Raw genomic sequence first — 72,089 nt, forward strand, 5'->3', positions numbered from 1 at the left:
TGAGGCCTTGCCCAGAGAAGAGACCTTGGGAACCTCAGTGACTCTGCAGTAGTCCAGAAAGAAGACCTCCAGGTGATCTTAGGCTGCAGTAGCGGAATCACAGACACCAATGGCGGTTGGGGTGCAGAGGGCGGTTGATTGACAGGACACTTCCGGTTCAGCAGCAGCTACCTCAGAGTTAGCAAAGGAATTCACCTCAGAGGTAATTGAGGCCTTGCCAAGAGAGGAGACCTCTAGCAAGGCAGTGATTTCTGCCACATCCCAGAAATAAGATCTCAAGGTGATCTTAGGCTGGCGGCAGCGGAATCAGAGACAGCAGTGGCGGTTGGGGTGCGTTGGCGGTTGATTGACAAGAGAATTCCAGTTCAGCAGCAGCTATCTCAGAGTTAGCAAAGGAAATCACCTCAGATGTAACTGAGACCTTACCCAGAGAGGAGACCTCTAGCACGGCAGTGATTTCTGGAGCAGCCCAGAAAGAAGATCTCCAGGTGATCTTAGGCTGGAGGTAGCAGAATCAGAGACAGCAATGGCGGTTGGGGTGCAGGGGGCGGTTGATTGTCAGGAGACTTCCAGTTCAGCAGCAGCTACCTCAGAGTTAGCAAAGGAATTCACTTCCGAGGTACCTGAGGCCTTGCCCAGAGAAGAGACCTTCGGAACGTCAGTGACTTCTGTGGTAGTCCAGAAAGAAGTCCTCCAGGTGATCTTAGGCTGGCGGCAGCGGAATCAGAGACAGCAAAGGCGGTTGGGGTGCAGAGGGCGGTTGATTGACAGGAGACTTCCGGTTCAGCAGCAGCTACCTCAGAGTTAGCAAAGGAATTCACCTCAGAGGGAACTGAGGCCTTACCCAGGGAGAAGACCTCTAGCATGGCAGTGATTTCTGCAGAGGCCAGAAAGAAGATCTCCAGGAGATCTTAGCCTGGCGGCAGCGGAATCAGAGACAGCAGTGGCAGTTGGGGTGCTGGCGGCGGTTGATTGACAGGAGACTTCCAGTACAGAAGCAGCTCCCTCGGAGTTAGCAAAGGAATTCATTTCCAAGGTACCTGAGGCCTTGCCCAGAGAAGACACCTACGGAACGTCAGTGACTTCTGTGGTAGTGGGGATAGAAGACCTCCAGGTGATCTTAGGCTGAGGCAGCGGAATCAGAGACAGCAATGGCGGTTGGGGTGCAGAGGGCGGTTGATTGACAGGAGACTTCCGGTTCAGCAGCAGCTACCTCAGAGTTAGCAAAGGAATTCACCTCAGAGGGAACTGAGGCCTTACCCAGGGAGAAGACCTCTAGCATGGCAGTGATTTCTGCAGAGGCCAGAAAGAAGATCTCCAGGAGATCTTAGCCTGGCGGCAGCGGAATCAGAGACAGCAGTGGCAGTTGGGGTGCTGGCGGCGGTTGATTGACAGGAGACTTCCAGTACAGAAGCAGCTCCCTCGGAGTTAGCAAAGGAATTCATTTCCAAGGTACCTGAGGCCTTGCCCAGAGAAGACACCTACGGAACGTCAGTGACTTCTGTGGTAGTGGGGATAGAAGACCTCCAGGTGATCTTAGGCTGAGGCAGCGGAATCAGAGACAGCAATGGCGGTTGGGGTGCAGAGGGCGGTTGATTGACAGGAGACTTCCGGTTCAGCAGCAGCTACCTCAGAGTTAGCAAAGGAATTCACCTCAGAGGGAACTGAGGCCTTACCCAGGGAGAAGACCTCTAGCATGGCAGTGATTTCTGCAGAGGCCAGAAAGAAGATCTCCAGGAGATCTTAGCCTGGCGGCAGCGGAATCAGAGACAGCAGTGGCAGTTGGGGTGCTGGCGGCGGTTGATTGACAGGAGACTTCCAGTACAGAAGCAGCTCCCTCGGAGTTAGCAAAGGAATTCATTTCCAAGGTACCTGAGGCCTTGCCCAGAGAAGACACCTACGGAACGTCAGTGACTTCTGTGGTAGTGGGGATAGAAGACCTCCAGGTGATCTTAGGCTGAGGCAGCGGAATCAGAGACAGCAATGGCGGTTGGGGTGCAGAGGGCGGTTGATTGACAGGAGACTTCCGGTTCAGCAGCAGCTACCTCAGAGTTAGCAAAGGAATTCACCTCAGAGGGAACTGAGGCCTTGCCCAGAGAGGAGACCTCTAGCACGGCAGTGACTTCTGTGGCAGCCCAGAAAGAAGATCTCCAGGTGATCTTAGGCTGGCGGCAGCGGAATCAGAGACAGCAATGGCGGTTGGGGTGCAGAGGGCGGTTGATTGACAGGACACTTCCAGTTCAGCAGCAGCTACCTGGGAGTTAGCAATGGAATTCACTTCCAAGGTACCTGAGGCCTTGCCCAGAGAAGAGACCTTCGGAATGTCACTGACTTCTGGGGTAGTCCAGAAAGAAGTCCTCCAGGTGATCTTAGGCTGGCAGTAGCGGAATCAGAGACAGCAATGGGGGTTTGGGTGCAGGGGGCGGTTGATTGACAGTAGACTTCTGGTTCAGCGGCTTATTTTTAATTTTTCTTAATTAATTACATTTTTATACTGTGTGTAGTTTGTTTTTTATTTAATTATGTCTTAAATAATTTATTTATATAATTTATTGTAGATAGAATACGTATTTGACAGATTTAACGTTCTTATAATAAATTTAGATTTTTTAGTTAAATGTACTACTGTTTAATTTCAATGATTTAAAAAAATACGACAAATTCTGAACCCGTTTTTGTTTTTTAGTTCGTTCCAGTTATAAATAATGGTGGGGTCATGGTTAAGATTTTCATAAGTACACATAGTTTTCTTCATTTCAATACTCAGTACTCCCTCTTTTCATGCTTACTTCCATCCCCTTCGTCCCTTTGTCCACCACTACTGTTCTTCCATTTATTTATTTATTTATTTTCATTAAAAAATTGTTCCTTTTAGATCTACATGACAGTAGATTTTATTTTGAAATATTGTACATACGTTGAGCATAACTTATTCTAATCAGGATCCCATTCTTGCAATTGGACATGATACACAGATTCATTGGTCTTATATTCATATATGAATAGAGGAGTGTTATGTCTGATCCATTCTATTGTCTTTCCTATTCCCCTCCATTCTCCCTTCCCTTTATGTTCCTTTGTCTAATCAATTGAACATATATTCTTTCATCCCCCTGCTCCTTATTGTATGATAGTATCCACAGAGAAAATATGGGGCCTTTTCTTGGAGGGGAATGAGGATTGCTTAGTTTGCTTACCATGATATTCTCTAGTTCCATCCATTTGCCAGCAAATGCTATAATTTTATTCTTCTTTATGGCTGAGCAATATTCCATTGGGATTAGTGGAAAGTGGCCTTTCTCACAGCTCTATGACTCTGAACTCATTGAGAAAACTATTTCTCTCTGAGAGGAGTGAAAAAAAGCACTTGACTGATACTCAATAGTGGACAGATAACCTTGAAGACTGGGAAACTGATGGTACATCAGACAAAGATGAGCATAGAATTTTAGCTGAGCCCCTGGAAATTGTGAGGAAAATTAGTAGACAAAATGGAAAAATAGTAAAAAGTGCTAGGGAATTCTTGGCATGGGAAATCCCTGGATCAGAGGGGAAGCCTGCACTGAGCTGATTTAGAGGCTATTTGCTCATTAAAATGCATGAAATTCAGCTGGGTCTGTCTAAGCCCAGCATGGAGACATTTTGGTATCTCCATGCAACAGTAGCACTCAAACTGGATTGGGAACTTAGACCCATGAGTTTGCCGCTAAGTCCAATACATGAATTCAGCAGACACCAACCAAGAGCTCTAAACTGAGCCTAACAAATTAGCAGAATTTCTGGCACAGAGAATCTCTGGCATGGAGACCATTTTGCAGGGGGCCATACAGGTTGGAAAGACCAGAGGAAATTCACACTCCAATGCTCCCTTGAACCTGACAGCACATAGGACTAGTTGTAGGCAACTCAGTGAAATCCTATCTCTAAATAAAATACAGAATAGGAGTAAAAATTTTTACTCCTCATACTTCAGATAGAGCCCTAATATCCATAGTATACAAAGAACTCAAAAAATTAAACAATAAGAAAACAAATAGCCCAATCAACAAATGGGCCAAGGACAACAGACACTTCTCAGAGAAGGATATACAATTAATCAACAAATACACGAAAAAAATGCTCACCATCTCTAGCAATCAGAGAAATGCAAATTAAAACCACTCTAAGATACCATCTCACTCCAGTAAGAATGGCAGCCATAATGAAGTCAAACAACAACAAGTGCTGGCGAGGAAGTGGGGAAAAGGGTACACTTATATGTTGCTGGTGGAACTGCAAATTGGTGCAGCCCGTCTGGAAAGCAGTATGGAGATTCCTTGGAAAGCTGGGAATGGAACCACCATTCAACCCAGCTTATTCCCCTTCATGGATTTTCCCCAAAGACCTAAAAAGAGCATACTATAGGGATACAGCTACATCAATGTTCATAGCAGCACAATTCACAATAGGTAGAATGTGGAACCAACCTAGATGCCCGTCAATAGATGAATGGATAAAAAAAAGTGGCATTTATACACAATGGAATATTACTCAGCACTAAAAATTGATGAAATCATGCCATTTGCAGGGAAATGGATGGCATTAGAGCAGATTATGCTAAGTGAAGCTAGCCAATCCCTAAAAAACAAATGCTGAATGTCTTCTTTGATATAAGGAGGTCAACTCAAAACAGAGCAGGGAGGAAGAGCATGAGAAGAAGATTACCATTAAATAGGGATGAGAGATGGGAGGGAATGGGAGAGAGAAGGGGAATTGCATGGAAATGGAAGGAGACCCTCATTGTTATACAAAATTACATATAAGAGGATATGAGGGGAAAGGGAAAAAAAGAGAGAGAAATGAATTACAGTAGATGGGGTAGAGAGAGGTGATGGGAGGAGAAGGGAGGGGAGGGGGGATAGGAAGGGGATAGGAAAGGAAGCAGAATACAACAGACACTAGTATGGAAGTATGTATAAACGTGGATGTGTAACCGATGTGAATCTGCAATCTGTACACATGGTAAAAATGGGAGTTCATAACCCACTTGAATCATATGTATGAAATATGATATGTCAAGAGCATTGTAACGTTTTGAACAACCAATTAAAAAAACATAGAATAGGGCTGGCGATGTGGCTCAGTGGTCAGGTGCCCCCAAATTCAATCCCTGGTAATCCCCCTCACCCCAAACACACACAAAGAAAGGGTATTGGCTGGGAGATCTCAAAGGCAGGTACTTTCATTCACAGAGAGGTCATTGTGATTTTTCCTGTTATAGCAACAGATTCACATTCTTTGTGTTGGCTTAGTAGGTTAACCACATAGTTTGACTGAATATGTGCAGTTTGAAAACAACTTGTATGAGAAGCAATGAATCACAAGAGGCAGAGGGATCCAAAGGAAGGTTCTTACTAAGATGACAGAGTGTTGGGAATTGTTCCCTGTAGTATTACCAGGTTTATATTATTCATTTGAAAGCATCATGGCCAGTGCTCATTGTAGCCAAATATATGTAGTTTGAAAATGGCTTGTAGGTCTCCATATATGTGCTCCCATAGCCTCCAGTGAACACTCTAGGGAAAGGAGTAAGCAGAGAATCATTAGTAGGTGGTACCAGGGTTTTGTAGTCTAATGTAATCAAACACTTAAACTTTTCCTAAGTTTTTAAATATTTTTACCCTTTAAATTTAATTAATTAGCTTATTTATTTATTTTATAGTTCTGGAAAAAGAACACAGAGTCATTCTATAATATAGTTACATCTGCAGGCCTTGCTTATTTTTAGTTTTGAGGCCATCTCACTAAGTTGCTGGTACTTGCCTTCAACCTGGAATCCTCTTGCCTCTGTCTCTTGAGTCACTTGGAATTAAATGCATGTACCAATGAGTCCAGACAAGTTTTGAACTTTAAAGGAAACAACAAATGTTTGTCATGAAAGTACATTGAGGAAGCTATTGATATTACTAAAAATGTGCCATGGGTATAAGAGTTAGAATGACAGTTTTGATTGGTGGAAAGAAGCACATTAGTATATCTGCATCAACTTCACTTTGATCATGATTTATACATGCACAATATAACCAAGTAGAACTCCAAGAGGGTGGAATAGAAGGTACAAATAAAGAAATATTTCCACCCCTTGGCCTAGACATAGGTCTGACCTGCTGAGAAGTCCTGTGGTAAAGCAACTTGCCAGAGAGGCACAGCCTAGGGGAAGTCAGGAAGTCCTAAACACCTCACAGTTTTTACAGATCACAGGGCATTGCATGCACACACAATGCCACATGGCTCAGGGGAAATTTTCTTGGCAGATCTGAGGAGACAATTTCCAGTCAATGTGGGAGAACTAGGGTCTTGTCAGAAACCTAGGAATCCAACCCTCCTTTTAAGCACAGGTGTGAAGGGAAGGGAAGGTATAACAGTGGGAATTTTCAGACCCCCCTAATCCCAGGTGGGCGTGGTTCCTATGATGTTGTTGTTGCATGATCTTACCTGGGAGGTGGAGCTCCCACAGTTCAGGGTGTGCAGGAAAGCTGCAACAGTTCACTAAAGCTACCTTGCGTTCAAGTGCATATTTAGACACTTTTATGCTCCTTGTAGTGGCCTTGGCTAAGGCAGAGACCAGCAAAGGTACTGAGGGTGTTAGGTGATGCCACACTTTGTCATGAACATCAACCCCGATCTTCTGCCGTTGATAGAACCAAGCCTGGCTCACTGTTACCCTGAATACGATGCCTCCAGAACTTAGCATGCAGTCTAGGCTTTATTCTTTTTGTTGTGCTGTGTCTTGAAACTAGCAGTTCAAGAGGCACCAGTCTCTTCGTACAGCCCCTGAGCACCAGCTGGCAATTAATTACCTTCCCTAGATTGGCTAGGTAATTTAATGCCCCAAGTTAGGGCCCAAAGGACCTTAATAAATGTGATTCTGGGACAGCAGTATGGATGCAAGTTTCCACACTAGGACATGTCACCACTGGCCAACAGCCTGCAGCCAAGCCAAGTTCACAACTTCAGAGAAACTCTTCTGCTCCTCCCAAGAATTTATTCCTCTTTATTCTGACAGCAATTGTCTAATAGGTCCTGACACTGATGCTGTTATATCCTGGTCATCACCAATTCCTATGGAAAAATGTGTACTTCAGCTTAACCAGATTTTCCCAGGAACTTGCTCAAGACAGCATCTCTTCATCTAGCATATGGTTCCCAAACTCTGCCTAATCAAATTCCTTTTTAGTTTGTTTGGATGATCAGCTGATGTATGGGTTCAAAGATGGCCTGCTATAAATGATCTGGAAATGACTGACATCCTTGTATTGGCATCAGATCAATATTGGTATTGGATTTACCATTTTAGGTCAGGAGCCATCTTATCTAGAGCCTCCAAAGTTCTGATTCTGAGGCAATGCTGCTTAACTTTCCAAAAGAACATGTATCTATGTTGGGATGGACAAAAGGTGAGAGTTAAGCAGTCCAGGGGGAGAAATATAGAATGTCCACATGCTTCTGCCCTAGTCAAAGTTTTATTCACTCAAATCACTCAATATAATTTTACTCTATAAGTTCTTAATCAAGAAAATGACAACATTTAATGCTAGGCACTGCAATAGACATAATCAATTCATAGCAAACAGTTCTAGATTAATTCTAAGCACTGCAAACACACTTAATCATGACAGGATCATGACAGACATTCCCTCCTCTGCATGCTAAGCTCAGATGTCAGATCAAAAGTCTCCAGCCTTAGGCTTTAAGTCCAGCAGATGCACACTCTCTCAGACAGCATTGATCAGGTCAGGGACCAAGGCAGGCTTCTCCTAGGATAGAGCTGAGAGCTGGTGGAGAAGAGGGAGGAGAGAGTCATAGGGGAAAAGATGCAGCTCTCACTAGGGTTAAGATGTGGCGGCAGAGTCTGAGAGTGGCAAGGAAAATGCAGAAGGTCAACAAATGTTGAAAAATGTTGGGATGTCTGTCCAGGACCCCATCACGCTCTCAAAGTGAGGGCATCAGCTGACTGAATATCTGTTCATTTGCTCCATTATTTATACCAAATTTTAGAGTTTTTGACTCCCCTTTAATGCCCTTGGGGCCTCTCAGTGACATCACTTACCTGAGTTAGAACATCTGGTCGGTGGTCAGAACCTGATCTTTTAATTTTTCCCTCTTGGGGGCACCTTTCCCTCTTATCCATGGAGGACAGGCTGCCAGAGGCTTCACTCTGAGTTTGTCAGGGTGGAGGAAGTGACTTGTTGGTGCCTGAGGCACACACTGCAGGGCTCCATAGGTGTGCCTGGTGAGAACGCAGGATTCAAACTGGAGTTTTTCAAATGGAGTTGCTTAGACTCAGACCTGAGGCCATCCACACAGCCTGCTAAAGGATAAACCCCACTCCATCTTAGGACACAACTCTTACATAGCTTATGAAATTCGTCTTGTGGGCTCTAAAGCTGCTATGTGAGTGCCGACAGACTGCTGCTCTCCTCAGAAGAACAGCCTTCTTGGTGTGCTACTGACAATAAATCTCTTGTGTGAGATTCTGGTGAGTGGCATGGTCTTTAGACTTTGTGTCAACTCTGCAAGTATCCTTTCACTTTGGTTTTTCTATTGATGAGGAAATTCAGAGTCTCAAAGAGATTGGAATGCTGGAGTGGATCTTTCATGTGCCACCTTCTCCTCCATACCTGAGCAGTTCAGAACATGTGTGCTTCACCAAAAGTATAAGAAACACATTTATGAGGGGAGCAACAGCATCCCTGAAGGGCTCTGTCATTGCTCTCCTCTGCATGCCAGTGTTTACTGTGGGAGCTGGGGTCAATCAATGGAAGACTTCAATGTGACGGGCATGATTGAATCTCAGGTAGAAAGAGGACAAGTGGCCTCTTTGGTGACAAAGCGTCCCTTTGGTGACAAAGATGGGGTGGTCATAGTTAGCATAATGGACAGCAAAGAGTAAGAAATGAACACAATGGCCTGACTCTTGTAAATCTCTGGTGTTGGTTAATTAAGCATGGTGTTTCTAGAAGCCACATAAATGGGAAACCCACCAAATTCTTACTTGACTTATATTAACAGAAAATTTCCAGGGCAAATTGTACAAAAGTCTGCCCCAAATCAACACCAGAGAATCACGGTCTCTTAACCACTCCCCAATTTTGGGTCAATTTACAGATCCAGAACCTGTGGAATGAAGGTGAGGCCAGGTCCCCTTGAGGGAGGACCTTGGTACAATATCAAAAATCTTTATTGTTAATCTTTCTCCCATCCTTCCCCAAAGGGACCTAAGTCCTTTTACCAGGGTAACTATACATTGGGGAAAAGGCAATGATCAGACTTTTGGGGACAACTAGAGACAGGCTCTGAAGTGATATTGATTCTGAAAGATCCAAAACGTCATTATACCTTTCCACTACATGTAAGGGCTTTTGGAGGTCAGGTGATCAGTGAAGTTTTGGCCAAGGTCCAACTCACAGTGGGTCCAGTGGGCCCCCCAATATATCCTGTGGTTATTTATGAGTCTCAAAACATATAATCAGGATAGATAGACTTCACACTTGGAAAAACTCACACATTGGTTCTCTAATCTGTGGAGTGAGGGTTATTATGGTGGGAAAGTCTAAAGCGAAACCTCTGAAATTGCCTATACCTGGGAAAATAGTGAATCAACAGCAATAGCTCATCCCTGGAGGATTGTAGAGATTAATGCCAACATCAAGGACTTGAAGGATACAGGGGTGGTGATTCCCATGACAGCCCCATTTAACTCTCTTATCTGGTCTGAGCAGAAGACAGATGGTTCTTGGAGAATGGAAGTTTATTATCATAAGATTATTCAGGTGGTGATTCCTGGTACTTGGTATGTTGCTATTGATTTGGCAAATGCTTTTTTTCCCATCCTGGTGCATAATAAGTACCACCAGAAACAATTTGCTCTCAGCTGACAAGCCCAGCAGTGTACGTTCATTGTCCTTCCTCAGAGGTACAAAAACTTTTCAGGTCTGTGTCACAGCTTAGTTTATAGAGATCTTGAACATCTGTCTCTTCCACAAGATATTACACTTGTCCATTATATCAATGACAGTAACTCCAGTCTTTTTCAAAATTTTCCAAGATATTGTAAGATGGGAACACTCCCAATTACATTCTATGAATCCAGTATAACCCTGATACCAAAATCAGACAAACACATCAAGGAAAGAAAACTATAGAACAATGTCCCTGATGAACACAGATGCAACATTCCTTAACATTGGAATAATATCTTTGATAAAATTCTGCATTCCTTCATGTTAAAAACATTGGATAAAATACGGATAAAAAAACTTATCTCAACATTATAAAGGGTATATATGAATAACTCAAAGCCAATTTCATACTAAATGGAGAAAAACTGAAAACATTTTTTGTAAAATCAGAAACAAAACATGGATATCTACTCTCACCACAGGCAAGAGAAAAAAATTAAATGGATACTGATAGGAAAAGAACTAGTCACATTATCTCTATTTGGTGATAACATGATTCTATATAAGACTCCACAAATTCCACCAGAAGACTTCTAGAGATGATAAATAACTTTAGCAAAATACTAAGATAAAACATAAAAATTGATAGCCTTCCTGTACTCCAATAATAAATCTGCTGAGAGAGGAAATCAATAAAACTCTCCTATTCATAACAACCTCAATTTTTTTAAATTGACAATCTAACCAAGAGGATGAAATTCTTTACAATGAAAACTATAGAACACTGAAGAAAGAAATTGAAAAAATGAATTGAAGAAACTTAAAAAATGGAAAGACCTCCCAGTTCTTGGACAAGAAGACTTAACATTGACAAAATTATCACATTACCCAGAGATCTGTGCATATTCAGTGTGATCCCCATCAAAATGCCAATGATGTCTTTACAGAACTAGGAAAAACAGTCCTAAAATTCATTTGGAAGAATAAGGTACCCAGAATAGCCAAAGCAATCCTATGGAAGAAGAGCAAAGCTGGAGGCATCACAATAACATATCTCAAATCATACTACATATAAATATGTCAAAATATACTCTACTGTAATGTATAACTAGAAAGGACAAGTCTAAAAAAAATTGTATCAACTACTTAGGACTAAATTTAACCTAAGAGGTGAACAATCTGAGCACTTAAAACTAGAAAATATTGATGAGTAAAATTAAGGAAGAAAAAAATAAATGGACTCAGGCCTCTGGACCAGGTGAAATTAGCTGGGGTAGGCACTGAGGGCAATGGGCTATTCAGGCTGGAGTTGCAGCTCCCCTGGTCTGTCTGGGACCATTGAGCCAGGCAGAGAAAATATGTGGAAAGAGCAAAAGACACAGTGGATGAGATCAGATCCCAGAAGAAATGAAACCTAGTAGATTGGATTTTCCTGCCTTCATACCCACTGTGAGGACTTTCAGCATAAGGGGAGTCTCTGAGCAATTGTGATAAGCGATAAATGTCCCCTCAAGGTTTGTGACTGAAGGTGTGGGTCATATTCAACATGAGTAAATTAAATAAAAAGCAAAGGAGAGTAAAATGATATTGACTAGCCATAAACTGCAGGTCAGTTGGTGGAACTCTTGTAGCTAGAGTTGAGAGAAATCAATGTACTCACATACTGCTGACAAGAACAAAAGTTAGTCCACTATCATATGCACAAACTTGTCCATCAAATATTGGTGTAAGTGCATCCCAAGAACAACACAGAATGTTTTGAAAATAAATTTACAAAATGACAGAAAAATACCTTCTTATAAAGGCACCAGGAACACAAAATGCCAAACTTCTTGCAGGTGACAAGGAGATAGATAAGAATTTATTTGTGCAAATGACATACATTCATATTTTTTAGCAACTGTTGGAGATAAAAATATTTACCAGAATGTACAATTTTCATTGAACCATTTTGAATTCATTAACCTCAGCTTTTTGTCCTGACCATAATTATGTTCTCCTTTTCAATAATTTTTCACATTTCATATTAAAGGTATATTGTGTGTGATGATGATGTTTGTCCAGTGGCAAAATGATTACAATAGGATTACAGAGCTTTGGAAGCATATTATGAAGTTTATGATGTAATAAAATGTCCCTCAGCATTCCTCATTGATTGATCAATAGCACTAAGTGGGATCATTGTTAATAGGGGGAAAAGTAATTTAGAAAGTAATTAATTCCCATATCTTATAATCCAAGTAATCTTTTGCATTTTTTAAATGCAGTCAATTTATGATACTTAAATTTCCTTATTTTAAGCAATAAAAAGAGAAGAACCAAAGTGGAAACCCCAGCTTCCCCACTTACAGAGAGAAGTACTTGCAGCAGTCTTTCTTCATATTACTGGCATTAAAAATATGCTAACCTCTCCTCATAATCATTTTCATGACCCTCCTGCGAATGGAGATTTGTTTTACTTATGAACCATTTTATGGATTTTCTGGGGGAATTTTCAATAAACCTTTTCACCCTTAAAGGAGAATGTAGTTCTGAACACTATGAAATTATTGAAATCAAACTTCAGAACATAAAGCTTATTCCTTAATTTAAAAAGTAGGTTCATAAAGTAATTATATTTTGTAGATATACAGGATGTGAGGCTGTATGAAAGCTAGGATATGATTAATATATATTTTACCATCACCATAATCTGAAGTTTCCTATGGGAATAATCCATGAAAAAAGTAAGTCAAATTTAGAGAATAATTTTTCAAGAGGTAATTAAACAACAGAAGCAAAGAAAGATATCAAATAAGTTATATAATTCAAACTACTTTACTAGAGAATTTGATAAGTTCTTTTTGAGGAACTAAAATATTATCTTGTTTAGTAGGAAAAATATAGAAACAAAAAATGTCTCTATAATTCTAGATGAGCTTCCATATCCTGAAAACATATGTATTTTTCCATCTTTTATTTGACACAAATGTCTAGGGATGGTCAGAAAGGACCCCTTACAGGGCCTGAAAGTATAGAAGGGTGAAAAGCTGCAAGATTTTTAATATGGATTTGTCTCTTCACCCATCACCTTCTAAATTTGTTATATGGATTTACATGCTTACATATTATATTATTGTATTTTTTCTGTCATGGTAATCAAAATACTTAAAAATATTAATATTTTTCTTCTTTCTAAAACTTCACCATCTGAAATAGTGGTGACCATATTTGTGTCATAAACAATGCTTTTTGAGTGATTACAGCTGTACAGAGACTTTACCTTGCGAGTGCACAGGACCCTGGGCTTGCATGGCCTTCGACCAACATACACTGTGTGTGCTATAGCAGTGTGTAAGGGGCTGAGTCTGCTTGGGAGCTATTCCTTTGTAAATCAGTAGCATAAAGGAAGTCAGTCCAGGGGAATGGTCAGTCAGTAAAGCCACCAGGCTTTAACTATTGTGCAGTAAGTAATGCACTTGCTCCTAAAAGGGTATAAAGTTTAAGATACAAAGTCCCAAATCAAAAAATTTACACCAGTGATTTGGCTGATGAATACCTACTGACTTAGTGAAAGGTAGTACAACAAGCTGATTTCTAACACTACACAAGAGTGGAAAAAAATTGAGATTGGAAAGCAGTTTCCAGAGAAATTGTTGCATTTGACTGTTCTTTAAAGCCCAGTATATAGTAATGGGTGAATTTAAATAATTATGTCACAGTAGAAAAGGGGCTCTGTCAACAATTTCTAGGGTAGGTTGTGAACAAGGAAGTTCCTCAGAAGTGAGATTCAGGTTTGTGACAGGGAGGGATGGGGGGATGCACAAAGACCCAGATTGCAGGTAAAGGGAGTAGAACACCTTGAACATCACTCACACTGTGAAATTAACAGCAGCCTGCCTGTGTCTGGCCACCCACCCCTGACCATGGGAGACACAAACATTTCCAGAGGAGCTGAGGAAGGCTAAGCAGTAGGTCATGTTTCTAAGTGTGAGTATGGTTAACCTGTCAAGTTGCTGAGGAGGATCCAGATTTGCAGAGGGCAGAGGAAATGACAATGTAGGTGACTTGAGAATGAACTGGTTTGAGCTACTGCAAAAGTGCTATATCTATGAGCAAAACCTTCCTTTTAAGATATACAGTATCTTTTTGTATACTTGTGATGCCATTGAGAAGAAAGGAATAAAATGAAGTGTCAAGAAGAGGAAAGCAAATTATTGTATAGACAAAGAAATCTTCGACTTTGTGCTGCTGAACACAGAGTAAAATCATATTATGGTAAAAAGAAGTTTAGGAGTACATCACCTGGACTGGAAACTTATGCCAATTTTTGGAGAGGAAAAGAGAGTCCCAGTGGCAGCTGGAACAAGTTCCTGGCAGAGGTCAAGTGGCCAGGAGGCAGCAACATCCGTGTGGGGGTGAGCAAAAGGGAGAGTGGGGAACTGAAGGAGAGTCCAGATGCTGTCAGGTCACCGCAGTTTTTACCACGCAGGACCTGCAGGCCTGAAATGGAATAGGTTGTTTATTAGAGACTCTGTCCTTGTGAGTGAATTTTTTTTCATGTTCATGGTGATAAGTATTCCAAGGTTATATACATATTAAAAAATAAAAATAAAAATATTTATAATCTGAATTAGGAATTATAATTTGAATTACTAATTGTGGATTAAATCAGAAAATAATGTTTAAATTTTATCATGGAAGTGTGTGAAGGTAAAAAATACACAGACAACTAAGGAATGCACTATCCCCCAAGTAGGTATGCTGGAGAGGAGGTGGGCAACCCTGGAAGTGCTCCACATGGGAGTCTTAGGAGGTCAGATGAGGCTTGATGGAGGAGCTGAGGACAAGCCCTGCAGATCACACCCAGACCCTGGGCTGCAGACTTCCACACCTGCAATGGGAGGTACACTCTGCTTAGAAATGATTATACCAGAAAATATATGTTTATATCAGAAAAAGAATAGTGACCTTTTATCTGCTGGGAAACCTACCGCTAAATAGAAGAAAATAATGTGCCCTTGAATATGTAAAGGAGTAGTACTGATCACGCTTTGCTTTCTCTCTCATATCTTTCTTTTTTCACAACCAGAATTTCCAACAAATAGCTAATTTCACTATTGTAACTGAATTTTTTTTCCTCCTAGGCTTTCTTGATACCTAGAATCTGAGATTTTTTTTTCTATTTCAAGGTATTCTCACTGATCTACCTGGGTACTTTGTTAGGGAATCTGCTCATTGTCACTGTCACCACTGTTGACCAGAACCTGCACATACCCATGTACTTCTTCCCCTGGATACTGTTCATATTGGACATGTGCTACATTTCCATGACTGTCCCCTATGCCTATGTCAACTATCTCATTGGTAAGTAGACCATTTCAGTCACTGGCTGTGCAATCCATACTTTCTTGGTCATTTTGTGCATGTTTGAACTTCAGTTACCATCATGGCCTGGGACCACCATGTGGCCATCTTCCAGCTCCTCCAGTAACCCTTCATAATGAACCCCCAGTTTTGTGTCCACATGACCCTGGCTACACTGCTCAGTGGTCTGCTGTATGCAGGTGTACACACTGGGAACACATTCCAGCTGTCCTCTCATCTGGAGTCTCAGGAACAAATAGGTAAAGGACACTGTAGGGACACTAATGCAAAGAGAGTTGTTTTAGGGAAATGACAAAGATGCATTTCAGGATTATCCTAATTTTACTGTTCGTGGTTCTTAGATAAAGCCCTTCACATCTACTTTTTTTCTATTAGGCACAGGGACTCTTGTCTAATCCCTAGGTCCTAATCCATTTCGAGGTGAGTTTTATGCAGGGTGAGAGATAGGGGTTTAGATTCCTTTTGCTGCACATGGATTTCAGTTGTCCCAGCACTGTGGGTTGAAGAAGTTATCTTTTCTCTGAAGTATTTTTTTGCACCATTGTTTAGTATGTCATAACTGTATTTATGGGGGTTGGTCTCTGTTGCTGTCTATTCTGTACCATTGGTCTACATGTCTATTTTGTTACTATAGTTGTGGTATACTATAAGGTCTGGTATTGTGAGGCATCCTGCTTCATTCTTCTTTCTAAGAATTGCTTTGGCTATTCTGTGTCTTTTATTTTTCCAAATAAATTTTGTGATTCCTTTTTTCTAGTTCTATGAAGAATATCATTGGGATTTTAATTGGAATTGCATTAAATCTGTATGATACTTTTGTACAGTATGGCCATTTGACAACATTTATTCAATCATTATATGACCCAGCTTTACAGTTCCTTTGTATTTACCCAAAAAGAACTAAAATCAGTATACTACATTGATACAACCATATCATAGCTTATGGAAGCACAATTCACAATAGCCAGTTATGAAACTAGCCAGATGGTGGTTGACACATGAATGAATGAAAAAAAAAAACATGTGATATATGTACACAGTAAAGTTTTACTCATTCAAAAGGAATATTTCAATTGTGACATATTTTGGTTGATGGATGGAAGAAGAAAACATCATTCTAAGTGAAATAAGACAGATTCAGAAAGTCAAGGGTCAAGTGATTTCTCTCAGATGCAGAATCTAGAGGAAAGTAAGTGGAAAAACGGGGTTGGATATGACATAGAGAAGGTCAGTGGAATAGAGGAAGGAGATCCAGAGAAAGGAAGAAGGGATGGGAAAAGGGTCAAGAGTGTGTGTAAATGTGCCACAGTGGATTCCCCCTCTATATGCATCTATAAAACTCCAATTGAAAATAAATAAATAAACGAGGATAAGATAGATCAGTAGAATAGACCAAGGGAATCAGGGAAATGAGGTGGGTAGAGAGGAGATCCAGGGACTGTAATATAGTAAATTATTTTCCATGTTTGTGTGATTATGCTAAAGTGAGTCTTTAGGTACAACCAAAAAGCATTAATAAAAGCAAAATAAAAAAAAGGATTCCATAAATATATTCTGAGATAAGCAGTTTCTACCATTGGAAATGTAGCAGCACATCAGGTAAATGCTGGGGACAAGGGGAGAGATGACCCCTCAATGTTGCAGAAGAGACTTCTGTAAGCAACATCTATCCAGTGAACTTGGCATTGGGGGTTCTGAGCTGGATCTCACAGTGCCAGGATGTGGACTTCTGGTAGGGAACTGGGCCTGGCCACTGCAGGTATCCCTGAAGAGTTCAATGAGGCTGGTTCTCAATATGACCTGAGATAAAGCAGAAGAACCCAGTGACTGGTATTAACTGCTGTTATCACACACAGGAGAAACTGTAAAAAAATAATGTATAATATGCCCAATTCTCAGGAATTACTGAGAAATAATTACAGAGGATTGATATGCATTGAACTACAGAAGAGGTTGATATAGAGAAGAATATTTTTATTTTGACAATTTTGCCAACAATGGCTTTTCTGTTCACCATAATGTACTATTAAAAAATCAATTAAGCAGCTTAGTATTGTGGCTCAGTTGGTTGAGTGTTTGCCTTACATGCGTGAGGCACTGGGTTCAATCCTCAGCACCACATAAAAAGAAATAAATAAAATAAAGGTATTGTGTCTGTCCACAACCAAAAAAAATAAAAATCAATAAGAAAATGCATTATTTTTATAATAACATCAAACTATGTACATGCTTCAAAAGACTGGGATTCTCATTATAATAAGATGTACTTCATGTTTGTATAAATCTATCAAAATAAACCCTATTCTCATGTATAAGTAAAAAGAACAATTTTTAAAAAATATGTCTAAACTACTTAGAACTAAATGTAGCCTAAGAAGTGAACAATCTATGCACTTAAAACTACAAAATTTTGATGAGTGAAATTAAGACAGAAAAAATAAATAGACTCAGCCCTCTGGACCTCAGTGCACACAGCTGAACCAGGCACTGAGGGCAAAGGGCCACCCAGGCTGGAGTTGCAGCTCCGCTGGTCTGTTTGGGGACACTGAGCCAAGCAGAGAAGAGATGTGGAAAGAGCAAAAGACACAGTGGAGGAGATCAGAGCCCAGAAGATCTGTTACACAGTAGATTGGATTTTCCTACCTTCATACCCACTGTAATGGGAGACTCTGAACCACTGTGAGGAGAAAGGAATGTCCCCTCAAGTGTGTGATTGAAAGTGTGGGTTGTTTTAAAAGTGGATAAATCAAATTTTAAAAAAGAGAGCAAAATAATATTGACTAGCCATAACCTTCAGGTCAGTTGGTGGAACTCTTGTAGCTACAGTTGAGAGAAATCAGTGTACTCACATACTGCTGACAAGAACAACAGTTAGTCCAATATTATATGCACAAAGTTGTCCCTCAAATATTGGCCTAAGTGCATCCCAAGATCAACCCACAGAGGTGCTTCCTGAACTGTGTACTTTCCATGTATTATGGATGAAAATGTCTGACAATTTATATGTGGTCATAGTCTGTTGGTTGATTATTCTTTCACACTTCTGAAGTTGGTAAAAAATGTTATGTATGGACTTTGTCCTGATGCTCAAACTTCCTTTTTTAAAAATCAAGAATAAACTAACTTTAAATGAGAGACATTAGAAGCCACTGGAAAACACCCCTTTTACTAAGTCTATTAATGAAAATAGAATCATACAAAGCAAAACCTCTTTCATTCACGAAGCACTAGTAAGGCAGAAGGTGTTGCACTAAATGCCTGCATCAATGAAGCAGAAAGAGTAAGTACAGACCCTACCATGACAATAGAAAACAGACAAATCACACCTAAAAAAAACAATTGGAAAAGAAATTATAAATATTGGAACAGAAATAAGAAATCAACACTAAATACCAATACAAAATATAAAGGATACAAAAGCTTGTTTGTGAAAATAGAAACAAAAGTAGCAAACCTTTAGTTATACTAACAATTAAATGCCCCAAATGTATAAAATATCAGAAAATAAAAAGGAGAACTTTTCACTAATGCTACAGAAATGCAATGGCTTACTAGCAACTCTTATCAACAAACACATACCAACATATTAGAAAATCTAGAAGAACTGAATTATGAGAAAATATAAGACCTGGACATTAATATGACTAATAAATTTAAATCAGGAATACCAGTTTGCAGTAAAGAAAACTCCAGAAGCTCTTAGATTCACTATTGTTCTATCAAACATTCAAAGAGAACTGACACCAGGGGTTCTGAAACCACGGGAACTGAAATGAACTTGAACTCCTCAAGTCATGTACCACAAAACCATCATTTTCCTAGACCCAGACAATTACACAACAATACCACAAAAAAAGAGGATTACAGACCCATATCCTTGATAAAGACATAGGAAGGCATTCTCAGCCAAACCTAGAACACCAAATCCAACAGCACATCAAAAAGATAGCACATGGTGTACATTTGGAATCTATCTAGAGGGGCAACAAAGCCCACCAGACAGTGACTGACAAATCTTACACCACGTTAACAGAACAAAGAATGAAATGGCTATTGCTATATATATGGGCTTTTTAAAGTGCTGGTATACATATATAATGGAACTTTATTCGTCCACTAAAAGAATGAAATAGTGATAAATGCTATAATGTGAGCCAATTGTGAAAACATCAGGCTGAGTGAAGTCATAAAAAAGAGCACATAATGAATTATCTACTCACAAAAAATCTCCAAGACATAAATTAAAATGTGGTGATTATACGTAGTGGCTTCAATTGACAGTAAGTAAAGTTGAGAAGGAAAAATGGGTCAGTGTCTCATTAACACTGAAACAAGTATTTGGGAATAAGATGTAGTTGGATGTTGTACAATTGCATATTGTGGTACATAACACTGAATTGATAATTACAAATTGTTACAAAGGGTAAATTCATGACATGTGCCTTTCATCTCCAAGATAAGAAACTTTGCAGCTAAAATGCAGACAGCTTGAGATGTTTCCCACTTACAGGTTGGGAAGTGAGTGAGAGTTGCTCACCACCCTCACTGTTAACTGATCCCCATAAACACTCTAACTCACACTGAGATAAAGGAGGGCAGAGATGAAAACACACAGTGAGCACCATTAGTCTCTCCTCATTGTTACTCGATTCTCAATAACGACGTAGGGTGATGCCCAGCAGAGGAGTTCCACTGTGTCATCCACTGTCTACATTGGCACATGCCCAGGTCCTCTCTCCTGGGCTCTGGAGATACTGCTGTCTGGTGATGTGCTCAGGCCTCCTCCTGTCTCTGCTGAGCTCTGGGCTCCCTGGGGTCCTGATCCCACTGGCCGGGCACCAGGTTCACATAAGGAAGAGATGACTCAGGTTCCCACATTCCACATAGCACTGTGCTGACTTCAGAGATCCACCCTGGATGCAAACATGGTTGATGGGAGAAGCCAAGGAGAGACTCAGTTCTGCTCAGGAGTGAGTACTTGGCATTTAGAGTCCAAAGGCATCTGAGCCTCATCTTTATTCTGCTCAACAAACTGCAATCTCATCCAGATTGTCAGCTAGACCAGGAAGTTAATTCTGCAAAGAATAACTGGCACACAGAAGTCTTGTAAACACTGTAGTTTTTGCGATGATTTCTATTCTTCACTAGTAATGTACCTGGAGTGTGGTGGACATCTGCACAGTGTTTACAAGTACCGCATGTGATAGTTCTTCATGCTGCTTCTTATGGGTTTAAAATCCTCCTTTTCAATTAGCTTTTACTTAACACAAATACAAATGCACAAATTCATCTGCAAAGATTAGAGGGATGACAAAGAAATATATTCAGATTAAGTCAACAGGGACTAAATGCCAAATATCTTGCAGGTGACAGGGAGGTAGATATGAATTAGTTTATGCAAATTACACACTTACATATTTTTCAATAGCTGTGGAAAAGGAAAACATCTCATATTATATACAATTTTCAGTGAAGCATTTTGAATTTATCAACCTCACCTTTGTGTGCTGATCACAAATATATTCTCTTTTTCAATAATTTTTCACATTTTATATTAAAGGTTTATTAGATGTGAGTATGAGGATGTGTGTCCACTGGTAGAAATAATAGGAAAAAAAAGAGACTTGTTCAGCTTTCAGAAGAACCTTATGAAGGTCAAGAAGTAATAAAGTACCTCTCAGCATTCCTCTGTGGCTGATCAACAGCACTAAGCCATAATTGTTAATACAGAAAAATGTAATTAAGGAAATAATGAATACCTGTATCTTAAAACCCAAGAAATCTTTACGTTTTTACATGCAATCTGTGTGCCATACCTTTCCTCATGTTAAGCACTGTCAAGAGAAGTAACAAAAGGGAAAGCTCCCAGCTGTCCCCACTTTAGGAGGAAAGCACTTGGAGCCAACCCTCTTATACTTGAGCGTTAAACACATGCTAACTTCTCCTACTTTTGTTCCTGAGGCTCAGAGATTTGCTTTATTTATGACCCATTCTTTGGACTTTTCTGAGGGAATTTTCAATGATAACTTTTACCCTTCAAAGAGAATGTAGTTCTGAACACTCTTAAAATTGTTAAGGTCAAGCTACAGAAACTAAACCTTAATTCTTATGTTATACATTCTAGGTTCACAAAGTAACCATATTTTGTACATCTGCAGGAATACTCATGGACATTCAGTGGTGATTCACATATTTATTGTATCACATCCATAATCTGAATTTTCCTAGGAGACTCATCCAGGAAAACAGTAAGTCAAATTTAGAGAAGAATTTTTCAAGTTGGAGTTGAATCACATAAGCAAAGAAGAGCATCAATTAAGCTCATACAATTCAAAATGGAGAATTTACTAAGTTCCTTTGGAGAAACAAAAACAGTACATGTTTTAGTAGCAAAAACTAGAAACAAAGAAAATGTCTCTATAGTTCTGTGCTAGCTTCCATATCCCAAATAAATATTGAATTGTCTGTTTTATATTTGGCACAAATGTCTAGGGGTGGTTGGCAAGGACCCTTGGAGTGCTCAGAAGTCAGTATAGAAGGGTGAAAACCTGCAAGGTTTTCAATATGGATTTGTCTCATCACCAAACATCTTCTGAAGTAGTCAAATTTATTTACTTTCTTACACTTTGTATCATTGTATTACTTCTCTCATGATAATGAAATTATTTAAAAATACCAATACCTTTCTTCTTTCCAAAACTTCAGCATCTAAAACACCTGTAGCCATATTTTTATCATTGGTAAACACTGGTTGACAAATTACTGCTTTAAAGAGAGCTGACTTTGCAAGTGCACAGGCCCCTGGGCTTGCATGACCTCACAGCATCCTGCACTGTATGTGCTACATCAGTGTGGAGGGGGCAGAGCCTGCTTGAAATCTCATTATCTATGAATAAGTAGAGTACAGAAAGCCAGTGAAGGTGAGTAGTCAGTGAACAAAGTCACCAGGAATTAGTTCACTAACCACTGGGCAGGAAGTCATCCACTTGCCACTAAAAGGAGAAAAATGTGAATGATACAATGTTCAAAGTCAAGGAATTTGTACTAGTGTTTTGACTGATGAATACATACTTATTTAGTGAAGGGTAGTATGATGCACTGTTTCTAACATTACGTAAAAGTGGGAAAAATTTAAATTGTACAGAGTTCCCAGAGAAAAATCATCATTTGAGTCTCCTTTCTAGCCCAATACATAGTCATGGAGAAAATCAAATCAGCATGTCAAGTAGAAAAGAGGCTGAGTCCCAAAGTCCAAGGAGCATGCTGTGAACAAGGATGTCACTCAGGTGTGAGCTTCAGGTTTGTGTCAGGGAGGAATCAGGCCGGGGAGAAACAGATTGCAGGTAGACTGAGTGGGACCACTGGAAATTCACCCCCACTGTGAAATTAACACCAACCTACCTGTGTCCGCACACCAACCCTTTAACCTTGGGGACACATTTATTACCAGTGGAGCCCAAGCAGGCTCAACAGGAAGATGGCTTTTCTAAGAGTGAGTGTAGTTAAACTGGCAAGTTGCTGAGGAGAACCCAGGTTTTCAGAGGTCAGAGGAAATTACAATGTAGGAGACTCAATATTGAACTGTTGGAGCTACTGAAGAAGTGTTTTAACTACGAGCAAAAACTTCCTTTAGGAAATGTAGTCAGTATAATTGTGTACAATTATGATGTCTTTGAGAAGAAAGGAATATAATGGAAGGTGTTAAGAAGAAGTAAGCAAACTATTATATAGGAAAAGAAATCTTCAGCTTCATGGTACTGAACACAGAGTAAAAACATATTAAGGTAAAAAATGGAAGTTTAGGAGAATGTAGGCTGGGCTGGAACCAGGAGACTTTAAAGACATCACACTGATGTGTTGACAAAGAAAAGAGAGCCCCAGTGGGAGCTGGGACAGGTCCTTGTCTGAAGGCATGAGGCTGTGAGACAGCCCTGTCCATGTCCTGGGGAAGCAGCAGGGAGAGTGGGAACAGCAGGAGAGTACAAGGTCAGTCAGGTCACCCCAGTTTTCCACAAAATGGTCCAGTGAGCCTGAGGGGAAAGTTTGAATTCTTGAGATGGTTTTCCGTGAGTAAATGTTTTTCATGTTCCTGGTGTTAAGTACTTCAATGTTATGGTCATGTTCCAATGTAGAAATGTTAAAAAATAATTATAATTTGAATAGTTATTCATGATTTGAATTGTTAAAAATTGATAAAATGGCAAAATAATGTTAGAAATGTGTTTATGGAAGAGAATGAAAGCAACTAATTTATTAAAGAGAACATTAAATAACACATGGTCACACAGATGGCCATGCAGGAGAGGAGTTGGGCAACCCAAGAAGTGCTCTGCATGGAGTCTCAGGAGGTCAGGGAAGGCCTGATGGGGAGCTGAGGACAAGCCCTGCAGGTCACACCCAGACCCTGGGCTGCAGACCTCCACACCTGCACTTGGAGGTGCACTCTGCTCAGAAATGAGTAAACATATCAGAAAACCAAGAGTTACCTTCCTCTCCAGGAAAAGCTACTACAAAATATAGGAAAACACTCTGGACATGAATATTATTGTATTATTCATTATAATTGTATTATTCATGCTTTTCCGTTCCTCCATCTTCTCTCTTTATCTTCTCAGACAACCATAATTTCCAGTAAATGGCCAATGCTACCATGGTAACTGAATTTCTCCTCCTGGGCTATCCTGATGGCTGGAATCTGAGTTTCCTCTATTTCACAATATTTTTGATGACCTACCTGGGGACCTTGTTAGGTAACCTTCTCATCATCACTGTCACCACTGCTGACCAGAACCTGCACACACCCATGTACTTCTTCCTCAGGAACCTGTCCATCTTGGACACGTGCTACATTTCCATCACTGTCCCCAATGCCTGTGTCAACTCTCTCACTGGCAACTGGGTCATTTCAGTGGCTGGCTGTGCAACCCAGATCTTCTTGGTCATTTTCTGCGCATGTGTTGAATATCTGTTTCTCACCATCATGGCCTGGGACCGCTATGTGGCCATCTGCCAGCCACTCCAGTACCCCCTCATCATGGACGCCCAGTTTTGTGTCCGCATGACTCTAGCTTCCCTGCTCAGTGGTCTGCTGTATGCATGTATGCACACTGGGAATACATTCCGGCTGTCCTTCTGCCAATCAAACGTTGTCCACCAGTTCTTCTGTGATGTCCCCTCTCTGCTGAGGCTCTCTTGCTCTGACACCACCAGCAACATGGTCCTCCTTCTTTTCTCTGCTGTGGTTGTTTGTGGTGGCTGCTTCCTTTTTATTGCTGTGTCATACATTCGCATATTTTCTGCCGTGCTGAAATTTCCCACCAGAGCCCCAGGGAAGGCCTTCTCCACCTGCATCCCTCACATCCTCGTGTTTTCCTTGTTCTTCAGTTCTGGCACAGCTGTGTACCTGAGGTCCTCAGCAACCTCTGACACCCTCCAGGACCTGGTTCTTTCTGCCTTTTACACCATGGTTCCTCCATTCCTGAATCCTCTCATCTACAGTCTCAGGAACAAGCAGGTAAAGGACGCTGTGAGGAGAGTAATGGTTAGACAATTGTTCTCAGCGAAATGATAAAGCTGTCTTTCAGCATCATCCTAATTTCTCTGAGGTAAGTTCAAGATTAGGCCAAATGCTCTTCATATCTGGGTGACACAAGTTAAACTGCCTACTCTAATGTCACTTTATTTGAATATGAGATTTCTTTATTAATTGATTTTTCATTTACCTATTATTCCATGAATCCTTTATAAAATGTGTAATTTAATCAATGTGTCTTTTAATGAGTAAATATAATTTAATATATTTGTTGAAATCATTTGTGGAAAAATGCATTAAAGTACTGTATCAAGTACTGTCTCAGAGGAAATATTTACCAATCAAATCTGAAGTAAACTTACACTCACATAATATGCTCTTATTCAGAGAAACATCAAGCAAATTACTGAGCACCATGGTACATAACTGTATCAATTTAACTACTTTGAATATATGCAATAATTAAATCCTATAGAAGTTATAACCAATCTATTTGGAACATGAGAACAGTAATTCCTTGTCCATGAATACATAGAGGGCCATGTTTACCACACCCTGTGTCCCAACAGTCATATACATCCACCAGGAAGAGCACCCAGTGCTTCCGTGGCAGTGGCAGCTGCCAGTCTTTGATTATGTCCATGAGTGACTAGTGTGGGGAACAAAGCCTGGAGCATGAGTTGCAGGTCAGCTCTGATGTTTTACCTCCTATACATGTTACTTCTGTGACATCTATGCTAATGTGTCATGCCTCAAAATTATGACATGGTGAACCATAATATTTTTGCCTAAATTTCTGACTTGGGTCAACTCTTAAATTTCCCCCAGTTTACTGTACTTCTTAAAGTACATCTGTCTATACTTGTTCACTAAAACTTTATGGCAGTGTATGTTCTCTCTGATTATTATTATTATTATTATATCATCATAATCATCATCATCATCATCATTTTCATTCTTATTCTTTTTTTAACCAAAGATTGAACTTAAGGTATCATTCTCAGTCCTTTTTTGTGTGTGTTTTACTTAGAATGGAGACTTGCTAAGTGGCTTCAGGCCTTGCTCCATTACTAATGTTGTCTTGGAACCTCTGATCCTCCTGCCTTAGCCTCCTGAGGCAGTGTGATTGCAGGCTTGCTACACCACACCTGTCTTGTGGCAGTCTTTTATCACCTCCTAAAAGTTATTTCTCCCCAATATTCTAGTGCCCTCACTGGCATATACTTCGATAATTGTCAATAATAACTGACATATGCTGAAGGACAAATTTATCTAGGTTTACTTATATAAAACAATGAGAAAAAATATTTATATGATATTACATTCAAGATTTTAAATTACAAATTCAGAAAAACAATTTGTTCAACATTACAATAATATGAAAATATGGAGAAAAACATAAATGTACTTATTACATAAGAAAATACAAAATAATAAACATATATGATTAATTGATGAATACACTTATTAAAGATTTTAGGCAAGGGAATTCTTGTGGTAAGAGCAAAAGAGCACCCCAGCACTGACCGCTATAGGAAACCTTAAATTTCTTAACAGGATCCAACCATCCCCTCACTGTGTCCCATGGCTTCCGATTCTCACTGCTTCAATGTTCCTTACTAGAACAGAAAGACCTTCAAAGAACCCCAGATAAGTTCTGTAAATTCTAACTTTATATGCATTTCCTCTACAACTGTAGCTTACTGAATGCTAGTGAGTAGACATTTTACATGGATGAGAGGGCTAGTTAAATTAATTTTAAATTTAATGTAAAAAGTTGGAAAGGTATTAAATTATACACATCAGTTCTTTTTTGTATAGATGGTAATTTTTTTTATTTGTCCTAATTAATTAGTTTTACATGGCAGCAGAAGGCATTTTGACACATTGTACATAATTAGAGCACAACTTCTCATCCTCTGGCTGTGCATGAGGCAGAGTCATGTGTTGTGCAATCACACGTGTATATAGAATAAAAATGTCCTCATTCCACTGTCTTCCCACCTCACACTCCCCTACCCTCACTCCCCTCTGTCCAATTTAAAGTTTGTCCATTCTTCCCTAGCCCTCCCACCATTACAGATCAGCATCTGTGTATCAGAGAAAACGGTGGGCCTTTGGTTTTAGGAATTGGCTTATTTCTATCAGCAGGATATTCTGCAGCTTTGTCCAGTTACGTGCAAATTCCATAATTTCATTCTTCTTTAATGCTGAGTCATATTCCATTTATTTATACCACATTTCCTTTATCAATTCTGTTGAAGGGCACCTAGGTTGGTTCCATAGTTTAGCTATTGTGAATTGAGCTGCCATAAATATTGATGTAGCTGTGTCACAATAGTTTGCTGACATTGTCTTTTGGATATAAACCAAAGAGTGGGATAGCTGGGTCAAGTGGTGGTTTGTAGGAGTTCTGTGTTTGAGATTGGGTCTCTGATAACCTTCATGACTGTGGCACTTTGGTGGCTAGAAAGTTTCTGTGCAAAGGTGCAGAATGCCTGGCTGCTGGAAAACTTCCATGTTAAAGACACAGGATGCCTGGACACTGTAATAATGCTCTTCATGAGGGTTTCCATCTTGATCTTAGGCGCATAGCTCCTGGGAATAGAAAAATTTGTTGGCTAGATAACTACCATGTTTCATCAAGCTTCGGTGCTCCTGGAGCTGCCCACCTAATAGTAACTTCAGAAAATGGACTTTCTTGAGAACTGCACAAAGCTCCTGACATCGCATATTGTAACTGTGAAATGAAACTACAGAATAAGCAACTTTCCTGATACTCTAAACAATAATGTGGTTATGGTACTAATGACCTAATGTAACCTATTGTTATAAATAAATGTGGCTGCTTGGAAAAGGAGCCACTCTGCCTCCTTCCCTGCTTCTGCACCTTGTTTCTATGTCTCCTTTCTTTGAGATTATTTACAGTGGTTCCATTCTAATTTTTCTGTGGAATCTCCATACTGTTTTCTAGAATGTTTGCACCAATTTTCAGTCCTACCTGCAATGTATGAGTGCATCTTTTTACCCACCTTCTTGCCAATGCTTATTTGTATTCTTGATAATTTCCATTCTGATTGGAGTAAGATAAAATCTTAGAGTAATTTTAATTTACATTTCTCTAATAGCTGCAGTTGTTGAACATTTTTCATATATTTGTTGATCAATTGTATTTCTTCTTCTTTACAGTGTCTGTTCAGATAATTAGCCTATTTGTTGATTGGGTTATTTGGGGGTTTTTTTCCTCTCATTTTTTAAAGTTTTTTGAGTTTTTTATATATCCTGGAGATTAGTGCTCTACCTGAGTTGCATGTGGTAAAGATTATCTCTCGTTCTATAGGATGTCTCTTCATGTTATACTTTGTTTCTTTTCTGAGAAAAAGCTTTTTAGTTTGACTCCATTCTAAAAGTCTGACCAAATTTTTATCATGTCAGCTTAGCACTGGACTTACTTAACAAGACTCATAAAGCTCAAAAAAGAAAATGAAGAATCAACAATTGGCATGGATTCAAACTAAGAAGCAAACACTTGTTGTATTGAAAGGTGTCCGTCTTGATAAAAACTGTTGGATATTTAACACCTATTTTAAGATATTTTGTATCATAAGATCTGGTAGCAAAAGATACAAAAAATGGAAACATTGGTATAAGAACTTTGTGACATCTCAAATCTTTTGTCAAATAACACAAAACCCTGCAGGTGCATGAGAATGCTATAAAATTTCTGCAGAATTTACAAAACCATTTTCTTTGTGTATTAGTCATGAACAAAGAAATAGGTTTTTTATAGTAATATAAATTATGTGAAAGATATCTACTGAAAAGTGAGCTCTTCTGAAATATTAACTCTACCCTTTAAGGAAACAATATTTAAGAGTACTTGTTACAAACTTTATTGTGATTATGTTTTTCAGTGCTTTGTAGAATCAAAATTCAGAAGACAAAAGACTTGGAACAACACATAGTTAGAAATTTGATGAGAGTTTAGCAACCAATAAGATGTAGTAACTTATTCTATAGTGTGTCTTATGGTAATATTCATGACGAGACTATTATGCCAGAATATTCAGACTTTTCTAAGTTTTATAAAGACTTTAGAATTATTTAAATTAATACCAGAGATATATTGAATTGTAAAAAAAACAGTTGTTATATTAGTAGAGTTAAAAAACAAATTGGATCAGAGTTTTAAAGGGATTGTTTAACAAACTAGGGCCAAGGAAGATGTAATTGTAATAGATACCAGCACCTAAAGAGATGCTAAGCATTTCACACAGAGACATCAGGAAAGTGGCTGAGAGCATCTAAGGAATTTTATTTTTCTTTTTGCAGTACTGGGTATTGAACTGAGGATCATTCAACCACCAAGGCATATCCCAAGCCCTATTTTGTATTTTAGTTAGAGATAGGGTCTCTGAGTTTCTTAGTACTTTGCTGTTGCTGAGACTGGCTTTGAACTCGCAAATCACCTGCCTCAGCCTCAGGAGCTGTTGGGATGATATTCATGTGCCACAGTGCCTGGCTGTTTTTTGTTTTTGTTCAGGTATTTTTGTCACAGCAATGCAAAGCTCACCGAAAGGTTCTAAACATAATCGGAGAGAGTATAGAGTGTTTACCAGAGAAGTCAAATACAGCAAAATATAAGATAACCAAACATTCAGTCAAATTATACTAGAGAATGAAAAATATGTCCACAAATAGATATATTGATTAAAATATTTCTGGCATATGCAAATAATTATTTGTCATTCATCTTTCAGAAATGAACAAATGATACATGCTACAAGTGGACTAATTTCAATGATGTTACGCTCACTTCAGCCAGAATACACATCATATACTGAGTGACTTATTTATATGCAATTTCACAAATATGTAAATTCAAAGATACAGAATACATTTAGTGTTCTCCAGTGACTGAAGTCAGGGATAATATGGAAAATGTGTGGAATGGATAAGGTGGCCAATTTAAAGTAAAAAAGTATTTTGGAAAAACATGCAGCTGGAAATTGTACAATTATTCAGTGTGGTAACTCACACTGACTTGAGAACCATAAACTATTACAAAGGTTAATTTTAAATCATGTGGATTTCATCTTAATGATAAGAAACTTTTGCTGCTGAACTGGAGGTAGTTTTAGATGTTTCCCTCTTAAAGTTTGGTGAATGAGTTAGAGCTGCCCACCACACTTAATGTTAACTAATCCATACAAACACCTACTGCTAATTCACACTGAGGTGAAGGAGGGCAGAGATGAAAACACACCCAATGAGCACCAACAGTCTCTCCTCAGTGTCATTAGTTTATCAATAATGACTAAAGTCAATGCCCAGCAGAGGAGTTCCCATGTGTCATCCACTGTCCATGCTGGCACGTGGCCAGGTCCTCTCTCCTGGGCTCTGCAGATTCCACTGCCTGGTGGTGGCTCAGGCCTCCTTCTGCCTCTGCAGGCTGAGCTCTGGGCTCCCTGGGGCCCTACTCCCACTGGCTAGGTACCATGCTCACATAAAACAATGGTGACTGAGCTCCACACAACCCATATAGCACTGGGTTGACTGGACAGATCCACCCTGGCTGCAGACACAGTGGATGGGAGAAGCCAAGGGGAGATGTAGTACTGCACCTATCATGGAGAACAGGTGACACTCAGGAGTGAGTACTTGGCATTTAGAGTCCAAATGCATCTAAGATTCATAATTATTCTGCTCTGCAAATTGCAATTTCATCCAAAGAGTCAGCTAGCCCAGGAAGAGTTTGGTGAATTCTGAGAAGAACACAGGCAGCACAGAGAGTCTTTATAACTGCATTATGTTGTTAGCTGTGATTGCAACTGCTGCAATAGTAACACAGGGATTTGGGGGACATCTGCATGGTGTATGGAAGTTAAGTGTGTAATAGTCCTTCATGTTGCTTCTTATTGGTTTAAAATTTTATTCTTCAGATTACTTTAACTTTTACTTAGATAACACCCAGTTAGTTTGCACAGAAATTCCATAGAATACTAATAAATACATTCACATTTAGACAACAAGAATAAAATGCAAAACATGGTATAGGATATGTAGGTAGATAGGAATGATATTATATAACTGATACACATGCACATAAGTCAATTACTGTGGGAAATATATTTAATGAGGTAGGAAAGATTCATTGAAATATTTTTAATATTATCTCCTTTCTTTGTTTTGTTCAAAAATACATGTTTCAATTATTCCATTGTTTGTTTGGTGTCAGGGATTAAACCGAGGGCTGCTCAATTATTGAGCAACATTCCACCCCTTTTGAATATTTATTCTGAAATAGGGTCTTGACAGGTTGCTGAAGCTAGCTTTGAACTTGAAATCTTTCTGTCTCAGCCTCTTAAGCTGCTGGGATTATAGGCATACACCACCATGCCCAAGTTTTCAATTAAATCCTTAAGTTTTTATTCTAAATATATGTTATGTATGACTAAGAGGATGTGTGTGTCCAGTGGTGTAAATATAAAAATAAAGTTGTGCAACACTTGGAAGCATATTTTTATTTTCAGAATATATGTGCCTCAGCATTTTAATGGCTTATCAAAGACACTAATCGATAATTCCTAATATGGAAAATATAATTTAGAAAATACTTTATTTTGTGTCTTCCAAACCAAATAATATTTGCAGTTTTGAAGTGCTCTATTTATTATATAAATAATTATTTGAAACACTATCAAGAGAAATTAAAAAGAGAAAACTCTCAGCTTTTACCACTTACAAAGACTTGGGTAGTCCCTCTTCATGTTCCTGGAGTTTAAACATGCTAGTTCTCCTCACACACATTTTGCTGACACTCACTTCTACCAACCCTTTCTGTTATTTATACCTTCATCTTATTGTCTTTATGAGAGAATTCTCTATAGGCATTTTTGCCCCTTAAATAAGAAGGTAGTATTAAATCACACCAAAATATTAAGGTCAATCTATACAACATAAGCCATACTTTTATTTTTAAAATCCAAGTTTAGAAAGTCATCCTATCTTTAGAATTTACTGAAATAATCTGAGGCCTTCTGTAAAAAATAGGTGGTGATTTGTACATGTATTTTATTGTATTTATACATGACTTTGGATTGGTGCTCCATAAATGGAAGTATTTGAAGACTGATACATGAAAAATTAAAGTCAAGTTCAGAAGAATTTATCAAACCATAGCTAAATCACACAAAGTAGGACATCAAGTAAGTTAATGTAACTCAAACTGGTTTGTGGAGAATTTGCTACATTCTATTGAAGAAGGAAAGGCAGTATTTGGCTTAGTGTAAATAATAATAATAATGAAAGAAAATGTCTCTGTAGTCATATGTACCTTCTAGATTTGAACCCATGTTGACATCCCATCTGTATGTGACAGGATGTCCTGGGGTGATCAACAGGAGCTCCTGTATCTCCTGGAATCCAGGTTAAAGGGTAAAAAGTCTGGCAGATTTCCTTATTAGTTAGTGTCATCATATATCACATTCAGAGTTATTCATATTAATTTGAATTTTTATATATGTACAATTTTATTTTTTTCCTTCATAGTACTCAAATCATGCTTTTTTTAAAAAAACAATCTTTGACTAAAACTCAGTATCTGTAGCAGATTTTCCCATATTATAAATCATTAGTAAATATTTGTCAAGACCTGATTTGAAACAATCTTTCTTTCTGCACAGAAGTGGGGTATGTTATTTCAAAGGAACACACACTGTATTTCTTACAGAAGTGAAGAAAGGACATCACTGACTTAGAAGGTTCTCACTTGTAAATTAGTGGAATCGAGAAACTTAGATCATGTTAGCAGTTAGTCAATTGTGTTACATTGCATTTTTTATTAACCACTATGCATGAAGTCAGTTACTTGCTACTAAGAGAATAAAAAGATGAATGATACAAGGTCCAAAATCAAAGAATTTCTATACCAGTGATTTGGGGTATTAGTACATATAGATTTACTAAAAGGTAAAATAACATGTCAACTTCTAACACTAACGGAAAAGTATAAGTAAAATTAGAGGCTAAGAAAGGGTTTCAGAGAAAAATTGCATTTCAGCCTCTTTAAAGTGCAGTGTATACTAATGGGAAAAATTAAATCAATTATGTCTATAGAAAAGGGGCTCTGTCAACAAGATCCAGGATATAGTGTGAACAAGGAGGTCACTGAAATGTGAGTACAGGTTTGTGTCAGGGAGGAATGGGGGATGGGGCTAGCAAAAGATTTCAGGTAGATTAAGTAGCACCCCTTAAACTTCACCCACACTGTGAAATTAACAGTAATGTTCATGAGTCTGGTGACCCAACAATGTCCTTGGGGGACATTCACATTTTCAGTGGAGCCCAGGCAGGCTCATCAGGTAGATTTCTTTTCTAAGGGTGAGTGTGTTTAACTTGGCAAGGTGCTATGGCGGACCCAGGTTGCAGAGGGCTGAGGAGATAATGATTTTGGTGACAAAGGATTGAACCAGTCTGAGGTGCTGCAGGAGTGCTATAACTATGAGCAAAACATTCCTTTTAGGGAATGCAGTCAGTATCTTTTTGTACACTTATGATAACTTTAAGAAGAATGGGATATAAGGGAAAGTGTCAAAAAGAAAAGGATCAATGATTGTCTAGACAAAGGAATCTTCAACTTCATCGTGCTGAGCACTGAATATAAACATATTAAGGTAAAAAAGTAGAAGTTTAGTAGAATCTTATTCTCTAAAGAACTTACACTGATCTGCTGGAGAGCAGAATAGCCCCTGAGGGAGCTGAATAAGGTCTGGCTGAGCATGTGTGTGTTTTTCATGTTCATGATGATAATGACTCTGACACCATTCCTACAAAAATATTTATAAATTATAATTTGAATTACTTAGTGTTTATAAAAAGGCAAAAAAGTGATGAAATTGCATTTATGGAAGACAATGAGGTAATAAAATTACAGAATTAGAGAACACACTGTCACACAGTTGCTCAAGAAGGAGAGAAGGTGAACGATGACTGCTAGTGCTCTGCATGGGAGTCTCAGGAGGTCAGATGAGGCCTAATGGGAAACTGAGGACAAGCTCTGAAGGCCACATGCAGACCATGGGCTGCAGACCTCCACACCTGCACTGGGAGGTGCACTATGCTTAAAAATGTTTAAAAATATCAGAAAAACAAGAGTGACCTTTGCTATACAGGGAAAGCTAATGCAAACTACAAGAAAACACTCTGGACATAAATATGCAAAATAATTGTATGAATTATTTTTCGCTTCCTCTCTCATCTATTTATCTTACCAGGCAACCAGAATATCCAACATATGACCAATGCCACCGTGGTAACTGAATTTCTCCTCCTGGGCTCTCCTGAGGGCTAGGATCCGAGTTTCCTCTATTTCACAGTATTCCCAATGACCTACCTGGGTACCTTGTTAGGGATCCTTCTCATCATCATTATCACCACTGCTGACCAAATTCTGCATATTCCCATGTACTTCTTCCTCAGGAACCTGTCCATCTTGGACATATGCTTCATTTTCATCACTGTCCCCAATGCCTGTGACAACTCTTTCACTCTCAACTGGGTCATTTCAGTGACATTGTGCAACACAGATCTTCTTGGTCTCTTTGTGCAAACTTAGAGATTTGATTCTCTCCATCATGGCCTGGGACCTCTATGTGGCCATCTGCCAGCCCCTCCAATACCCCCTCATCATGAACCCTCAGATTTGTGTCTGCATGACCCTGGCCACCGTGCTCAGTGGTCTGCTCTATGCAGGTGTGAACAAGGGAACACATTCTGGCTGTCTATCTGCCAGTCAAACGTGGTACCTCAGTTCTTCTGTGATGTCCCCTCTCTGCTGGGGCTCTCCTGTTCTGACACCACCAGCAACAAAGTCCTTATTCTTGTCCCTGCTGTGGTCATTTATGGTGGTTGCTTCCTTTTTATTGCCATGTCATGTATTTGCATATTTTCTGATGTGCTGAAATTTCCCGCCAGAGCCCCAGGGAAGGCCTTCTCCACCTGCACCCCTCACATCCTCATGGTGTCCCTCTTCCTCAGTTCCGTCACAGGTATGTACCTGAGGTCCTCAGCAACCTCTGACACACTCGAAATCCTGGATCTCTCTGCCTGTTACACCACGGTTCCTCCCTTCCTGAATCCTCCCATCTACAGTCTCAGGAACAAACAGGTAAAGGAAACTGTGAAGAGAGTAACGGGAAAAGAGTTGTTCTCAGGGAAATTATGAAGATGCCTTTCAGCTTCATCCTAATTTCATGGATCATGGTTCTTAATTAGATACATACTCTTCATGTTTGAACTTTACAAGTTACACTGTCTACTTTTGTATTACATCATTAGAAGCTGAGTTATTTCATAAGATATATTTCTGTGACTTACCATATTGTTTCCATGCACCCATAATAGAATGTGTAATTTCATCAATGCATCTTTTAACAATTAAATATAATTTAATATATTTGCTGAAATCAGTCATGGTTATATATTTTAAAGAATCATCCCATATGTCAATTACCTATATCAAATACTGACACCAAAGAAAACTCTACCTATCAAATCTGGAGATAGCTTATTCTTATATTATTTGCTGTTATTCAGAACAGTGTAGAACCTACTTGTAAACACTGTGATCCATAATTGTGTCAATTTATTTACTTTAAAAATATACATAAAAATCAAATCCTAAAGAAGTTATAGCCAAAATGTAGAGAATTTCACAGTAATATTTTTCTCCATCTGGACCAGGCAAGAAGAAGAGACTCCTTTCTGTGAAGTAAAGAGAGTGCAATGGTTAATGCACCCTGTGTCCCAACCTTCACAACTTTCCACAGGGAACAGCAGCTTGTGCTTCTTTGGCCATGACAGGGGCCAGTCTTTGATTATGTTCATGAATTGATGTCAGCTTTCTGATGGTTTGTCTTCCACACATATTACTCCTGTAGTGTTTGTGATAATGATTTAGTCCTAATAATCATGGAGAAATGGACCATAGTTGTCTGGCACTGTGTCTGGGCCATACCAACGATTACATTTCTCTCACTTTTCTTAAATTTGTAATGTAAACCTCTATATTTGTGATAGTAATTTTGCTGTTTTTGTTGTTGGTAGAGTTTTATTTATATATATTTTTTTAAATTTTTGTTTGTTATATATGACAGCAGAATGCATTACGATCTATACTACACATATAGAGCACATTTTTTTCATATCTCTGGTTGTATATAAAGTATATTCACACCAATTCATGTCTTCATACATGTACTTTGGATAATGATGTCCATCACATTCCACCGTCCTTGCTAACACTCTGCTCCCTCCCTTCCCCTCCCATCCATCTGTCCTATCTTTGCTAGTCCCCTGCCCCTCCCTTTTCCTCCTATCCCTCTTCCCTATCTAGAGTTCATCTATTCCTCTCATACACCCCCTCCCTACCCACTATGAGTCAGTCTCCTTATGTCAGAGAAAACATTCCGCATTTTTGGGGGGCGGGGGGGATTGGCTAACTTCACTTAGCATTATCTTCTCCAATGCCATCTATTTACTTGCAAATGCCATGATTTTATTCTCATTTACTGCTGAGTTATATTCCATTGTGTGTACATGCCACTTTTTTTTTATACCTTAATCTACTGAAGGGCATCTAGCCTGGTTCCACAGTTTTGCTATTGTGAATTGTGCTGCTATAAACATTGATGTGGCTGTTTTGCTGCAGTATACTATTTTTACGTCCTTTGGGTATAGACTGAAAAGAAGGATAGCTGGGTCAAATGGTGGTTCCATTCCAAGTTTTCCAAAGAATCTCCATACTGCTTTCCATATTGGCTTCGCCAATTTGCAGCCCCACCATCAATGTATGACTGTGCCTTTTCCCCCACATCCTCACCAATTCTTATGTGGTTTGTCTTCATAATAGATAGAGAGATGAAATCTTAGAGTAGTTGTGATTTGTATTTTTCTAATTGCTAGCAATGTTGTACATTTTTTTCATAAATGTGTTCATTGATTGTATGTCCTCTTCTGAGAAGTCTCTGTTCAGGTCCTTGGACCAATTATTGATTGGATTATTTGCTTTTTAGTGTTTAGCTTTTTGAGTTCTTTATATACGCTAGAGATTAATGCTCTATCTGATGTATGAGGGGTAAAAATTTGCTCCCAAAATGTAGTCTCTCTATTCACCTCACAGATTGTTTCTTTTGCTGAGAAGAATCTCTTTAGTTTGAATCCATCCAATTTATTGATTCTTAGTTTTAATCCTTGCACTATAGAAGTCTTACTAAGGAAATTGGGGCCTAATCCCAAGTGATGAAGATTAGGGACTACTTTTTCTTCTATTAGGCTCAGGGTCTCTGGTTTATTTCCTATTTATTTTTATCATTCGATGCTGAGTTCTTGATCCACTTTGAGTTGAAGTTTTGAACGTGTTGATAAATAGGGGTTTAATTTCATTTTGTTGTGTATGAATTTCCAGTTTTCCCAGCACCATTTTTTGAATAGGCTATGTTTTCTGCAATGCATGTTTTTGGCACCTTTGTCTAATAGAATTGTAATTTTGTGGGTTAGTCTTTGTGTCCTCTATTCTGTACCATTGGTCTACAAGTCTGTTTTGGTGTCAATACCATTTTTTTATTACTATTGCTCTGTAGTATAGTTCAAGTTCTGCTAGAGTGATGCCACCTGCTTCACTCTTCCTGCTAAGGATTTCTCTAGCTATTCTGAGTCTCTTATTTTTCCAGATGAATTTCATGATTACTTTTTCTATTTTTATGAAGAGTACCATTGGGATTTTGATTGGAATTGCATTAAATCTGTATAGTGTTTTTGGTAGTATGGTTATTTTGATATTAATTCTGCCTATCCAAGAGCAAAGTAGATATTTCCATATTCTAAGGTCTTCATTGATTTCTCTATTTAGGGTTCTGTAGTTTTCATTGTATAGATCTTTCACCTCTTTTGTTAAGTTGATTCCCAAGTATCTTTTTTTTTTTTTGAGGTTATTGTGAATGGGGTAGTTTTCCTCATTTTCTTCTCAGAGGATTTTTCACTGATATACAGAAATGCCTTTGATATATGGGTGTTGATTTCATATCCTGCTACTTTTCTGAATGCATTTACTAATTCTAGAAATTTTCTGGTGGAGCTTTTTGCATCTTCTAGGTATAGAATCATATTATCAGCAAATAGTGCCAATTTGAGTTTTTATTTTCCTATGTGTATCCCTTTAATTTCTTTTATCTGTCTAATTGCTCTGGCCAGTATTTCAAGAACTATGTTAAATAGAAGTGGAGAAAGAAAACATCCCTGTCTTTTTCGAGTTTTTAGAGGGAATGCCTTCAATTTTCTCCATTTAGAATGATGTTGGCCTGGGGCTTAGTGTAGATAGCCTTTATGATGTGGAGATATGCTCCTGTTATCTCTAGTTTTCCTGGTGTTTTGAACATGAAGGAGGTGTATTTTTTTAAATTCTTTTTCTGCATCTCTTGAGATAATCCTATGATTTTTATTTTTAAGTCTATTGATGTGATGAATTACATTTATTGATTTTCGTATGTTGAACCAATCTTACATCCCTGGGATGAATCCCACTTGATCTTGGTGTATGATCTTTTTGATATGATTTTATATTTGATCTGCCATGATTTTACTGAGAATTTTTTCATCTATGTTCATTAGAGATATTGGTCTGAAGTTTTCTTTCTTTGATGTGTCTTTGCCTTGTTTTGGAATCAGGATGATATTGGCTTCATAGAATGAGTTTGGGAATGCTGTCTCTTTTTCTATTTACTGAAATAAATTGAAGACTATTGGTGTTACTTCTTCTTTAAAAGTCTTGTAGAATTTGGCTGTGTATCCATACAGTCCTGGGCTTTTCTTGGTTGGTAATAGAATTCTGATGGTGTCTTCCATTCATCACTTGATATTTGTTCAAATTTTGTATATCATCCTAGTTTATTCTGGGCAAATTGTATGACTGAAGAATTTGTCAATGCCTTCAAATCCTCTACTTTTTTGGAGTGTATGTTTTCAAACTTATTTCTAATTATCCTCTGTATTTCTGTAGTATCTGTTGTGATATTACCTTTTTCATCACATATACTGATAATTTGAGTTTTCTCTCTCCTTCTCTTCATTGGCATGGCTAAAGGTTTGTCAATTTTATTTATTTTTTCAAAGAACCAAATTTTTGTTTTGTCAGTTTTTTTGAGTTGTTTCTTTTGCATTGATTTCATTGAATTCAGCTCTAATTTTGGTTATTTCTTGTCTTCTATTGCTTTTGGTGTTGATTTGTTCTTCTTTTTCTAGGGCTTTGAGATGTAGTGTGAGTTCATTCATTTGTTGACTTTTTCTTCTTTTAAGGAATGAACTCCATGCAATGAACTTTCCTCTTAGTACCGCTTTCATAGTTTCCCAGAGATTTCAATATGTTGTGTCTATGTTCTCATTTACCACTAGGAATTTTTCCATTTCCTCCTTGATATCTTCTGTAACCCATTGTTCATTCAGTAGCATATTGTATAGTCTCCAGGTGTTGAAGTAATTTTTACTTTTTTATTTTGTAATTGATTTTCAATTATCATCTGATAAAATGTAGGGTATTATCTCTTTTGTATTTGCTAAGAGTTGCTTTGTGGCTTATTTTATGGTCTATTTTAGAGAAAGATGCATGTGCTGCTGATAAGAAGGTGTATCCACTTGATGCTAGTTGAAGTATTCTCTATATGTCAGTTAAGTCAAAGTTATTAATTGTATTATTGAGATCTCTAGTTTTTTTAATTCAATTTTTGTTTGGAAGATCTATCCAGGTGTGAGAGTAGTGTGCTAAGTCATCCAAGATTATTATGTTTTGGTCAATTTGACTCTTGAACTAGAGAAAAATTTGATGAACATAGCTGCTCCATTGTTTGTGAAATACATATTTATGATTGTGGGGAATATATATTTATGGTTTTTATGGCTTGTTGGTATGGTTTCCTTGAGCAGTATGTAATTTTCATCTTTTTCTCTTTTGATTAACTTTGGCTTGAAGTCTACTTTATTTGATATGAGGATGGAAACCCATGCTTACTTCCTCAGTCCATGTGAGTGGTATTATTTTTCCCAACCTTTCATCTTTAGTCTGTGTATATCTTTTTCTATCAGATGAGTCTCCTGGAGGCAGCATATTGCTGATTTTTTTAATCCAATCTGTTAGCCTAAGTCTTTTGATTTGTGAGTTTAAGCCATTAACATTCAGGGTATTTAATTTTTTAGCTTAGAGTCTGTGTTTAAAAATCTGCTGTTATTCTAATTGGTTTTTCCCTATTTGTAATTTGATTCTTACTTCTCATGGCTTTTAAAATTCTCTCCTTATTCTGTATGTTGGGCATTTTTATTATAATGTGCCTTGGTGTGACTCTTTTGTGATTTTGTCCACTTCAGGGTATAGTGCTCCTTTCACTCCGTGGCCTGCACGGGGATCAGTACTGTGACCACTGGACTCCTAGAGGGCTCCAAGAAGCTGATGCCCATTTGTTAGGGTTTGAATGTGGTGTCCCCTGAGAGCTAAGTTGTGAGACAATGTAAGAAGATTCCAAGTAGCACTGATTGGGTTGTAAGGGTCTTAATCAATCAGTGATTTAATCCTCTGATGAGGATTAACTGAGTGGTAACTGAAGTGGTGGGGTGTGGCTGGGGGAGGTGGGAATTAGACCATGGATTTGGTGTCTATATTTGTATGTGGAGAGTGGAGTCTCTCTCTGCCTCCTGATCACTGTGATGTGAGCTTCTTCCCACCGCCACACTCTCACAACATGTTTAGCCTCACCTCAGGCCCTGAGGATTGACCCTGGCCTTATATAGGCTAAAAGCTCTGAACTGTGAGCCCTCAAATAAACTTTTCCTCCTCTATAATTGTGTGTGGTTGAGTCCTTTAATCACAGCCAAAAATGAAAGAAAAATAAAGAAAGAAAGAAAGAAACTGACTAAAACACTATTCTTTATTATTCATAACTTTCTTTCCTGATTCCCTAATCATTCCTTTTCATAGATATAAAAAACAGAGGTGTGCTTTTTATCTTGGATCCCTCACCTGGGAGAACACAGATAGACATGAAGGAAAGGTGACCACCCATGTCTCCCTTTCTCCATGAAACTTAAACTTTCTCCATTAAGCTGTCTCTAGACAGTTGACTTGATTTTATTTCATAACACTTTTTACATTCTTGTATTCATGCCCCAGATATTCAGAAAAGGTTATACTAGAAGTGGTAATATAAATTTATAAATAAATAAAAGAAAAAAACAAAGACCAGTAACAATAAGATTGGTTTTTTTTGTTTTGTTTTTACAAGCTACATTGTTCTGAACACCAGTGGCAGGTCCTGCTCTCCACATATCAGGTGGGATATTCATAAGGCATGGAGGCTGCTGGCCTTGGCCCAGGTTCTGCTGAAGACCATGAGTGAGACAGGGGGTCGTTGCTCTCTGATCACTCTCTGACTGTCCTTCAGTGGTCTTACCTCTGTGGCTCATCATAATCAGTGTTCCTTCCATGTGCTGGGTCCTCAGCCTCAGACGGTGTGGTCTGTACACCTACAAGTATAATAGGTAAAACATACCTTAGTTACTTTTTAGGATATCCATTAATCTATCCACCAGTTGTCAAGTCAAATACTGACTTCTATTCCTGGACATTTTCCAACCTTTCATAGTCCATGGGTGTTCAAGTCAAATAACCCTGTAGACATAGTAATTAATGTTGTCTCCATTGCAGTGAAGTAGTTCCCATTGCACTCTTTTACTAGCCTGTGTACACCCTGCGTCCATCCAGTGACATGCCTGCTCATTTAGTTCTCCAATCTTACAGACATTGTGGCCTAAAGACAAGGTGAACATCATTCTTGGTGGCTGTAGAGACAGGATCTTTGTACTTTGTCTATTTGTCTGGTTTAACACACATTTTTTTTTCTTTAAAATAGGTACAAGGTATGGGGTTAGTAGCTAAAGACAATGAAGAAAATGCCAGATCAAGAAAAGTAGAGCTCAATACAATATTCCTGACAAGAACATAGGCAAACCTTCTCAACAAAATCTAGCCAAAAAATTCCACAGGACACCAAAACCAGAATAGACCATATTCGTATGTATCAATCCCAGCATACAATAAGCATGTACAGAAAATCACCAACAAATCCTACAGTGGGTTAACAGAACAAAGGGAAATCATCTATCAATAGGTTGATATTGAAAATGCTGATGTATACATATAATGGAACCTAATTCATCCATTCAAGAAATAAAATAGTGATAAATGCTACAATGTGGACTTTCTTTGAAAACATCAGGCTTATTCAAATCATAAAAAATAGCACATATTTAATAATTCTAGTCATACAAAATAATCAGAACATATATATTCAAACATGGTGATTATACTTAGTGGTTTCCAAAGTAAAGATAAACAGGGACTATGTGCAATGGATTAGGTGGTTCATTTAAAAAATTACAAATATTTGGGAACAAGAGGTAGTTGAAAGTTGTACACTTTTGTCATGTGGTAAATAATATGGAATTGGTAACCACATACTGTTACAAATTTAACTTCATGACACATGGATTTCATCTCAATGATAAGAAATTTTGCTACTGAACTGCAGACAGCCTTAGATGTTTCCCACTTACAGGTTGAGGAGTGAGTGAGCGTGGCCCATCACCCTCAGTGTTAACTGATCACCATAAACACCCCTAACTCACACTGAGGTGAAGGAGGGCAGAGATGAAAACACACAGTGAGCACCACCAGTTCTCTCCTCAGTGTTACTGGATTCTCAATGTGACTAAGCATGATGTCCAGCACAGAAGTTCCACTGTGCCATCCACTGTCCACGTGGGAAAATTAGCACACATTTCCTTATTGTAAGCACTACCAAGAGAACTACCAAATGCGAAAACTCCCAGCTTCCCCACTTGCAGAGGAACGTGCTTGCGGCAGCCCTTCTTGAAATAATTGGCATTAAAAATATGATAACTCTTCCTCAAACTTATTTTTCTGAACTTCATGCTACCTGATCATGGTTTTATTTTGATTCCAAACTTTTGTTTTTATACCAAATTCTACATATGCATTTGCACTCCTTACAGGACAATGTAGTTCTGAACACTCTAAAATTATTGAGGTCAAACAATAAAAGCTAAAGCTTATTTCTTACTTTAAAAAAATCCAGATTCATAAAGAAATCACATTTTGTAGATCTGCAGGAACACTCTGACGATCTATGCAAGTTAGGCCATGATTCATATATTTTATCATATCCAAAATCTGAAGTTTCATGAGACTGATCCATGAAAAAAATCAAGTCAAATTTGGAGAAGTGTTCAAGTTGTAGTTAAAGCAATAAGCAAAAATGACATAAATTAAGCTCATGTGATTAAACTCCTTACTGGAGAATTTACTAAATTCTTCTGAAGAAACTAAAACAGTACATTGTTTAGTGTGAAAAAGAAAACAGAAATGAAGAAAATATATCTGTAGTTCTATGCCAGCTTCCAGATCTTGAACACATGTTTATTTTTCCATCTTATATTTGACACAAGTGTGTAGGGGTGGTCAGCAGGGACCCCTGGAATGGCTGGAAGTCAGAATTGAAGAGTGAGAAGCTGCATGATTTTCCATATGGATTTGTCTCATGACCCATCACCTTCTAAATTTGTCAAATTGTATTTTTTTATAATTTCTATCATGGTAAACAAATTACCTAAAAATACCAATATATTTCTTCTTTCCAAAACGTCACCATGTGAAACAACTGTGGCCCTATTGGTGTCATCAGTAATGTTTGTTGACAGATTACTGCTGTAAATAGATCTTACCTTTCAAGTGTACAGGGCAGTGCACTTGCATGACCTCCCACCAGACTGCACTGTGTGTGCTAAGGAAGTGTAGAAAGGGCAGAGCCTGTTTGGAAGAGACTTCTTTGTAAACCAGTATTATACAGAAAGCCAGTTCACGTGAGTGGTCAGTCAACAAAGCCACCAGCTTCATTTGCATCTAAAAAAACACAAAGATGACTGATACAAGGTCCCAGCTTAACAAATTTCCACAGACTGATCTCTAATGCTACACAAAATGGGGGAAAAATTAAGATTATTCAGCAGTTTCCAGAGAAAAGATTGCATTTGAACCTCCTCTAAAGACCAGTACAAAGTAAATGGGTAAAATTAAACCATTATGTCACAGTAGAAAAGGGCTATGTCAGCAAGTTCCAGGATATTCTGTGAACAAGAACATCACTCAGGCTTGAGCTTCAGGTTTGTGTCATGGAGAAATGGGGGATATGACAAGAAACAGATTGCAGGTAGACTGAGTAGGACCTCTTGAACTTTACCCACACTGTGCAATTAGCTGCACCCTACCTGTGTCTGGTCACCCACCATCTCCCTGGGAGAAAAACTTTTCCAGAGGAGCCCAGGAAGGCTCACCAGGAAGGTCATTTTACTAAGGGTGAGTGTGTTTAACCTGTCAAGGTGCTGAGGAGGGCCCAGGATGACAGAGCCCTAATGAGATTATGATGGAGGTGACCTGGGATTGAAGTAGTCTGAGCTGTTACAGAAGTGTTGAACTATGAGCAAAATCTTTCTTTCAGTGTATTTGTTCAGTATCTTTTTGTATAATCATGATATTGTGACGAAAAAAATATAGGAATGGGGTTGTGATTCAGTGACAGAGTGCTTGCCTTGCACATGTGAGGCACTGGGTTCAATCTCAGCAACACATAAAAAGGAATAAACAAAATAAAAATATTGAAAATAAAAATAAAGAAAGAAATATAATAGAAGATGTCAAGAAGGGTAAGGCAAATTAATTTTTAGACAGAGAAATCTTTAACTTCATGGTGCTGAACATGAAATAAAAACACAATAGGGTAAAAATAGAAGTTTAGGACAATGTCATCTGGAGGCTATGAGGACCTTACTCTGATCTATTGAAGAAGAAAAGAGAGTCCCTGTGGGAATAGGAACAGGTGCCTGTCTGATGGTGTGTGACAATGAGACAGCACCACTCATGTCCTGGGGAGCAGCAGGGAGAGTAGGGGACTGCAGAGAAGCCAGGTGCAGTCAGGTCACCTCAGTTTACTGTAACACCAGAGCTGAGATCTTGGAATGGGAAAGTTTGGTGGATAACTTTCCTCATGAGAATTTTTTTTTCATGTTCATGAGAATAAATATTCCAACATTATGAATCATTTATTACATAAAACAATTTTTAAAAATTTTTATTTGAATTATCTATGTAGAAAAAAATGAGAAAATACTTTGGACAGTAACATTAATGAAATAAAATGAAGGTGACTAAAATGGAGAACAAAAGAAATGCATGGTGACCCACATGGTCATGGAGAAGAGGAGGTAGGCCACTCTAGAAGTGCTCAGTGGGGAGTCTCAGGAAGTCAGGGAGGCCTGATGGGGAGGTGAGGACAAGTTCTGCAGGTCACACCCAGACCCTGGGCTGCAGACCTTCACACCTGCACTGGGAGGTACACTCTGCTCAGAAATGAGTAAACAAATCAAAAAACCAAGAGTGACCTTCCTCTGCAGGGAAAGCTACTGAAAAGTACAAAAAAAAAAAAAAAAACATGTTGGACATGAATGTGTAAACTAACTGTATTATTTTTCAAATATATATTCAGTTATCCATGAACATTAATATTTTATTTATTTATTTTTTAATTTATGTACATGCCCAGAATCGATCCCAGTGACTCACACATGCTATTCAAGTGCTCTACCACTGAGCTATAGACCCAGGACCAAGTATTTGTATTAATCATATTTTGGCTTCCCATCTCTTGTCTTCACAGACAACCAGAATTTCCACTAAATGGCCAATGCCACCATGGTTACTGAATTTCTCCCACTGGGCTCTCCTGATATCTGTAATCTGAGTTTCATTAATTTTACAGTATTCCCATTGACCAACCTGGGTATCTTGTTAGGGAAACTATTTCCATCAATGTCCCCAATGCCTGTATCAACTCTCTCAGTGCCAATAGGGATATTTCAGTGGCTGGTTGTGCAACCCAGATCTTCTTGGTAATTTTCTGTACATGTGTTGAACTTCTGTTTCTCTCCATCTTGGCCTGGGACCGCTATGTAGCCATCTGCCAGTCCCTCCAATACCCCCTCATTATGAACCCTCAGTTTTGTTTCTGCATGACCCTGGCTTCCCTGCTCAGTGGTCTGCTGTATGCAGGTGTGCACACATGGAACACATTCAGGATGTCCTTCTGCCAGTCAAATGTGGTCCACCAGTTCTTCTGTGAAATCTCCTCTCTGCTGAGGCTCTCATGCTCTGACATTACCAGCAACATGGTCCTTCTTGTCTCTGCTGCGGCAGTGGGTGGTGGTTGCTTTACTCTTATTGCCATGTCATATATTCACATATTTTCTGTTGTGCTGAAATTTCCCATAGAAGGTCTGGGAGGGCTGCTCCACCTGCACCCCTCATATCCTCGTGGTTTCAATTTTCCTCAGTCCTATCATGTGCGTCTACAGATGGCTTTCAGTGACCTCTGATAGTCCAGGACACTGGTCTCTGCCTTTTACACCATAGTTTCTCTCTTCTTGAATCATCTTACATGAAGAATCCGGTACAAACAGGTAAAGGAAACTGTGAGAGAGTGATGCAAAGATAGTTGTTCTCAGGGAAATGATAAAGATACTTTTCAGCATTATCCTCATTTCACTGAGTGGAGTTAAATGAGGTCAAATACATTTTTAATATGGGCTTCACATGTTACCCTGCCTACCCTATTATCTCCTTACTAGAATCTCAGTTATTTTATAGCATATTTTCTTTGTTATTTACCATGGATCCTTCATAAAAGCTTAATTTTTTCAATCCATTTTAATATATAAATATGATACAATATATTTTCTAAAATCATTTCTGGTGATATACATTAAAGTTTCATCAGGTACTGTCACAGAGAAAATCTTTACAAATAAAACATGAAGATAATGTACAGTTACATAATCTGCTATCAAACTGTGATACAATATTTTGTCAATTTTTGAAAATATATGAAAATCAAATCGTTAAGTCTTTATAATAATAAATGTAGAGAGAATCACAATGATACTTTTCTCCATTTAACATATACAGAGAAAGGAAAATACTCCTTTGACATGAAGAAAAGAGGGAGCAAAGGTTACATCCATCATGAACCCACAGCACAATCCATCCACTGTGGAAGAGCACCTTGGGCTCCCCTGGCTATTATGGCTGGCAATCTTTTATTAAGTCTATCAGGTCTAGTTTGGGGCACACAAACTCGGGGCTGAGTTGCAGGTCAGCTTTCTAAGGGTTTTCCTCCAACACATGGTACTTCTGTAAAAACTATGATAATGAGTCATACCTGATCACTATGAAAAAGTGGCCAGGAATTGTCTGGCCTCACTGTATGACCTGTGTAAACTTGAAAATTTCTCTGTTTTTTTTTTTTTTTTTTATTTTGTAAAGTAAACCTCTAGGAGCATTTCTGGCCATCTTTTTGGTTGTTGCTGTTGTTGTATTTATCAGGACTGAACCAAGGCTGCATACCTAAACCTTTTTTTCTGTTTTTGTTGTGGGACAAATTATATATGCTTTGACCAGACAAACTCCATTTTACCCTGTGACTCCATTGCATATGAGAAATGCTTCTCACATGAGAAAACCCTGCATATGTAATCCACTTTCTGCCAAGCACACCCTGTATGGCAACATATAAGGCTAAAAAATGTTTCAATTATTCTTTCTCAGTGTATTATTAGGAACTACATATGTAAGTTGTTCTCATTTTAATTCCTATTTTTCTTGGGCTGCTTACTGTACTCTGGGTAATTCTGACCCACTCCCCATGTTACTATGGTTTTGACTTACTGGTAGCTTGTAGTTTGGGGCTATAAAAATGTACCCTACCTTCTGCAAAAGGTAGAAGGATGCAGAGCCCACTATCTATTTGCCATTCCTACCCACCATCTAATAAACATAATGTCCTACTTCAAGACTCACCCATTGATTTATTTCTAATGTGCCACATTGTATCACAGAAAATAGGGTCTTGCTAAGTTGCTTAGGGACTCCAGGAGTTTCTGAGGCTGGCTTCAAACCTGTGATCAATGTTCATCAGCCTCCTCATGTGTGGGATGGCAGGTGTGCACCCCTGTGCCCAGTTTGTGGCAGCTCATCATCTCACATGAGTTATTTCTCTCCAAATATTTTAGTGTCCTCATTGGCATGTGCTTTGTTCATTGTTAATTATGACTGACATAGGCTCAATATCAAGTTACCTAGGAGTACTGATATAACAAAATGAGGAAAAAAATATTTATACAAAAAATAGTCAGTGTACTCAATTCCAAAATCTAAACAAGCAATTTTGTTCACCAATACGCTAATAGGAAAATGTGGAGAAAAATAAAAGTGTATTTATTACCTAGGAAAATATGAAAGCCTAAATATATGTGATTGATTAATAAGGCATTTTTTAAATTTTCAGATAAGGGAATACTTGCAGTAGGAGCCAATGAGCACCTCAGGGATGCCTGAAGCGGAAGGCTTAATTTGCTCTGACATGATCCACCAGAGTTGAGGCTCCTCCCACACACTATGTCCAGGCTTCTGGTTCTCACTGCTACAATGTATCCTGCTAGAACAAAGGGCCTTCAGAGAATCCTAGATAAATTCTGCAAACTCTACTTTTACATGCATTTCCTCTTCAACTATGGCTTACTGAATCTAAATTTATGAGCTTTTCATGAGTTGAGGTGGCCACATAAATGAAGTTTAAATTTCACAGATAAATTTCTTTGGAAAGAAATTAAATTTTAACCACCAGTCCTATTGAGAGGTGTTGTTTGGTACATTTTTGTATATTTAATTTATATTTTATTTAAAAGACCTTGAGTCAAAGGAGATAAAGAAACAAATGTTGATATAAGGACTTCTTTATAGCTCACATTGTTGTGAAATAATGCAAAGCCCCATCAATTGGTGAGCTATGGAACACATGCAGAAATTGGCAAAAAAATTTACTTTGTGTATTGTCATGAGCCAAGGAACATATTTTTATAGTAATATCAATTATGTCAAAGATATATTTTGGATAGCCAGCTTTTCTGAAATATTAGGTCTGTTTAGATAGCCAGTTTTCAAGAAATATTAGGTTTACTCTAATAAGGACACAATATTTAAGAGTACTTGTTAGAATCTTTTCTGTGACTATGTGCTGCCACCTGCATGGCCATTAATTCAGATACCAGACAGGGATGAACAGAGATTTTTAAAAAACACACAAAAACCTTTACAGAGAATGCCGGGTTCAGGCGGGAATCTCATCTCTGATTGATTTTAGTGACCCGGAGCTGGCTCAGCACATTTATTTTACAGGTTTTGTCACCAAAAGGTCATTTTTGGGAAAGTTTCAACAAAGCAGGCGTTAAGCTCCCAACACCAATGAGACATTGTGATTCTTGTTATCTTTCTATGCTCAGAATCCCCTATCCCTGGGAGATAATATCTCAGTTTCAAGGTTCAGACTGATAACTCTGAGCCTTTGCCCTGATTTTCTTTAGGCTGGGTGTCACCAACTGGGGGATCTTCAACTGTGTATTTGCTCAAGGTTTCCAGTGCAGCAGCGCACCAGAACCATGAGGCAATCACAAACCTAATGCACATCACCATCTCCCATGATTATGTGTGTCAGTGTCTGTGGGATGAAAGCTGCAGAAGAGAAAACCTTAGCCTTGTACATAGTTTGAAGTATGATGAAAGATTAGCAATCAACAAGGCAAGGTAGTAACTTATTCTATAGAGACTTTTAAGATAATATTCATGACTGAGAATATTATGACAGAACCATCAGATTTTGCCCAGCATCATAAAGCCTTTAGAATATTTATGTTGAATACCTTTAGAATACTATATCAACTGCAAGAAAGCAGTTGTTTGTATCAGTAGAATTAAAAGCCAGATTTGATCAGAGTTTTAAAGAGATAATTTTAAAAGCTGGGCTCAAAGAATAAGTGGTTATAAACAGACTGCAGGCCCTAAAGAGATGCTAAATATTTCATACCTCTTCAATAAGAAAGGAGCTGAGAGCATCTAATTCATTTGTAGGACAACACTTATTGCACATACAAGGATGTAGAAAGGAAAATTCCCTTGAGAAGTGTCTGTGGCCACCCTGCTTGCACAGAGGGCACAGAAAGCTGTTTTACCACGCTAAGCATGGAAGACATTCAGAAACCACCATTGTGTTCATTTTTGGGACCCAACTATGGTGTGAGCTGGCATCAGACTTTAGCATCAGTTACTTTGTGCCATCTCTGCAGGAATGTAGGGTGCCCAAATTAATGGGTCATGATGCCTTCCACCATCAATTCAAAGAAAGGCTTGATAGCCCAAGTGAACTGTAGCATAGTCTAGGCCCTACAGACCCCCCCCCCCCACCACCGACAGGGTGAATAGGTGAAGCTGTGAATGTGAAGCCCAAGTTGGCAAGGAATCCCAAGAAATTAATAGTTACTAGCAGCATAAACTCTCTGCCAAGAAAAGGCAAAGAGAGCCCTGTGTTCTGCAACTGGCAAGGCTAAAGGGCAGGAATTACCAGGCCTTTTGGAAATATTGTCTTAGAGTCAAGAGTCCTAGCTGCTACATGAGGATTTATAGATGGAGTTGTTTTCTCAGCTGGTTTTATATTTCCTCTATACCATCCATTATTTCCACAGCCCTACTAAGTCCTTTTGGAATAAGTAAATTCGATACTGATGCATGTAACTTGCTTTTGATTTTTATGGGGGCTCACAACCAAGATTTTTACCTTCAGTTTCAGGTGAGATTTTTGAATCAAACTTTAGGATAAAGCTAGAATTGTTTTGACTATCAGACACTTAGAGATGGGCTAAATTAATTTTGCATTGTGAAATGGACATGAGTTTTAGAGATCTGGGGTTGAAACATTATCTGGGATGTGAAGTATCTCAAAAAGTTCCTATATTGGGGCAGGAATTTCCTTTTTTTCTTTTATTTTTTTCCATTCCTGAGTGTTTATTTCAGATATATAAAATCTTGTTTTCACACAAGAATTTTTTTTAATAAAATGGGGTATAATATCTCATTTTTCCAAGTGTACAGGTGGCAGAATCACATTGGTTATACAGACATGTATATACATTCATCAATACTAGTGTATAATTTTTTCTGTTGCCCTTCCTATCAGGGAGGAATTTTCAAAGGTAGAATGATTGGATTATGAGAGTTGCAACGTAATCAACCCATGTTAATTTGAACAAATTGACTGGGTGGTAGCTTTAGGCATTTGGGACATTGCTGGAGGAGGTGGCCCACTGGGATTAATCCCTGATAGCTTTCCTCTAACCCTAACCTAACCCCAATCCTCTTTCCCCTTCCCTATCTTTGCTTACCTAGAGCCATATTCTGAGCATCTTCCCTCTGCTGTGCTGGTCCTCAGTGTGCCCCCACATTGGGCATATAGTCATGAAAATGGCTGAAGATAGACTAAAACTCTGAACCCCTGAGACACAATATGCTATCCCAAATCTGGGTTGGTTTTTGTTTATTGTGGGTGTTTTTTTTTTTAATAAACTAGTTCTTTTGGTCACAGCCATGCAAATCTGATACAGTTATTCATCATAATCACATAGACTGCAGAATGTATACCAGAGGTGACCAAATGGCCAAACTTATAATAAACAATAAATCAGTCACATCATATTACCAGACGGAGGATAAATAAGTCCACAGATGGATGTGATGATTTAAGGATCTATGGAATATACATGTAACAGAATGTCTTTCTGCTGTGTAAATTTATTTTATTTTATTTATACATGACTTTGCATCAGTTATCCATAATTGGAAGTTTCCTAATATTGACTGGCATATAAAAAAAAGAAAGTTGAAGGAGAAGAATTTATCAAACTATACCAAAATCACACAAAGAAAAGAGGACATGATGTAAGTTCATATAATTCAAACTAGTTGTGGAGAATTTTCTAAGTTCTATTGGAGAAAGAAAAGCAGGAGGTGGTTTAGTGTTAAAAACTATAATAAAGAAAAAGCACTAGGGACATATAACAGTTGATGGAGTGCTGGCCTCACATTCACCAGACTCTGGGTCCAACACTCAGCACCACAAACACAAAAAATTAAAACATTTTAAAAAGAAAGAAAATGTCTCTATAGTTCTATGCAACTTTTAGATTTAAACCCATGTTTATGTCCCATCTGTATGTGACAGGATGTTTTGGGGTGGTGAACAAAAACTCCTGGAGATCCCAGAATCCAGGATAAAAGGTGAAAAACCTGGAAGATTTCCATAAAGAAACCTGATTAGTCTTATATCACTTTCAAAAATTGTCATGTTTATTTAACTTTTTACATATGTACCATTTTATTTTTCCTTCACAGTACTCAAATTATGTTTTAAAGATGATAATTTACTTCTTTTAGTAAAACCCAGTATCTAGAGCAGATTTTGCCATGTTATGAATCATTAACAAATAATTGTGGAAAGATTACCTAATTTGAAAATATGTTATGCCCACAGGCAAAGGTGAGTTATTTTAAAAGAAGGTACACTGTATTTCTTAGACATGTGAAGAAGGGCTTACCAATTTAGGAGTTACTCATTTGTAAATAAGTCAAATAAAAACTTAGTTCATGTTAGTGGTTAGACAATTATGTTACATTGCATTTTTATTAACTATTACGTATGAAGTCATGCACTTGCAACTAAGAGAATAAAAACTTTAAGCAATACATGGTCAAAAATCAAGGAATTTGCAACAGTAATTTGGGGGATAAATCATACTGATTTACTGAAAGGTAGAATAACATGTCGATTTCTAACATTACAGAGAAATAGAAGAATAATTAGAAGCTATGAAGAGGGTTTCTGAGGAAAAGTTGCATTTGAGCCTCCTTTAAAGCTGAGTACATAGTAATGGGAAAAATGGAATCATTATGTCACAGTAGAAAAGGGCCTCTGTCAGCAAGTTGTAGGGCATGCTGTGAACAAGGGGGTCACTGAGGTGTGAGATTCAGGTTTGTGTCAGAGAGAAATGCAGAATAGGGCAAGGCAGAGATTGCAGCTAGAATGAGTAGGGGTCCTTGAAATTAACTGTGAAATTAACACCAACCTACCTGTGTCTGGGCACACACCCCTGATGCTGGGGGACACAAATTTTAAGTAAAGGCCAGACAAACTCATGATGAAGATCCCTTTTCTACGGGTGAGTGTGGTTAACCTGGCAAAGTGCTGAGGTGGACCCAGGTTTTCAGAGGGCTGAAGAAATGACAATTTTGGTGATTTGGGATTGAACCAGTCTGAGTTGCTTCAGAAGTGCTATAAATATGAGCAAAATCTTCCTTATAGGGTATACAGTCAGTATCATTTTGTATAATCATGACATTTGGAGGAAAGGATTAAAATGGAAGTATCAACAAGAAAATGAAAAATTATTGTCTAGACAAAGGAATCAACATCATGGTGCTGTATACACAGTAAAAACACATTAAGGTAAAAAATAAAAGTTTAGGAGAATGTCAGCTGGGCTGGAATCTGGAGCTTCAAACACCTCTTACTGATCTGTTGGAAAGAAAAAGAGAGCCCCATGGGAACAGGACCAGATCCCGATCTGAGATTGTGTGGTCTGCATTAAGCACCACCCCATTCTGGGGAGCAGCAGGGAGAGTGGGGGACTGCAGGAGAACCCAGGTGCAGTCAGATCCCCTCAGTTTACCACAGCACTGACCTGCAGCCCTGGAATGGGAAAGTTTGAATACTTGAGATGCTTTCCTCTTGAGTATAATATTTTCATGTTCATGGAGATAAATACTCCTATATAATGAAGAGTTTCCTATGTAAAAATATTAGAAAATTTGGCTGGGGATGTGACTCAAGCGGTAGCACACTTGCCTGGCGTGCGCGGGGTCCTGGGTTCAATCCTCAGTACCACATACAAATAAATTAAAGATGTTGTGACCACTGAATACTATAAAGTAAATATTTTAAAAAAATTCTTTCTCTCTCTCTCTTTAAAAAAAAACAGTAAGTTGTAAATCTTGAGAGACAATACAAGAAAAATTAGAAAATTACAAGAGGAATTATTAATCATACTTTGAATTATTTACTGTGGAAAAATGGCAAAATAATGTTGAAATTGTATTCATCATTTTAAAAAGAAAAACATTGTCACATGCTCAGCATGGAGTCTCAGGAGGTAAGGGGAGGCCTGATGGGAATCCGAGGACAAGCCCTGCAGGTCATGCCCAGAGCCTGGGCTGAAGAACTCCACACCTGCACTGGGAGGTGCATTCTTCTCTGAAATAAGGAATCATATCAGAAAACCAAGGGTGACCTTCCTCTGCAGAGAAACCAATTGCAAAATACAAGAAAACATGGTGTATATGAATATATAAAGTAATTGCATTAATTCTGTTTTTTTTGCACTTTATCTTTTTATCTTCCCAGACAACCAGAATTTCTAGCAAGTGGCCAATCCATCATGGTAACTGAATTTCTCCTCCTGGGCTCTCCTGATGGCTAGGATCTGAGTTTCCTCTATTTCACAGTATTCCCAATGATCTACCTGGGTACCTTGGTAGGGAATCTTCTCATCATCACTGTCACCACTGCTTACCAGAACCTGCACACATGCACACACCCATGTACTTCTTCCTCAGGAAGCTGTCCATGTTGGACAGGTGCTACATTTCCATCACTGTCCCCAATGCCCGTGTCAACTCTATCACATGTAACAGGACCATTTCAGTGGCTGGCTGTGCAACACAAATTTTCCTGGTCATTTTCTGTGCATGTGTTGAACTTCTGTTTCTCACCATCATGGCCTGGGACCACTATGTGGCCATCTGCCAGCCCCTCCAGTACCCACTCATCATGAATCCTCAAATTTGTGTCTGCATGACCCTGGCCACCCTGCTCAGTGGTCTGCTGTATGCAGGTGTGTACACTGGGAACACATTCCAGCTGTCCTTCTGCCAGTCAAACATGGTCCACCAGTTCTTCTGTCATGTCCCTTCTCTGCTGAGGCTCTCCTTCTCTGACACCACAAGCAGCATGGTCCTTTTTTAATCTCTGCTGTGGCAATTGCTGGTGGTTGCTTTACTTTAATTGCCATGTCATATTTTCGCATATTTTCTGCTGCGCTGAAATTTCCCACCAGAGTCCCAGGGAAGGCCTTCTCCACCTGCACCCCTCACATCCTCGTGGTGTCCGTCTTCCTCATTTCTTGTGCAGGTGTGTACCTGAGGTCCTCAGCAACCTCTGACACCCTCCAGGACATGGTTCTCTCTGCCTTTTACACCATGGTTCCTCCCTTCCTGAATCCTCTTATCTACAGTCTCAGGAACAAGCAGGTAAAGGAAGCTGTGAGGAGAGTAATGGGAAGACAGTTGTTCTCGGGGAAATGATGCATTTCAGCATTATCCTAATTTCACTGTTCGAGGTTCTTAATCAGAGATCATGCTCTTCATAGCTGGGGTTCAGAAGTCATACTGCTTACTCTAAGGTCACCTTATTGTGTCCTGGGTAATTCAACTTATAAAATAATTTTTGTTTTAATTTATGCCATCATTTCTATTTATTCTTCATAAAATGTATAATGTTAGCAAATGCATCTTTAATGAATGAGTACAATTCAATTTGTGTGCTATAATCATTTGAGAATATATCTGTTTATGATTCATCAAATAGTTTGTCATACTTCTATCAAGTAATGTCACAGATGCAAGTCTTACAAATTAATCATGAGAACAATCTGAAATCATTTGATCATATTCCATGATCTCATTTAGTGATGTGTGAAATAAATATGGAAGGTCTCTGGTACACAACTGTGTCAATTTAAATACATTGAAAATACTCAAAAATCAAATCCAAAAGAAGTTACAACTAAAGTGTAAAGGAAATCATAGTAACATTTCTCTCCTTCTGGAGCATAGAACAAGAGGAAAGTCCTTGTCCATGAAGTAAACAGAGGGCTATGTTTACCAACCCCTTTATCCTGACAGTCAAATCCATCCCCTGGGGAAGCCACATTGCCTTCCTGGGCCATGTTGGCTGCCAGTCTGTTTTATGTCCATGATTGACCCAGAGATGGGGACCAAACCTTGGGTCTAGGTTTCAGGTGAGCATTTAGATGATTGCCTCTACGATGTAACTTAATTCTGTAATGTTTAAGACTCTGCCATGTCTGATAAAAATGAAATGACAGGGGCTGGGGATGTGGCTCAAACGGTAGCGCGCTCGCCTGGCATGCGTGCGGCCCAGGTTCGATCCTCAGCACCACATACCAACAAAGATGTCGTGTCCGCCGAGAACTAAAAAATAAATATTAAAAATTCTCTCTCTCTCTCACACTCTCTGTCCTCTCTCACTCTCTCTTTAAAAAAAAATGAAATGTCTCCCCTGTCAAAGTCAACTTTCCATAAGTACGTAATGTAGGCCTGTATCTGTGCATATACTCTAATGCCTTTGTGCAGTCTTTCATCCTCTCACACAGCTTATTTCTTTTGAAATATTTTAGTGGCCTAACTGGTATGTGTTTTGTTAGTTGTTAATTGCAACTGACATATACTCACTGTCAATGTATCTAGAAATTTTAATATAAAAATATAGAAACAAAAGAGTTCATATATATTACAGGCAACGCATCAAACTCCAAATTCTGAGAACAGTTTTTTTTTTCAGCAGTTCACTAATAAGAAAAAGAGGGAAAAAATATAAATATATGTATTACCTAGGAAAATACAAAAGTCTAAATATATATGATTAATGAATAACAGCATCTCTTAAAGTTTGCAGACAAGGGAATACTTGTAGTAGGAACCCATGAGCACCCAGACAATCAGCAGGAAGCCTTGATCTGCTGTCACATGATCCAACCAGAACACAGATTCCATTCCCTGTGTCCATAATGACTTGTTCTCCCTGCTCCAATGATCCCTGCTAGAGCAGAAGGCCCTTCAGAGCACCACAGATGAATTCTGCAACCTCCACCTTTACATTTTCATTTGCTCTACAACTATAACCTACTGAATATTAATGAGTGGCATTCAAAGACTTACATGAGTTGAGGTGACAAGCAAATTAAGTTTAACTTTAATGTATAAATTTAGAAAAAAATAAATAGCATACACCAATCCTATTGAGAGACATCCATCTTGGTGAAAGTCGTTGGGTGTTTAACTTGTGTTTTAAGATGTTTTATACCAAAAAAAGCTGTTTGCAAACAAGATGCAAATAACAAAATATTGGTACAAAGACTATATGGAATCCCATATCTGATGTTAAAATATGCAAAGCCCTGAAGATAAGTTCCTGGGGAGAAAAAAAAAGAGGTCAGAAGATAAAAATAGATAATAACAGCAGCTAATTGTTAAGATATTTCTTTCACATATAAAATAAGGGATTGTTTTCATATATTTTCAATGATTCTTCTCTGGGATTACCAAATTATTCAGAATACATTAAAGAAGATGAAAATATGAAATATTATTTTGTGCTGATATTCAGTCTAATGTTCTGAAAACAGGCCATGTCATGAAACATGAATTCCAATTTCAGTATCTGCACATCATATTTCAACCTATTTATGTGAATTTTAACTGAATAAAACATTTGTATGTACATATCTAAATCTGTATCAGAGTTGTCTCAGGTATATTAAGCAGCTTATACCTTATTGCTTCATTTAATAACTAGGTTAAATCTGATATTAAAATAATCAATGTTAATGAAAAGATTTTCACTTTTAAATTAATCTTTTTAAAAATCATTTCTCTCTCATATACATGGTCTTTAAATCAAAAACAAAAACCTAGCATTTATCAGTGCACCTCCTTTAAAATTCTTGTAGTTCACTGCCAACAGCCTTGCATCACTATGCATTAAATAAAGATGGGTGCTTACTGATTCATTATCAATTTACTACTTCTTTTTTATTTAAAGAGAGAGAGAGAGAGCGAGAGAGAGAGAGAGAAAATTTTTTAATATTTATATTTAGTTTTCGGTGGACACAACATCTTTCTTTTATTTTTATGTGGTGCTGAGGATCGAGCCCAGCGCCCCACATATGCCATGTGAGTGCGCTACCCCTTGAGCCACTTCCTCATCCCAATTTACTACGTCTTAACAAACATGCTGTCTTACTTCACAAATCAGCAGGTAATCACATGTGATCATGTTATTTATTAAATTATCTGCATCAAGAGACAATACCACCTTTACAGACATTGATATGAAAAAAGTTACTAAGCATGTGATTTAGTGGAGTCTACCATTAAATGATTTAAAATAGAATGATAAGTAATGTCATTGTGACTTGGTGAAATTGGCCATGTGAAGGCTCAGACTGGGGATGACAGAGGCACAAGTACTGAGTTTGGACTCTTGGGTGCAAGGGGCAAGTCTCAGCAGCATGGCTTGATGAGCCAGTTCCTAGGAACAGACTGACAGCTGATGAACTCACAATGGGCCCGGACTTACTGGATCTAATGAGTTTCCAGAGAAAATGCTCAAGTTACTCTGGTTTTTTGATGCAGCTTTTTTTCTTTCTTTCTTTCTTTATTTATTTTAGTTGTCGTTGCACACAATACCTTTATTTATATGTGGCGCTAAGGATCAAACCCAGAGCTTTGCTCATGCTAGTTGAGCGCTCTACCACTGAGACTCAGACCTAGTCCCTTGATTCTGCTTTCTGATTAAGAACTTACAGGACCCCACAGTTTGTTAGTGCATCTGGTGACGCAAAGCTGGAGTGTAGAATATACCCAGGGATGGAAGGGACCAGTTCAGATGTGCACCAGTGTTCTCTGAATCATCTGTGCAGGTCAATATTTACATAAAGGTCAATACAAAGTTTTAGATGTTCTTCTAATTTTTGTAATTTTATGGATGCAAACATAGTTGCTCAACATTTCAAAAAAAAGAGATACACACCAACAGCAGAGAAGTAGAATCATCTCCACCTGGTCCAGCAGCCAATCATGCTCGTGTCAAAGACAGAAAGGTTCTTTTCTAATGTACCAAACAAAGTTGATTTCCTATGAGGAAAATTGCTCCTGCTTTTTTTGAAGATACTGGTCCCAATGCAATGGCATGAAAGGCCACAGACTTCTGTAGGACATAAGATTCTCAGTAAGACAGGATGTTCTTCCATCTTAGGAATCCTGCATCATGTCCAGATTTGCTCTGTCAAACTAACATGTGTCCAGCTCAGTCTACTCATCAGGGTAAACATTTTATGGTGTTTGGGGCATCAGTAGCACTGTCTTCCAATTTAGCAAGCCTTATTTAAACTTGAAATTGTATAGGATCTAGGATAAAAGATGGGGTGCATAATTTCCTTTCAGAAGTCAAATTGTTGATTTTTAAGCTGGAAGTGAGCTTTTCTCTTACCTTAGTCACATCTCTTATGATGAAAGTGGAAAATGCCAGGACAGTATCAGTCCTGGATATTTTATGGATTGATGTGAATCTAAGAAGCAATCACTGGGAACTACCCATGCCTGGTCTAGGAGCAGGAAGTAACATTTGCTCAGTGGCTGGGACAACGTACCAGTCCCTGTGGAAATGCAAGTAATTTATTTTTGGTAAAAATACCGCTTTAGAATTGTCTAATAGCACAGTGTGAGCCTCACTTTTCAAAGCTGGTATTTAGAAGAGAGACTTCAAGTAGAAAGATCAGAAAACTGAAATAAAAATAAGCATAAAACCCCGATTAATGAATTTACTTGAGGTTCCCAGATGGAAGATTTGAATTTTGTACACTGACATCCACAGTCCTTCCCTAAGTTCCAATTCTGTGAAAATCTGGAGAAGTGGCTAAAGTCTACAAAAGGCCCACATGTTACTTAAGCAATCACACTCCATTCTGGCTTTTACTTACTTGGCCTTACAGAATTGTGGTTACTTCCACCTGGGGTATTTTCATCTAAAATGCTGTTTCATGTTTGAATGCAGTCAGGAAAATAAATACATCGCCACCAAATCTTAGTAAGAAGTGGATTTTAGTGGTACTCAAAGAGAAATAAGGACAAGCATAACATTGGCTTGACAGTTTTAGGCAAATCCTGAGTCAAATCAAACCACATGTGTCTTTTTCATGGAGAAAGTAGGAACATTAAGAACAAGATGACAAGAGTGACAGGAAAGAAGAGCTCCAATTGGTAAAAACACCTTGATCCATCCAAAGTATTAAATAGGAGGGCAGCAAAGCAAAGAGCTTACCCATGAGAAAGAGTACTCAGCCAAGGAACCAGGATCAGCAACTACACTTGGGGAGGGGGCCTGCCTGGTGTCCCAAGACCCTGGGAAGGCTTCCCTCTGCATGACAGTGAACACTGGCTCTGCAATGTCCTTTACAGAATCCAGATTGAGTTCACCTGATTTGGCAGCCTGTAGTCTTTTCCAGGATGACTGCTTAGGTTTAAGTCTGAAGGAGGAGTCCACAGGGCACACTGTCAGGATCTCACTGACACGCTAGCTAACCACAATTGATGAACCCAAAGTCAAATGGACCCAAAGACCACATTTCTCTGCAGCCTCTTCTAAAACTGTAGTCTCTTACCTGTGGGGAACATTTGTCATTGTCAAGAGGTTTAAAACCATCATATCTGAGCTCCTGACTGTCTAACAGCCATTCACTTGGTTTGATTCTCTTCTTTTTGGTGCTAACTATGAGCAAGCAAAAAAAGAATGAAGGCCATCTTGAACAGTGATGTGGGAGTCTCCCTGGGAGGTTCCCCTGTTCCACTTTCCATGTCACTTCAGGAAACCAATGGCCAAACTCACGGCCACAGCAGGAAAATCACCAACCACCCTCATGTCTCCATGCACCTGGGCGGCAGACTCACGGGGAAGCAGGAGGCTGTGTCAACGAGCCCACCTTCACTCACATGCTGCACCCAACACACACTGACCTCAGAAACACTGCCCTGTCTTGGATTGGCTCCTGCTGTCCTTGTGTCAGTATCCACCCATCAGTACCAACTCACAATCATGAGCCCTGACTGAGGGAACAAGTCTCCATGGAACCATGAAACCCCAGAGTCCCAGCTTCCCAGCACATTCCTCACCTGAGCCAAAATGCAAACTTTAACCCCCATGAATCTTAGGCTGGGTTCTGCTGAGAAAGGCCATTGCTGCCCTAACAATGATGTACAGAAACTGTTATCTGTTCCCAGCCATCTGGGAAAGACCTATATTCTTCTACCAGGGTGACTGTGCACCAAGGAAAATAAAATAATGAGATCTTTTTGGGCTCTCTGACATGGGAAGTTGTTTTTTTTTTTTTTTTCCCCAGTATAATTTACTACAGGCTACTGGAAGCAAACTTCTTTCACCTAGTAAGACCAGAAACACACCCTCAGTGTCCTATTCAAGTACATATCAACATTTCAGCCTTACATCATGATTTTTAGTAGAGACTTTGACAACGTGAACCATTTCCAGGACTAGCAATGGGTCCACTGTGCAATACGGATTGGACAAAGCAAGCAAGAAACAGGAACAGCTCTTGGCTGGAAGGCAATAATTTGTGTGCCAGAAACTGAATAAAAACAATAATAGCTTAGGGGTCTCACATATCAGGAAAACAGCTGGGATATCATTGTCTGGGCCATGAGATTTGCCCTCTTATTTGAAGTATAAGTCATTCTGAATGGTCTCTTCTACAACTGAAAAGAGTCATGCTGGGTAGAGAACTGCTCTGAATTTTCAAGACATCCTACAAGTTGCATATAGTGTCGGTATGTGTTAGGCAGAACGCCATGTTAATGTGATCCCTCTGTCAAACGTGTGATGATCAAAGCTGAGAAACCTCCTTAGACCTTAGCCTTCCTGTGGCTGGGCATGTCATCCTCCTCTTCTCCAGTCCTTCTGAGACTTCGCCCCACCTGCTCTCTCCAGTAGCTTCCCACTGCCCTTTGTACAGCAGGGCCAGTGCCCAGTCCCATCCTCTCACTGGCTATGGCAGGGCCAGTGCCCAGTCCCATCCTCTCACTGGCTGGGTGGCCACCCTGACACTTCTTTCTGTCCTCCTTTCCCAGGCCTCCATGTTTTTAGTGACACCACCCCATTCTCTTCTTCCCTCAGATCTGCTTTTCAACTTTCACAAATGAGTTTGAGTGTGTGGTGTCTGCTTTCTGGGTCCACTTTATCCCACACAATGACCTCCCTTCCACCAGTCTGTGTCCAGCTTCAAGCAACAGCATATCACCATTTTTCACCCTGAATAAAATTCTTTGTGACCATATTCCACATGTTTCTCCATTCATCCACTCAGGGGTATCCAGATGGAGGCCATGCTTCAGCTGCAAGGATTCAACCATCTTGAAACCCTTATTGAGATGATGTTTCTTGCTAGCCTTTCTCATAGTCAGACTGAATAATGTAAGTAAAACACTGTAATAAAAAGTTCATAAAAAAGTTGCCTTGGCATTTTAAGTTTTTCTAATTCATTTTCATTATTGGTAACACATAATAATTTTGCCATTAATGAGATTCATTGTGAAAATAAATAGTCTGGTAAATATGAGGCTTATCTACGGTAGGACCCTTCTACAGCTTTCATGTCCTATGTAAATGCAGAAGCAGGAATAAAATAACAGCCGACTTGGATATTGTGAAAAAGAGAACATGCTGTTTTCTCAATCTCTTATTGAAATTTTTAGGTATGAATATATCCCTAAAGTCTATGTTAGGCAGAAACCAAAAAGATTAAAAATCATAGGCTAGATTCAGGAATGTCGGCCATAGCTAAGCTTTCCTGAAGTCCTGTTGAAACTGAGGTGTGTTGTCATATGAAGGCATGTTGGGACTGCAGGATTTGATAGTCACTGTTTGTTAATTAAGTTTTATTAAGAGGGATGGGAAGGAACACTTTGTCTTAAGGTTTTGTTAAGGTTGGGGGAATGCGTTTGCTGCCTGAGCCTGTCCGAGAGCACACATCTCGGAAAGGGCCTGAAGACACACATGACCTGAAATCAAATTGCTTCAATAAGGTAAAATTAATCAGGAAATGTTAATGATCATGTATGGAATAGGATATACAAGGAAGTACCTTTCTTCTAAAGGGATAGTGTGAACACTCTGGGTTTGCTTTGATTCTCGCACAGAAGAACATGCACAATTACTAGTGTTTCCAGTAGTGAAAATAATGTCTTCATATATTTCTTCATTAATCAGTCATAACTTTTGTGGTTAACTTGAATGTGCTAACACATAGATATTTTTCTTCTTTAGACAGACATATGTTTTAATTCTCTTTTATTTACCAGACACAAATTTTAAGCAATCAAGGAATTAAATCTGTCAATTAATTCATTGTGGTGTTTATTTTGTTAAGCTAACCAAGTTAACATCACATAATACATATTCTGCATCACTGTCATTTTATAATTAATGATGAGCATGTGTATCCTGAATTCAAATGACTTAGAATTGGTTTACCTAGAAAATTTGAAGAAAAGCAGAAGACCTATCCCTGAATATTCCCAAACCTGCATCAACCAAGGCCCTTCTAACCCACTGACAGGCCTGAGGAGCTGCCCCTCCCCATGGGAACGCACACCCTGATGGTCAATACAAGGGGGCATAAGCACTTGGCATTGGCCTAGACATTCTTTTGTTTTTCTTTTAAAGTACTATTCTTTTTACTTTTTTTTGTTTGTTTGTTTTTAGTTTTATTGATTTTATTTTTTAAATATACAAAAGTGGAATGCATTACAATTCTTATTACACTTATAGGGTACAATTTTTCATATCTTTGTATATAGAGTACATTCACACCAATTAATGCCTTTATACATTACTTTCTTTTTATTTTTGTATTAACATTTTAATACACATATATTCCACAATTTTTTGTATCTATGTTTATATATAAAGAATGTTGCCACCCAATTTGAGTCTTCATGCATGTACTTTGGATAATGATGTCCATCACATTCCACCGCTCTTGCTAATCCCCTGCCCCCTACCTTTTCCTCCCATCCATCTTCCCTATCTAGAGTGAATCTATTCCTCCCATGCTCTCTCTTCCTACCCCACTATATCAGAGAAAATATTCGGCATGTTTTGGGGGGGATTGGCTAACTTCACTTAGAATTATCTTCTCCAACGCCATCAATTTACCTGCAGATGTATTATTCTCTTTAATTCTGAGTAAAATTCCACTGTGTATATATGCCAAATGTTTTATCCATTCCTCCACTGAAGGGCATCTAGGTTGGCACAGCTTAGCTCTTATGAATTGTGCTGCTATAAGCATCAATGGGCTCGACCAGAAAATTTCTAGAACTAGTAAATGAATTCAGAAACGTAGCAGGATATAAAATCAACACCCACAAATCAAAGCCATTTCTGGATATCAATGACAAATCCTCTGAGAAGAAAATGAGGAAAACTACCCCATTCACAATAAACTAAAAAAAAAAAAATAGTTGACTCAACATGGCTGCGGGCGGGAAGGCAACGTTTTCAGTACCTTCTCAGCCAGAGAGACACATCAGAAGGTTCGGATTCTCCCTGCTGAGAAACTCCCAGCAACATTCCGCTGAAGTGAGATCTAGGCTTGGAGTTTGGGATTATTGGAGGTGACAGCTTGCCCCAGATGGGTGAATCTTGGCCACCCTGCGCGGAGGTGCAGGCCGCAACTGTCTGGTGACCAGCACAGAAGGAGGCGTTTCAGCACTTCCTGATACCCTGTGTGGCTTACAGACTGTTTGAAGAGGTTGCTAACCACACCTTCATGAAACAGTGGACCAAGAACCGAAACCGAGTCTGAGTCAGATCAAAGACAGGCTAGACCCACCCCTTTCATCGGACACTCCGGCAAGGAGTCTGGGGCCCGCCATAGCAGAGAGCTGATGTCACCAGAGTTTGGCGGACAGTATCCCTTCCCAGCGGATTTGGCTTCAGCAAGTGTGTGACTCCCATCCCCACCAGATACATACAGCTGAGAAACCTCAAAAATCTCGCCCCAGAGCTCCGTGGGTCTGAATGTAGGGGCTGAGGGAAGCAAAGGGGACCCCTGACCTCCAACTCCCCCTACCAACAGCAGTGAGAGCCAAGGCCCTTGCCGCCACCTCCCAGGGATATGGCCACCGAAGGAGTCCAGGCAAATTAAGCTGACGGTTCCCAGATCACCCACTCCACAACCTTGGGTCTGGATGAATGGCAAACAGAGAGAGTGCTCAGTCGTTCAGGAAATAGGGCACTCAGGGGGCTGCAAGTGTAACTAGATCTGTGGATATCGCCTCTGGTGAGCCAGGCCTGGCTGGGTGGCAGGAGGAAGGGGGGGAGGGGCTGGAGAAGAGAAACAGCTCTGGACTAACAGGATTGGAAAGACGCCCAGTAGGGGAAGAGGAGCCGCCTTACAGGGATTGCTGGCAGCACATAGAGGGCAAAAGCTGGGCTCGGAGGGCACAGTTCCACCTAGTGGAAGAGAAGAAAATAGAACTCTAAGACTTCATTTATCATTTTTTTTTCTTTTACCTTTTCAATTTTTATTGTTCTTTCCATTCTCCTTTATTCTACCTATTTTTCTCTCCTTCTTTCTCTTTAAGGACTTCTTCCTTCCTGTTTCCCCTAACTTTTATCCCAAGGATTACGACTTTCATTAGGTGTAATTTTCTAAATACAAATAGGTGAATGTTCCAAGGCTGTCTATAGGGCTCCTAAGTAACTAGCTATTACCAAATACCCTGATCCATTCACCTGTTAATACCCCCTTTCAGTAGAGCAATCTCCCAAAGTAGCCAAGACATACTAACCTTCATACCATCATAGCACCCAACCTAAACATAAAGTCCTAAGACGAAACAACAGATCACTATATGCCTACAGAATCCATAAGCCTTTTATGAAATGAATGAATCAGCTTTAAATTACAATAAAGCCCAACATCTCTAGACATAGTATCCCACCACAAAGGAGAGACCACAGAGATATACAAAACCAAAACAAATTTATAGGAGAAAACAGAAACACAGCAGTTAAACAGAGCTGGAAAGTTATGTGAACACCATAAAAAAAAACAAGGGATAAAAGGATTTCAAACAATGCAGGAAAACGTAAATTTACAGGAGAACCTAGAGGCTTCAGAAAAATGGACAGAGAAAGAACTCAAGGCATACCTGACTCAGATGGAATGGAATCTTAAAGAAGTCATTAGACAGCAAGTCCAAACAATAGAAGAATACTTCGAAAATGAATTACATAAGCAGATTCAAGAAGCAAAAAATCAACTCTACCAGGAGATTTAGAGATTTTTTTAAAAAATCAAACAGTAATACTAGAAATGCAGGAAACCATAAACCAAACCAAAAACTCAAATGAGAATATTACAAGTAGACTAGATCAAATAGAAGTCATAACATCAGATAATGAGGACAAAGTTTATCAACTCAAAAAGAATATAGTCAATACAGAAAGGCTGGTAAGAAACCACAAGCAAAACATCCAAGAGATATGGGATGCCATAAAAATACTGAACTTAAGAGTCATTGGGATAGAGGAAAGTATATAGGTCCAAACCAAAGGAATGAGCAATCTGTTGAATGAAATAATTTTAGAAAACTTTCCAGACATGAAAGATGGAATGGATTGCCAAATCCTGGAAGCCTACAGGACCCCAAACATACAAAAACGTAATAGACCAACTCCAAGACACATTATTATAAAGATATCCGACATACAGAACAAGTAGAGAATATTAAAAGCTACAAGAGAAAGGAGGCAGATTGCATTCAGGGGTAAACCAATTAGGTTAACGGCTGATTTTTCATCACAGACATTGAAAGCAAGAAGATCCTGGAACAATATATTTCAATTGCTGGAAAATAATGGATTCCAACTCAGAATATTGTACCCAGCAAAATTAAACTTCAGGTTTGACAATGAAATTAAAATATTTCATGATAAACAAAAATTAAAAGAATTTGCAGCCAGAAAACCAGCACTGCAAAGAATTTTGAGCAAAACACTACAAGAACCAACAGTGGGAGGTGACTCAGTAAAGGGGGGTTAAAAATAATCAAAGAGAAAAAGCAAGCCAAATTAAAATAAATAAATAAATACATAAACATGACTGGAAGTACAAACCATATATCAATAGTAACCCCAAACGTTAATAGCTTAACCTCACCAATCAAGTGACATAGGCTAGTACTTTGGATTAAAAAAAAAAACAGATCCAACAATATGCTGCCTTCAGAAGACTCATATGATAGGAAAAAGACATACACAGGCTGAAGGTAAAAGGTTGGGAAAAATCATACCACTCACATGGCCCTCAGAAGCAAGTAGGAGTGGCCATACTCATATCAAATAAAATCAACTTCAAACCTAAGTTAATCCAAAGCAATAAAGAAGGACACTACATACTGTTAAAAGGAACCATTCGCCAACAAGACATAACAATTATCAATATGTATTCACCAAAGAATGGTGCTGCAACGTTCATAAAACAAACTCTCCTCAAGTTCAATAATCAAGTAGACTGCAACACAATAATTATGGATGACTTCAACACACCTCTCTCACCATTGGACAGATCCTCCAAACAAAAGTTGAATAAAAAAACTATAGAACTCAATAACACAATCAATAACCTAGGCTTAACTGACATATATAGAATATGTAAACCATCATCAAGTGGATATAGGTTTTATTTTCAGCAGCACATGGATCCTTCTCAAAGATAGACCATGTATTATGCCATAGGGCAACCCTTAGTAAATATAAAGGTGTGGAGATAATACCATGCATCTTATTTTATCATAAAGGAATGAAACTGGGAATCAATGATAAAAGAAGGAAGGAAAAATCCTTCATAAACTGGAAAATGAACAATATGTTACTGAATGATCAATGGGTTACAGAAGACATAAAGGAGGAAATCAAAAATTCTTAGAGATAAATGAAAATAGAGGCACAACATATTGGAAACTATGGGACACAATGAAAGCAGTTTTAAGAGGGAAATTCATTGCCTGGAGTTCATTACTCAAAAAGGAAAAAACCAACAAATAAATTAGCTCACACTTCATCTCAAAACCCTAGAAAAGGAAGAGCAAAACAAAAGCAAATATAGCAGAAGACAAGAAATAATTAAAATCAGAGCGGAAATCAATGAACTTAAAACAAAAGAAACCATTGAAAAAATTGACAAAATTAAAAGTTGGTTATTCAAAAAAATGTATAAGATCAACAGACCCTTAGCCATTCTAATGAAGAGAAAAAGAGAGAGAACTCAAATTACTAACATACGGGATGAAAAAGGCCAATATCACAACAGACACTACAGAAATACAGAAGATAATTAGAAATTATTTTGAAACTCTATATTCCAATAAAATAGAAGATAGTGAAGATATTGATAAATTTCTTAAGTCATATGATTTGCCCAGATTGAGTCAGGAAAAGCCCTGGACCAGATGGATATACAGCAGAGTTTTACAAAACCTTTAAAGAAGAATTAATACCAATACTTTTCAAGTTATTTCAGGAAATAGAAAAAAAAGAGCTCTTCAAATTCATTCTATGAGGCCAACATCACCCTGATCCCGAAACCAGACAAAGACACTTCAAAGAAAGAAAACTACAGACTAATATCTCTAATGAACCTAGATACAAAAATCCTCAACAAAATTCTGGCGACTCGGATACAAAAACATATCAAAAAAATTGTGCACCATGATCAAGTAGGATTCATCCCTGGGATGCAAAACTGGTTCAATATACGGAAATCAATAAATGTTATTCACCGCATCAATAGACTTAAAGATAAGAACCATATGATCATCTCGATAGACACAGAAAAAGCATTTGACAAAGTACAGTATCCCTTTATGTTCAAAACACTAGAAAAACTAGGGATAACAGGAACTGACCTCAACATTGTAAAAGCTATCTATACTAAGCCTCAGGCTAGCATCATTCTAAATGGAGAAAAACTGAAGGCATTCCATCTAAAATCTGGAAGAAGACAGGGATGCCCTCTCTCACCACTTCTATTCAATAGTTCTCAAAATATTGGCCAGAGCAATTAGACAGATGAAAGAAATTAAAGACATAAAAGTAGGAAAATAAGAACTTAAATTATCACTATTTGCCGATGACATGAATCTATACATAGCAGACCCAAAAGGGTCTACAAAGAAACTACTAGAGCTAATAAATATATTCATTCAGCAAAGTGGCAGGATATAAAATCAACACGCATAAATCAAAGGCATTCCTGTATATCAGCAACAAATCTTCTGAAATGGAAATGAGGACAACCACCCCATTCACAATATCCTTAAAAAAATACCTCGGAATCAACCTAACAAAAGAGGTGAAAGATTTATACAATGAAAACTACAGAACCCTAAAAAGAGAAATAGAAGAATATCTTAGAAGATGGAAAAATATACCCTGTTCATGGATGGGCAGAACTAACATCATCAAAATGGTGATTTTATCAAAAGTTCTCTATAGGTTTAATGCAATGCCAATCAAAATCCCAATGGCATTTCTTGTAGAAATAGATAAAGCAATAATGAAATTCATATGGAAAAATAAAAGACCCAGAATAGCAAAAGCCATTCTTAGAAAAAAGAGTGAATCAGGTGGTATAGCTATACCAGACTTCAAACTATACTACAGAGCAATAGTAACAAAAATAGCATGGTACTGGTACCAAAACAGGGAGGTGGACCAATGGTACAGAATAGAGGACACAGAGACCAATCCACAAAATTACAACTATTGGATTTTTGACAAAGGGGCTAAATGCATGCAATGGAGGAAGGATAGCATCTTCAGCAAATTGTGCTGGGAAAACTGGAAATCCTTATGCAACAAAATGAATCTGAATCCCTTCCTCTCGCCATGCACAAAAGTTAATTCAAAATGTATCAAGGAGCTTGATACCAAAACAGAGACTCTGCATCTGATTGAAGAAAAATGTTGGATCCAATCTACATACTGTGGGGTTGGGCTCCATATTCCTTAATAGGACACCCATAGCACAAGAGTTAAAAACAACAATCAACAAATGGGACTCACTCAAACTAAAAAGTTTTGTCTCAGCATGAGAAACAATAAGAGAGGAACAAGTTTTTACTCCTCAAACTTCAGATAGAGCCCTAATATCCATAGTATACAAAGAACTCAAAAAATTAAACAATAAGAAACCAAATAACCCAATCAATAAATGGGCCAAGGACCTGAACAGACACTTCTCAGAGGAGGACATACAAACAATCAACAAGTACATGAAAAAATGCTCACCATCTCTAGCAGCCAGAGAAATGCAAATCAAAACCACCCTAAGATACCATCTCACTCCAGTAAGATTGGCAGCCATTATGAAGTCAAACAACAGTAAGTGATGGCGAGGATGTGGGGAAAAGGGTACACTTGTATATTGCTGGTGGGACTGCAAATTGTTGTGGCCAATTTGGAAAGCAAAATGGAGATTCCATGGAAAGCCTGGAAGGGAACCAGCATTTGACCCAGCAATTCCCCTTCTCGGACTATTCCCTAAAGACCTTAAAAGAGCGTACTATAGATACTGCTACATCAATGTTCATAGCAGCACAATTCACAATAGCTAGTCTGTGTAACCAACCTAGATGCCCTTCAATAGATGAATGGATTAAAAAAGTGGCATTTATACACAATGGAGTATTACTCAGTACTAAAAAATAACAAAATCATGGTATTTGCAGGGAAATGGCCCTAGAGCAGATTATGCTAAGTGAAGCTAGCCAATCCCTAAAAAACAAATGCCAAATGTCTTCTTTGCTATAAGGAGAGCAACTAAGAACAGAGCAGGGAGGAAGAGCAGGAAGAATAGATTAACATTAAACAGGCATGAGAGGTGGGAGGGAAAGGGAGAGAGAAGGGAAATTGCATGGAAATGAAGGGAGACCCTCATTGCTATACAAAATTACATATAAGAGGTTGTGAGGGGAATGGGATAATAAACAAGGAGAGAAATGAATTACAGTAGATGGGGTAGAGAGAGAAGATGGGAGGGGAGGGGAAGGGGGATAGTAGGGGATAGTAAAGGTAGCAGAATACAACAATTACTAATAGGGCATTATGTAAAATTGTGGATGTGTAACCGACGTGATTCTGCAATCTGCATTTGGGGTAAAATTGGGGGTTCATAACCCACTTCAATCTAATGTATGAAATATGATATGTCAAGAGCTTTGTAATGTTGTGAACAACCAATAAAAAAAAAAGTGAAAAAAACTGGAAAGCACCATGAGTCATGACTACACACACACACACACACACACACACACACACACCACGGACACACACACACACACACCACGGACACACACACACACACACCACAGACACAGCTTTTGTGAGTTGTAAAGCTGTCTAGTTTCATAAAATGAGTCAATTGTGTACGTGTATATTTTTTTTGGCGTGGTGTGAATGGTTTTAATCATTTAGTATTTTTAATTTTTAGTTTATAATTAACATGCAAAGATTGTACATATTTATGGGGTAAGGTTGGATTGCTCAAAAACAATAAAGGGAAGAGAGAAAGTAAAAGCACTTTTAAAGTTTATTAGAATAAAAGAAAATATATAAAAAATAACAGTGAATGTATACAATACGGATTAATTAAACTACAATTATTGTGGATGCATATTCATTCTGGATAAAAATCATACTTTCTGAAATTAATTACCTTTGTTTGACTCTACCAATTTTTATTTTTGAATTTAACTCAATAAAATTAACTTCTCTTGAAAAAATAGTAAGATACTTTGGAATCAACTTAACAAAAGAGGTGAAAGATCTATACAATGAAAACTATAGAACCCTAAGGAGAGAAATCAAAGAAGACCTGAGAAGATGGAAAGATCTTCCTTGCTCATGGATAGGCAGAATTAATATTATCAATATAACCATACTACCAAAAGCACTATACAAATTCAATGCAATTCTGATAAATATCCTAATGACATTCCTCATAGAACTAGAAAAAAAGCAATCATGAAATTCATCTGGAAAAATAAGAGACCCAGAATAGCTAAAGCAATCTTTAGCAGGAAGAGTGAAGCTGGTGGTATCACTACACCAGACCTTAAACTATACTACAGAACAACAGTTACAAAAACAGCATGGTACTGGCACCAAAACTGACTGGTAGACCAATGGTACAGAATAGAA

General features: G+C 38.6%; 1 protein-coding gene and 1 pseudogene across 2 annotated transcripts; both read left to right on the plus strand.

The window, feature by feature from the left end:
• Positions 1-23,943: 23,943 nt before the first annotated feature.
• LOC308648951 (olfactory receptor 14C36-like) lies at positions 23,944-24,876 on the plus strand (the record flags this gene model as incomplete). The annotated part of the gene is made up of 1 exon (XM_081294178.1): positions 23,944-24,876. One exon carries the CDS (start codon positions 23,944-23,946, stop codon positions 24,874-24,876), a length of 933 nt encoding a protein of 310 aa, XP_081150304.1.
• Positions 24,877-34,225: 9,349 nt separating this feature from the next.
• LOC308649023 (olfactory receptor 14C36-like) lies at positions 34,226-55,309 on the plus strand (annotated as a pseudogene). Its single transcript has 2 exons — positions 34,226-34,341; positions 54,584-55,309. The product of its transcript is annotated as an olfactory receptor 14C36-like (transcript).
• Positions 55,310-72,089: the final 16,780 nt, after the last annotated feature.

Source organism: Spermophilus citellus, assembly GCF_964194105.1.
Source record: "Spermophilus citellus genome assembly, chromosome: 1".
NCBI lineage: Eukaryota > Metazoa > Chordata > Mammalia > Rodentia > Sciuridae > Spermophilus > Spermophilus citellus.